Source organism: Buteo buteo, chromosome 4 (assembly GCF_964188355.1).
Source record: "Buteo buteo chromosome 4, bButBut1.hap1.1, whole genome shotgun sequence".
Taxonomy (NCBI): Eukaryota; Metazoa; Chordata; class Aves; order Accipitriformes; family Accipitridae; genus Buteo; species Buteo buteo.
The window spans coordinates 40,986,137-41,054,478 of record NC_134174.1 but is presented as its reverse complement, the minus strand read 5'-3'; the positions used below and the strand labels follow the sequence as shown (position 1 = coordinate 41,054,478).

The window sequence follows — 68,342 nt, the reverse complement described above, 5'->3', positions numbered from 1 at the left end:
CTTGTGGCTGCTCTCTTCCCAAGGCATCTTTGCAAGAGCAGGGAACATCACTTTCCATTTCTGGCCAGGACTTGTTGTTTTGTTAGCCTATTGTAGTCATGTTCCTCCTTTCAGTGTTCATACCTTTAGATGATGTCAGCCTTTAAACTGCACTGTTCTCCATATGTGATTTTTTTATTATTATTTTTTATTTTTAATGGTACTCCATATTTTAAAAATGAATGTGGCCTAATAGCAAATATCCTGGATGCTCATGCTTTTAGAGATCATGGTCTGAATTGCTGTCACCTCAGTCTGCTTCTAGATTAGATGGGGCTCCAAAAAGAAAACAGAATGAATCCCCCAACCTGCTAATAAGACTAGAGAAACCAGGTAAATTGAACCCACCACTGGGTTCTCCGGTTCCTGTAATCAGGATATATGTAATGCAACAGGCCATTCAGCTGCAGTGTAGCTGGAACATTCCAAGCGAATGTTTTTCATATGCTGCAGCAGAGATTCTTATCTTATTATGAAATAATTTAGCTATGCAGTGGAAACAGAGTGTAAGCGCTCTTCAAATTACGAGAAGGCATTTCAGCAGAGTTGTAAACGGTAAAAGTACATCTGCATGTGGCATTTCTGACTTATGGATGTTACAGCCACTTGTGTTTGCTATGTAGGTACAACAGTTCTGCTGCCAGCAATGAAACGTAGCATAAACCAAAGTTTGTGAAAGCAGGTCTCCAAAATGCATGTGCTTGGGTATGTTACGCCACACATTTTTGCACCTGTCTAAAGGCTCACCTGAAACCTACTGCTCGAGTACAACAGTCAAAATTCCTGTTTTCTTCCTCTAAGCTACAATTCGTCCTATAGCTTTGACATAGAAAGTTCTGGAAATGGAGGAATATGAATTTATAGTTCATTCATTTGGTAAATATATACCATACACAGTAATGATTTGCTGTGGGTACTGTGTGAAGCACAATTCCTGCAGGACTCTCTCAAACCACCAAGTGGGTAACTGGTGTAACAGATCTTGGAGCACACAGGTTTTGTGCCTGGCCAGTTTATGGCTTTGAGTCTTGGGGCCTCCCTATGTGCTCTATGTTAAGATGTCAGTGCATTGCTGAGTGATTGCATGAAAGATGCCACTTCTCTGTGCTTCCCTGGGAGCTCCACCAGATTCTTTCTTCCAATAATTCTAAACTCTCTGAGTTTGCTTGCTGAGGCAGAACAAGGCTTTGAGAAAATAATGGTTAGAGCAATTGCAGGAGACAGAAGAGAATGATGGAGATAAAGATAAATGAAACGATGATTAGTGGATGGCACAGGTCATAGTGGTTAATAGGAGATGAAGAGGATGAGAGGGGACTGGTGGGACCTGTGAACAGAGTGGCTGCAGTGGGATTGGAAGCTGGGATTGTATCTAAAATTAGCTTTTGATTAATGGGGGATTTGACTACTTTTTGTGGAAGTATCAATTGTCCTTAAGTGAGCTCAGGTATGGAAGCAGTATTTTATTCATGATATGGCAATCTGCTTGCACCACGGTTGTCATGGAGCATAACGCTACCACCTGCTTCAACATTGCACTCACTGATTTCTTCTTAATGCCTTCTTTACATACCCAGGATTATCTGTGGGTTTGCTTTTTCTGTTTTATCCCCGCTTTCCATTAGTCTGGATAACAGCATGAGTATTTCCTTTGTTCACGAGTATATGCATCTTATCCATTCTGAGTGGCCATGTTGATTCTAGAGTGGGCATTTCTCTTAATTAGCACTAACCCTGTTGCAGGAAAGTTTGTTTCCTAGTTACTTTGAGCTGACACATTATTTATATCAGAATTGGACACTCTCCAAGGAGGTTTTAGGCAGTTCTTTACATGAAAGGAATGAAGTGCAGATGTCTGAAGACAAGAGATTTTTATTTTCATGTCCTGAAACTTGGACCTCTGTCTCACATGAGGGCTTAATTCTTGCATCGGTCAGCACACCTCACATACCTACGAAATTCTCCAGGGTCATCTAGAACTTGTCTTGCGTATCACCTGGGTTTGAGTTGTCTGATGCAGGTGGTGTGGTGACAGTAAGTACTGATCCATTTACAGCTCTGGACGGGAAGAAGCTGTCACCTAGTACCATCCCATCAAGGGCCTAAAAGTCATCAGCTTTTTTAACAGATACGTGGTTGTACAGGTTTTGAATCAGTTTTACTACATCAGTTCTGGTGTATGGTTTTATGAGAACAATGATATTGGTACAGGCGTAAATATGGACTAAGCTACTCTAGTAAAAAAAACAACACCTTTTCATATATGTGCATTTATCAATTATAGATAAAAATCATGGTGATATTACATAAATTAGCACTGCTGATGGAACATTAAAACCCTTACATAAAACATTAAAATCTGTCCTCTTCCTTTTTAAGCCAGTCTGGTTTTCCCCCTCAATGAATACAATTGACAAACATCATTCTTTCTCACATGTATGTCTTGTTAGTAAAAGCACTGTAGTCCCATCTCTATAGTCCAATCACTCACTAAGAAAAAGAAAAGATTCACAGGGAAAAGTGCTATTCCAAAGCCTGTGTAAAAACAGAGTTCTCCATATGGAGTTGCTTGTCCCTGGTCAAATTCACATTCACATTAGCCCTGTTTAATTTGACCAAAGACAAAACAGGAACTTCTAGCAAGACATGTTTTCTTTGTTTTTTCAATACAATCCTAAATAAGAAAGATGAAGTTATAGTGGAGATTACAGTAAGTAGGTGAACCAGAATGGTATAGGTACTCATGCTTTAGGGAAAAATACACCCTACTCTTTGGTGTAAAACTGGAATATTTTGAGCCATACCATTCTTCTGGAAATTTTTCTTGCCTGCTAACCTGAAACTTTATTTTTACTCTCCGTGTTGGTCTAGACACTACTGCAGACCCTTATAGTGAACCTCCTAAGTTAGGACTGGTACCAGCCTGCGAGTACTGACCTGACCCTTTCCCGTTTTGTGAGGCAAGTAGCTTCTTCTCATATAAAGGGCCGAACAAGCCTACTAGTGTCTCTATTTTAAACGTAGCTGTTAATTTGAAGGTGTTAACATGTACCTGGTCCTGTGAGGATGGGATTAGCCAAGGGTATCATTAACAGTAATAACTTGTTGAATGAAAAGTAAAAATGAAAGCTGAGGAAGCCAGCAAGGGTGTAATTGCTCCAAAATTAACTTTCCAGTGTTTCTGCCTTATGATATGTCATATTTGCTAGGAAATGTGAAAAACCAATGAAGAGATGATATATTTTTTGATGAACTAGTGAAAAAAGTGTGGAGTTTATTTCCCTGCTTTTAATATTGATTGCACCTTGTTTTCTTTCACTTGTCTCAGACCAAGCTGTAGGCCAGGGTCAGCTACAGAGCGTGTATGTGACTATGTAGCTACAGAAACACATTCTCAAGCTGATATGTGTCCACCTTGCTGTTTCTGCCACAATATCCCTGTCACTGTAAACCTCTGAGTGAAAAACACTCATCCCTATCAACGCTGTCAGAATTGCTCCTTAAATATCAGAACTGAATTGCTAGGTAAATAAGGACATCAAGAATTGGGTGTATGGCCCAGTATAATCCTAATGCTCACTTTACAAACCATAGCAAACAGTCTTGCATGTTTTTGCACTGGAAAAATGCAAAGGATAAGTATAGAAAATCACAGTTTAAATCTTTTTGTGATGGTTTCCCTCTACACTGGTTGCCTTTTATGCCTCCAGGTGGAACATGTTTCAGGAAATTGGCTTCAGCTCACCAGCACAAATGCCATACTGGTGATGTCAAAGACACTGCATGTTCCTGCCATTGCAAAATTCCAGCTTTGCTAATGGCACAGTTATGTATTGTGTTCACCAAAAATATTTTTCCCATCCCTGAGCAAAGATTTTAATAAATGAATGCTACAGCAAAATTTTATTTAGCAAAAATTTATCCAGTTCTGGGGAGAAATACAACAGTGCTTGAGCAAACTTACTATTTTTGTTAAATTCATTTTGAACTGGTGAAAATTCTCATACAAAATAATCTGTCTTTATTGACCATATTTGCCCAGAAAAACCTAAATTAAAATCAAACACACTGAGTCTCTGGGTCCCCAAAACCAGCTAGATTTTCCAAAAAGCAAAAAAGTTGACGTTTTAGTTAGTATTTATTTGTTTATTTTACCTGTGTGGAATATGCAATTTGTTTACTACCACTTCTAGTACATAAGAATTTATTGAACCTTCTCTCTGTATCTGCAGCTTATTTTTACTTAGTCACTAATGTATTCTGCATGAAGGACATGGTGGTGAGTGGGAGTTCATCTGCTGTTAAATGGTCTGTGTTCACCTCCCCTTTCTTGGGTTCAGAGAAAAGGAGAATTAATCAGAAAGAAAAAAAAAAAGCTTAAAATGTTAGAAATGGGTTATTATCTACTGTTTTAAGAATTAGTACACTGTCAAGCACAGATTACTTCCAAAGAAACAGATGCAAATTCAGTTTTTTCTGGTCTGAAAGTAGGGACGCGGGGTGTTTTTCCTTGTTAGTGAGAACCAGAGGGGTCTGGAGCAACCATAGGTTCTGCAGAAAAAAGTTCGTGTTCTGCTTCATCACTGGTGTAATGTTATACACGCTCGTCATTTTGTCTCTGGTGCAAGCACATGTATTTTGACTATATTTATATCAAAAGACAGCAAAGTGGGGATGACAAATGGTAACATCCACACTAAGGCGGAGCACAAGAAGGGATCATGCTTTTCAGTCAGACTCTTTCGAGGTCATGAGTGACTTGAATGAAGATGTCAGTATCCTGCATCTGTTTTCCTATCTTGCCAAATGTCTTGAGATGAGATAAGAGGATTTGTGCAGCTAGAAAAAACCCCCACTTATCTGTATTGTGTTTTTTGTGTGTCAGCAGAAAAATATCAGGCATCCCTTGGCAAACTGAGTGCTGCCAAAAAGTTTCACTTGGCTTAAACTTACCTATATTTAGTAAAGACTATAACAATGTATTAGAAATAATATCCTTTGTTTAACTTCCTTTAAACTTTTCCCCTTGAACTGAAATTATGACTCTGCTGCAAATATTGCCAAAATTATGATTCTCTTAAAAATCTTTTGAGAAGAACGGGCAGTGACAGCTAATATCCCCAGTAAAACATTGTGGTTTGGTTTTGATTTGTGGTTAACTGTGGCGTCAGCTGGAGGTGCAATTTGCAGGAGTACTTTCAAAATAATAACTCTTTTTCAGTTGTAGTTGGGCAGTTTGAACTGGGTTCCGATTTGATTTGATTCTCTATTTTAAAATACCTTTATCTTGTACTGTTTCTGCACTTCAAAGATTCTCTTGTTCTCTCCACCATCGTAGCTGTGTGATTATAATTCTTCCATAAAGAATGGCTCTAGAAGGACAATAAATAATTAATTCATGCTATACCCCCTAAAGATCTGTTTTCTGGATAGCTTGAAGACTGTATGTTAGCAGGAGGCTTGGGTTACACTGGGACATTTTTAAACTGACAGTCACACTTTTAACATGAATAATTGCTTTTGATCATAATAGCAGCCAGTCTGCAAGGACTAATAAATTCCACTGAGTTACCCAGAGATATAGCTTAGTCTCCTTGGAATCTATAATGCATTTTTAATCAGACTATTATGGCTCAGTGGTACCTGCATATTCCATTGAAAGCTTGAAAACTATTCAGTTATAACTCAGTAGAAATTGGAAGAGTCATATATCCTGCCTGGGTTTCTTAAACTTACATTTTTGGCTTGTAGTAATTCCCAGAGATTAAGGAAAAGGCCTCATTCTTTTCAACCTGCTTCTCTAATCATCCACTTTCCATCACTGAATTCTTCCTTATCAGTAAACTCTTTGTTCCCTTTCTTGGCCTGTAACAGTTTGGGTGCTTATTGTTTTGAAGGTCTATTTGGGGAAGTAACAGTCCAACCCAAGTGGTGGATAGCATATAGGGTTATATCTGCTTTAGTGTGTGCTGTGGCCTGATAGCAGTGATTTTTTTTTTTTTCTTTTTTCTTTCTGGTTTTTGTTTTGTGGTTTTGGTTTTTTTTTATTTTATTTTATTTTATTTTATTTTTTTAAAGAAGGATCAATGGACCTGGCATCCACACTATACTCATCTCAGGTTTTTTCTTCTTAGGGCAAGATCTACTCTTGTCGTATAGACCAAATGCCCTTCACCAGTCAGAGCACATTTTAGGACAGATTTGTGTTTAGAGCATGCTGTGTGTGCTCTAAGATGTAAATAAAAACAAGGTGAGAGAGAACAGCCACAGGATTTAGAACAGGAGCATATTCCTGGTCTGGACTAAAACATCAACATAGATGTTCTCTAGGTGAGCCTACCTGAGAGCAGAGCATGAACTAGACTGTTTCTCTGGATTTCCTCCTTGCTCTTGAGAGAAGATGAAGTATGCTTCTATTTCTTCTGTGTTGGTCCTGGGACTGAAAGCAAATTCCTGTCTTTCCCCCTCCCATCCATTTAGAATGGATTATAGCAGTTGTCCCTCTTGTGTGTGGTTTTGGTTTGAGGTGGGGTTTTTTGTGTGTGTGTGTGTGTGTGTGTCCCAGTTACATAGCTTTTTATGCTTTCTCCTCTGTGGAGGTATGAAAGAAGGCTCTCAATGGAGCATTGCTGTTAGCAAGAGTTTCAAAATGGTAAGATGTCCCTCCTGTGTTTCTGAAGGGCACAGAATATTATATGAATGCTTGCCATATTGGCATTTCAGTAATCACAAAATGGTTTCATGCTGTGATACCCTGAATAGTTTGTCTTCACTTATACTTTCATGTTTCTTCCATTATGTAGTCTAGTCATCCTTTTTGTGAGGCTTCCAGAAGGATCGATGCCATGAATAGTGGCCCAATCTAGTTCCAATGATCACTTATTTGCTTGGAATGGAATCAAAACTATGTATTATTTGACACAGGACACTAAACAGCCATCAAATCAGGATTTTATCAGTGGTGTGGGCCAAGTTTCAACCAGCAAGGGAAGAAGAAAATGTTCCCTATATCATTCTCTTCAGGCTCTAAAAATAATGTTTTTCTCTAATTGCCCTCCGCTGAATGGTACTCCAGAATTACTAGGTATTTTATCAATATTAAATAATGGTGAGTGCATCCATTTGATAGGTGTTATTAAAACCAACTCTCTAGGTATATAAGCTTGGACCAACTCAACAGCTTGACTGTGGATAAAAGTGAACCCCTGGCAGGCAGAGCTAGCCAAAGCTGTGACCTCCAATTTCTTACTCCAACCACTAACCCGCATAGCAGGGATTCGATGCCTGTGCTTTAACAGTGGGTACTCTGGAAATACATTCCCTCTCTTGAAAAAATGTTCTGCATTTGGGATGCAAAGTCCTATCCTGCCTTTTCCTCTGAAATGAGAACAATTTTCAGAAAAAAAAAGAAAAAAAAATTCTAATCAACTAGCCTGCTTCTGAAATTTACTTGTCCCACTGAATTTCATCCTTTTTAAAGGGCTGACTAAAATCTGGACATGAGAGGAGTATTTCTCCTTTATTTCATAGGCTTGTTTACCTTTGAACTAGTTTCTGCCTTTTTCTAATGAGCTGACTTGGCTGCTAAAGCTGCTGGCATCCCCCGGGGCCCAGGAGGAAGGCGGTCATCTGAACTCTTCCCTTTACCCTGCTTTGCAACATGAATTTCAGGGGAATGGTTTCCACTATTTATTGGAACTAGGATTAAGAGTGGCTCTGGTTTGAGTGACAGACACTACTGGGGAACTGTAAAAGCCTTCATTTTCACTAATTCCTTTCTTCTCACACTGCTCAGAGAGCATTGTAAAGTTGTACCACTGTTAAGAGTGAGAAACAACCCCACTGCAAAGCAGTGACTTTAAAGAACCCGGCTGCCTTTTGGCACCTAGGCATTTGGGCTAGGATAGGCTTAAAACCTTAAGCCCGCTCTGCTGCCTGTGGAATACTTGTGGAAAACAAAAATAATGCTTTCCTGTTCTTCCCAGGACCAGCTATGTCTGTTACAGCCACCTCACTGCACAATGTTGTCTAATGCTGATATCCCTTCAAGCTAAAATGATCACCAAGCAAAGGCAATGAAAACCCGAACTTTCAGTAGTGGCTTTGGATCTCTGCAGCAATCTGGGTTTGTTTGGCCACCTTTGTTTGTGGCTTTTAAGTGTCTGCCCAGGCCCTGAAGTTTCAAGTGTAAGCTACTAATTTATTACAAGCTTTGCACTTCAAACATTTTTTTCACTTAAAGTTCTACTGTTACTGTCCAACTTCTGCTCATGCAGCAATGTAGGTACAGACTAAACTGGGATATTGGTATTTCTGGAGGATATTGTTTAGAATTAAACCAAAACAAAAACCAACAAAAAACCCCTAGCTTGTGGTGAGTGCTTTGTTTGCAAATCATTTTTGGTACATCTTACCTGGACTATCTCCAGCTCCTTCTTTTCCACTGGCTGGTTGTGACAGATTCCCAGAACTAATAAGCCACCCTTTCTTCTAACAAGAGGAAGGCTCTGGGTCTGCCATAATTGCTCCTAGCATCCTGGCTCTACCTGGAGTGCTTTCATCTCCTGGAAGGGGTCCAGTGTCTGCTCTGCAAACCACAGTGCATAGCTTTGGTTGTTAAAAATACTAAAGATTTACTTTCTCAAATATACCTGTATAGGAGTTCAAGACTTAACAGTTCCTACTGGCATATAAAGCAGAGTTATTTGGTTTTGACTTTATGCTTGATGCCCATTAACATTTTGATTAAGAAATTATATTTTACAATAATTTCTTTAATAACCCTAAGCTCTGTCTTTTTGCACAATAGGATTTTAAGTATTTATAGTGTATTTTAATACAAGACAACATAGAATGTACTTTTCCTCTTGATCCCCTTATTCTTCTACTTCTCTTTAGATGAGAGTTGCTTTGTGTATTTACCCTGACGGATTTGGTATAAGTATTTCTGGATTTGTATTTGTAATTTTTGTTGGTTTGGTTTTGTTTAAGAATAACAAATTTGAAATCCCAGGCAAAAAGTGCTGTATAGTTGAAAAGCTTGTTGTAATTTTATAATGGAGAAAAACTGCCAGTCTTTGTCTCAAACCAGGAGTTTGAAAAATGGGAATGTATAAATTACAAAAGGTATTAGATTAATTGCCTCCACAACCAGCATACTTCTGTGGGGCTGAAGAACTTACAGCAGTGTCTGGCTGCAGTCCTGAAGGGTCTCTGCTGACCAGGCTGCTTTCTTCTCCATCTCATCTTGCTTATCCTCCTTACTTTTGGTAAACTCGTTGGACTTCTGATAATGCTGTACATCCAAGCATGGGAAATAATTTTAGGCACTTTGTCTCAAAATTTCCTTCTCTGAAAGATAATGGGTAACTCTGAGAACATAATCGACTGTTACCACCAGTTGCAGGCTGGATGTGACCCAATAATCTGGCTCACAAATTCAGAGGCATTGGTCCCATTAAATGTTGTGTTTTGCTTTGTTTTTTTTAAAAGGTACAAACCCAAACAAACCACAAAATTTAGTTAGTTGTTGCTTATATGTTGTTTTACTAAAGCACTGATTTTGTTTAATTTTCATATTTGCTCTTTTTCATTTAACTGCTGCCTGCTATGTTGTTATCAGCATCTTCATTGCTGTAGAAGAGTTTTGGCTGCGTAGCGTACACACTAGCTGATGGAGGCCTGGTCATGCAGGGCACTCGTGCAGCGAGAAGCAGTCTGCCTGCATGGGCCATGCAGGATGCCTGTATTTTTCTGTCAGCTGGATGTAAGTCATGGTTTGTATGTAGTTTCTGCTGAGAAGTCTTGGGAGGGAGAGAATGGAACTGAAATGCACTTCTTGACAATGCTCTGCATATTTGTATGAACTCCTATACATCTATGTACTCAGAAAAACACCCTGCGATTTACATTGCCAGCAAAGCCATCTGTAGATAATGAGTAGCCAATCCTTTTAATATACTGCTTCCATATGATCTACAGTGTAAAAATTATTTGTAGGAAGGTCTTGGCAAATAATTTTTGAGAAATTAATACATCTGTAAAAAACTATGACAAAACTTAACAAAAAAAAATTAAGATTGAGGTAAATTACAAGTTTTACTTTGAAAATCCTTTCCTTCAGAACACCTTCATTTCATCACTCTGTTGTGCTGCTTTCCAATCTTTAATAAATGTATCAATAATATAATTCATAAATAGAGATTTGGTTATTCTGGTATTAATTTTCCATCATGTGTGGAAGAACAGATTTGGGGTTTATATTATTTCTCCTCTAGCAGGAATATGCATGTATGTTTCTGGTTACATGCATGTGTGCTCACAGCTATCTATTTTCCTTGTTAATATCTGTGAGACGACTCTTTACAATGCCTTGTGAAAAAGCACATAAACTCTGTTGTGGCCTATTCTGTTAACTTATCAGCTTAGTGAAATTTCTGAGGGAGGGAACAGGTTTGGGTTTTTTTTTCAAAGAAACTGCACTGCTTTAACTGAGCAGTTGATGCTTTTTGTCTCAATGTCGGTCTATGCTGTCCTTAACTTTTCACTAGTTTCCAACTAAAATGCCAGGTGCCCACCAGAGCCGCTCTATCACTCCCCCTCCTCAGCTGGGGGGGGAGAAAATATAACAAAAGGCTCGTGGGTCAAGATAAGGACAGTTTAATACAGTGATAGCAAGGTCACGCACGTGAAAGCAAAGAAAAAAAACAAATGATGTTATTCTCTACTTCCCATCAGCAGGCGATGTCTAGCCGCTTCTCGGGAAGCAGGGCTTCAGTACGTGTAGTGGTTGCTCCGGAAGACAAAATGCCCCCCCCCCTGTCTCCCTTTACTTAGCTTTTATATCTGAGCTGACGTCATATGGTATGGAATATCTGTTTGGTTAGTTTAGGTCAGCTGTCCTGATTGTGTCCCCTCCCAAGATCTTGCCCTGCCCCAGCCTGCCATTGAGGGGAGGGCAAAAATGTTGGGGAGACAGCCTTGATGCTGTGCCAGCACTGCTCAGCAGTAGCCAAAACACTGGTGTGCTATCAACACCTTTCTAGCTACTGATGCAGGGCACAGTGCTATGAGGGCTGCTGTGGGGAGTATTAACTCCATCTCAGCCAGACCCAATACAGTTATTATAAAGGAATGATTTAGTATAGACTACAGTTAGCTAGAATTTTTCAAGTATTGTACACTATAAATCTTTGAATTGACTGAAGCTATATACTCTGACAGGTTTCTCCAAGTATACATCTACCTACATCTATCTGACCTTTTTTTTTTTTTTTTTTTTAACAACACAAATCAAGAAAGCCTTAGAAGGAACACTGAGAAAAAAGACTCGGGGAGGAGGGCTGAAGAAATGTTTTAATTGCCGTTAGATAAAAACTGGTCTCGGTTATTCTAAAAATAACAAAACCAGAAGTATAGCATGCCAGCATTTATTTCATGATGCTTCATGAAACAATTTACAATTGAAAAATTTAAAACAGCTGCTGAATTTTAATGTGCATTGTTAGGATAGATTTTTTTTTTTTTTAAAGTGTTATTTCCTTTCTCTAAAAACTTACAAAGTATTTTCCTCTGCTTTGAAGCAGTGTATTTTGAAATACCTGAATTTGCTGCCTCCTACTTCAGGCTATATCTAGCTTAAGGATAAAGTGAGAAATCACTCAGACTTTATCCAGCAGCAATTATTATACTTAGCAATTGAAAATTTCTTTGTTTTCAGGCTTAAAAAGTGGCTATTGGAATGGTGCCTCCCAGTTGTTTGTTTTAATGACTGGTTACTTAAGAGCCAGTGATTCTGTTGCTTGCTCTGTGTGGACAGTAAGTTAGTTTCCTGGAAGGCTTTTGATGATCTGTCAGCAGTTAACTCAGCTATCCCTTCCCAGTTTTCACCCAACACAAAATATGGTATAAGTGTAATGGGCTGTGGTTTTTTTCATCTTTTCAATAACTTATGATTAGGTCAGATTCATTAGAAAAATGATGTACAAATATGCCTAGAAGAAAAATCAATTTCTAACAACAAAAAAAATTTTACCATGGAAAAATCTCTTTCATATTATTCTTCTTTGACTGTCTTGTCCAATAGCTGACACATCATATTAGATTTTTGAGATTTAGCTCAAGCTAGATTGTCTTGCAGAATTTGTCCAAAACCCCTTGCATTTACTGTTAACTTGGGGATCTGTAGGGATATGTAAGGGAATTCATTATTCAGATGACTCTGTGCATGACCTAATTTTTTTTTTCAATGTCTTGCTTTACTGTCATTAAATCTCAGTGCTACAGAAGCCTGAAATTTTAGCTATAGATTTGAAACATTGCTAAATTGCATAGCTATTGAGATGAAAGGGGTTAGTTTAGTTTAGCCTCTTGAGTGTATGTGTCAATGGAGGCTATGTATTGGTAGAATAATAAACCATGTATATTTATCCTTTGGCCTAGCATTGGCCACAATGCAGCTTATATAGACAGCAACACAGCAGTTTTTTTCCAATCAGTAAACCACAGACCTTAGTCTTACTCTTGTAGGACCACAATTCTCCAGTGTGAAGAGAAAATCATGTAATTCTAACAGTGTTTGGTACACAGCATCTGTACAACCATATGACTGTACCAAATGAATGCATGGGTACTTGTGTTTTGGAGTTTTGACCACTTGCTTTTCTTAAAATATCAATTCTTAACCTTAGCTACAGTAGCAAATAGTCAATGAATATCTACATTTAAATAGTTTGGCCAAAAATAGTGCATCTATGTCTATACAACTATTAAACACACTCTGTAAAATATTTGCTACTGCAGTGTAAACTTCTTGTAATTACCTATTACAATTTCTTTCTTACTTTTGTCTCTGCTGTAGAAATTCAAATTACTTATGTTAGTAAGCAAAACCAAGGTAAGTATAGATCAGTAGTTATATAAGGTGGAGAACTGAATTTTGGTGTCAGAACTATGTACAATGGGCCTCTTGTAAGTGATTGACAGTGTTCCTATACTGCTGCATTAAAACAAAAAAATCCCTTTGCTGCTCTGCAGGATGTTTAAAGCATTGTGTGTTAGTAAAGCCTGCTATTTTGAATAAGTTTCATATCAACACCAGAAAATATTTGACCTGACTTTGTTAGTTTTGAAGTAAAAGTCAGGTTTGGGAATGTTATCTTCTTTGCATCTTGGATAACTAATCTGGAGAGGAAGGGCTGTCTTTACCTATCTCAGAAGACTGTTTTAACTCGAGATGGGTTACCATGTGTAAACAAATGTGAGATCTTGTAGGAACACTCTCTAGAAGTCTGAGTTTTCACAACTCATGTTTTGGCTATTTTTCCACTTTCGATTCAGTGCCCAAACTTCTCCCCTTCTTTGGGGAATTTGTTTCCACTGCTGTGCCTGCCAATCTTTTCTCTGCTCCCCCTCCCCCCCTTTCCACCCCCCACCCCGCAAAGAGCTTGATAAACTAAGAAATTAAACCTTTTAGCTGCTGAAGTATCTTCTTGGAAATTAAACTTTGAAAAGTATGTTACTGCTTGGATTAAGAAGGGCTGCATTGTTGCTTAAAGAGCTCCCACAAATGCTGTGTTGAAGCATCTCATAACGAACAATGGATACTGGGAAGGAAATTAACAGTGATCCATTGATTTCTTGCTACACTTCTGAACTGTTTGTCTGTTTTCAGCTTCTAAATAGTGAATCAATACACAGTAAAATCTTGATCTTGAAGAATAATTGCTGGTATGCAGCAGCACATCTTGTGGTTAGAGCGATAGATGGGTCTTGAAGAGCTGTATTCCTATCACTTGTTCAGCCACTGAACTACTCTGTGGCCTTAGGACAATCCCTTAGCTTCTTTCTTTTCAGTTCCTTTGTCCATTTTTTTAGTTACGTTGTCTGGCCTTTTTACCAAGGGACTGTGCCTTGTTCTCTGTTTTGCCAAGCTTGGCACAAGGCTTGGCTGGATAGTCCAGTCACATCTATGTAGATCCATCTACTGTGTCTATTACTGTAGTCCTATAGGTCAGTTTCTAAGATCAGAAATGATCATATCATGTAGTTTGGTGTTGATAGGATATATAAGGTTCACCATTCGCTTTCTTACCTCGACCTGTAGCTATTTCATTCTCTTGCGCTTTGTTTTACGATGAAGAGTAAAGTAGTTAAGTGCCTTTACAGTTTAAATTTTCCACCCTACCTTGAGGCTGGACAGAGGGAGTTCAAATAAGATTAGATATTTGGGAAGACTAAGCATAAAACCTGCCACTGAGAACATTCCAATTTTAAATCAACTTCATATCTACTGTGCCTAAAAGTCATATGCAAAATGCTGCTGTGAATTTTCGGGTACACTGGTAACAGTCCCACTGGACAGGTTTGGGGTGAAATAGGGTGGCTTTGTGGTACTCCCCTTCAGGTCAGAGTTGTTAACCTTAGCTACAGTAGCAATTGGGGGGGTGGTGGTGGTGTCTTCTCCTCTGCAGTAAATGCAGCAGATATTTCCTAGCAGGATCATGATAAGGAAAAAGGTGACATGAAAAGGAGGGTAATAGCTTTCCTTCACTGTTATGTTGGTTGTAGTGCAAAGGAATAGGAGGGAAAAATGAATTGCTCTTTTAAATGTTTTCAGGTTAATTCCTTGGCTTGACAAATGTTGCTGAAGTATTTTCATGGTGTTTGAAAAACAGTCTATGGTGAAGAGCACAAAAAAAGTAGAAAGTGCTCCTTGAAAAAAAAAAAGAAAAAAACCCCAACAAACAAAACCACAGCCCAAATCCAAACAAAACAAAAACCAAATGAAAAGCCCTAAACTGATCAGTTCTTCATCCCATTTCAAATTATCAAGAGCACGGAGTATAAATTTGCAGCTGACCTGGAACGCGCCAGGGTTTGTGAAACAAACAGAAGAATCAAGGTCAGAAATAACCAACTGGAAAAATATGGTGATCAAAAGAAAAAGGGAATGCTATATATTGTACACAGAAAATACAGACTGTTTGCCTCTTGGTAGTCAAATGTAGGTGTTCAGGAGGTTGCCTTCACCCATATACCTCTTTCTTGCCACTCATTTGGCTCTTAAATTGCTTAGAGAAGAATTTTTAAACATGTAAAGAGGTTTCATGACAGGATCCGGGGTATTTGCAAGCTCAAATACTTCCTGCCCCCATGTCAGCAGTAGTACGTAGCTTTGTGCAGGCACGGAAGACCTGTTGATCAAGGATTTGATAGTGTGTTTTCTCATGAGTGTTCTCTGGTGTATTTTATTGATGTGTGGTTTATTCCCTTTCAATGTACTCAGTATTTTTCTTGGGAAGGAATAGAAAAAAGAAAATCTCTGTTATAGGACTCTGCCAGTTGTCTACAAAAAGACTTACCTAATTAGTTGACCACTCAGCCCTGCAGACATGGCTGGAATATGGTTCAGTTCCCTTGGGCTTGCATTTTAGCACTGGGTTTAACCGTTTCATTGTGTGTGCTCATATTTCTTCCCTTCTACTGCTGTGAAGTAGCAACCTTATTAAAAATACACTTGATGTTACTAGATACCTTAGTGGATAATGGGATTTTATGTAGAAAAGTGAATCAAAAACTTCACCTCAAAATGCTGTGAAGAAGGTCTAACTCTTTGTGGAATTTAAAGCTGGCAGAGACTATAGAAATGTTTATTCTGACCCACTGTAATATGCAAGCTATTGAATTTTGCCAGGAATTGTAAAATCTTTCTAATATCTTTGGCTAAAAATATCTGCCCTGCAACAGGTAGGGCATCAACTCCAGTGATTAATCACTCTCTGCATTAAAAGTGGCCTCAGCCACTAGTTAAAAGTTCGATTATTTTTTTTCCCCCTCTTTTTTTTTCTTTCCTCTGAGGTAAAGAGTTTTTTTTAATTACACAGCACTTTCTTTCTATGTAAGTTCTTTTGTCCTGTAATCACATTGCCTTTTCATTTTGCTTGATTAAATAGTTTGAGACCTTTATTACTAAGTAAAAAAAAAAAAATTCAAAAGTTTTTTTATTTTAATTTTTAAGTGTTTCCTTTCTGCTACCCTGCCTCTGAACTTCAGCTGGTCTCATTAAAACGTGGATGACAGCTGCACACAGTATTGCAGTTCACCTTGCCAATACCATATATAGAGATACACCACTTTCCCACTAAAAATCAGCACGTCTACTCTTGTTTGTATAGCCAAGAAATTGGATTGCCTGGAGCAGGTGGAAGGATCGTGCTGGTTCCAAATGCCTTTTAACATGCACTGATTTCCAGGATAGTGTCCTTTTGTCAGCCCAAATGCATTCCTTGCTTTTGGGTATCAAAGCTTTCTATACCTTCTGGGACTTGCAGGAATGATTTTTTTTTTTTTCTTCTTCCTACAGGTAATTAAGTGGATTGGGGAAGACAGGGATTTTTGTCATCTGCCTTCTCAAAAACCACCTTAAAGTAAAACTTGAAGTTAAGTCTCTAGAGTCTGAATCCTTTAACAACTTCCATATTCTTCTCTTCCCTGTCTCTCTGTACACTTAGTCTCAAAGCTGAGGACAGACCTTCTCCATGTTACCAGTTTAAAGTCAGGTAATAATATGATGTGTTGCATACCACACTTGCAAGAAATGCATGGAAAGATAGGAAGATTAATGATGTACTTTAGTACGTGCAGTTGTTAACTTTGACTTTGTCATGTTTATGTTACATCAAGGCAACTCTTAAAGAATAAATTGACCAAATTAGCACATACATGGGTAACCTTCCTCCACTCCTGGTTGAAGCCTACAGTTGGAAAGTGATAATGAAAGGCTCACAGGGTAGAGGAGTGATATTTTACACCTTATGGGAAAATGCTATCAAACATGCTCTCACTTTCCAAGATGCTTCCTCCTCACCCTACCTACTCCATTCCTCTCTTCACATTCAGTACATACTATGTTTCATGACAATTTAGCTTATGATCAATATCATTAGCTTGGTTCTTGCTCATATTTTGAGGTGGCTTCAGTTTCCATGCTTCTCCAATAAGACAGTTCTTACAAACTTATGTTTGAAATGAGGAAATAGGTTAGACTTTTCCAAGCCTCACTGTGTTGTTGTCTGTAGGTTCCCATTTGGAAGGTTCATTTATGCAATAATTACACTGCTAAAAACCATAAATGGAAGGTGACAGAATAATGAAGACTGATTTTTTTTTTTTTTTTAATCAGTTTACTTGCTCCAGAAATTCCATTTCATCAGCTGAAAAAGCAAGAAAAATCTTCCTGAACACTTAACAAAATAGAAATTGCTGGCTCATATTGCAGTGCTGAAATTTAGGCCTTTTTCATTGTACTCCCTCGATCTTGGTAAGAGAGATGTTTTACTCAGAGCAGCAAACTAGATACTATAAAGCTTCCTGTAATGAGAAATTAAGGTAAGTTATCGAGCTGCACTTAAGCTTTTTCAAGCATTTTTATTCTTTTTTTAAATAATCTTTGGTTCTACTTACACACAGAATGCAACTATTTGATATATATGAAGAAAAATGTAAAGCAAAGCCTGCCTGGAAACATTCCTGCTGCAACAGTACTCACTGCTGCTAAGTGCCATAGGGTAACTATGGAAGTGTGTCCTGAGGTACTAGTGTGTGAGCTACTAATGTAGGTCCTAGCAGCCCTACTGGTGAGGCGATCTGGGGGGAAAACCCCAGGGGACAACTAGTTCAAATTTCTCCAAGTTCTCTGAGTGGATATTCACAGAAGTAGGATTTTGTCTAGCTCTTCTAACTAGTGGCTCTTAATAAATTACCAGAGGCAATTTTGTTGAGTATTTAACTGGTTGGGACAGGAATACTGGAAAATGTAATGCAAGGGGAAAAAAATGACACCACAGCTGTGCAAACAATGCTAAGATGTTCTTCATACCCTTTCCACATTGATTTGCATCAACCCCTGCCTCATGCAGTCAGAAAATGTAGTAAGTTGTATATACTTGATGTGCAGAAAATAGATACTTTTCTAATGTGGATTATTATGGGCATAACTTATTAATGATCATTTAAAGAGCACACTGAGACTCATTCTATTACAGCCCCTAGGGCATCAGCAGTAGTTTGAGGGTCCAAGAGGATTGTAAACTATGATCAGCACGACACATACCAGTAGGTGTATCTTCAACAGAGGAACTGCCACGGGGCTATTTTTAGTGTAGCTATCAGATGTCTTAGGATGGAAAATTGCAGAGCTCGGTTCCAAAAGATCCTACAAAGCCAGACAGGATGACCTCAAAAATATAAGTAGATTTTTAAGACTGTACCAAGCATGAATATGTTCTCAGAATGATGAAGGGCAGTTTTTGCTAGTTGCGCAGGAGAGAGGGGGGATGCTTTCCCAAAATTGTGGTAAATCATAAATTCTTTACATTTGTTTCAGGGTTTGTTTCTTTTCCTCAAAGTTCATGGGATCCAGTCCTAATACCTTCCTAATTTACACCTGCATCATGTAATCCCCTACCTATTTTAAGCCTTGTCTGTACAGACTGAGATGGTACATTACTGCCACGTAGAGTTCAGTGCCAGCTACTGTATGTTTTTTATAATAATTTATATTGCCAATGGTAATCAAGAGATCCTCACACAGGACTGCTTTCACTAATCATGCATATAAATGGATGCCTTTTTTTTTATTCTCTTACATGCATATTCCAACCAATAAAACAGGATACTATTAGTCATGTGCAGCTAAGGCTAAAATAAAATGTCCAATAGCATGTATATATGTTAACTGCCACATTTATTTGGAATATAGAATGCATATGCATATACAAATGCATAGACACATACTTTGTGTAACTACACCGAATTGCATACTACTGAAGAAGCATATGCTGAAGACTGTAATGAGAGAAGTAACTAACTATGCTGCAAAGCATGGCATGTGGCTCCATGTTCTTAATTTTAGTAGTATCTAATCTCTCTGTGGCAGTAATGCAGCAGCTCAGTTTCCACAGTCAGGTGTAACCTCTTGTTCAAGTCAGGCCTGATTACATGAGAATAGAAAAAAACTAAAGGTATTTCTTTGAAATTCATTCCCAAACTCATATAAAAGCATATGGGAGAATGCTTACTTGGAATGAAGAAAAACACCAGTTTATTTGAGGATAGAACTTAAATATTCTCTTGCTTCACCCGTACCATGTCATGGGTTGTATTTTCTGGAAACTTTCTGGAATATGTTGGTGTTGGTTTTCTGAGGTTTTTCGACCCATCTTGGGTATGGAGGGAAAAAAATTGTTTTACTTTTGAAGTCATAGTCATAACTATTGAGTGGCTGCATAATTGTAGTTCTGCATAAGAGTTTTAATAGCTCAGTCTCGTTGTTTTCATGCAACGATAGATACAAATTTTATTTTAATCCAGGAAACAACTGAACAAAGCCCAGATATTGGTGACTGGCAGCAAAATGTTACCTGAAAGTGTTTGTAGTCTGATACGTGTGCATCACACTTTACCAAATGAAGTCTGAGGCTCTATTTCCTGCAGTTTACAGGTGGTAATCCATAAGGGTGCTTGCAGGTTAGACTGTGGAGCATCTTAACTCCAGTTCATACATTACATTTTTTACTACTCATAGTATTAAAAAGGGTTATAGGATTGTAACTGTTTGTTTTATCATCTATCTGGGCCCTCTCTGCAAATCAACACTTTGAATGATGGTAATGTGATCTCCCCATTTCCTGTTCTAAGCTTTTTACCATGCTCCCCAGCTGGAGTTTCTGGCTCTTTCCTGTTTCAGAGTGTTCTGTGTATGGTGACTGTCTGTATTTGTGAGTTTGCCCTTCCCTACCCTAAAGATTTTGTTGATAAAATGTTAGGGCTTTTCTGTTGCTTAATTTTCTTCCTTCTCCTTTGGCAGTTTTCCTCAGCTCTTGGCTGTTCCATTTCTTTGTCTAAGCTGTCCAGCAGGAGATATTCTCATTCTGGGTACATTTCTCAGAAAGGACAACTTTTGTTGCCTCTCACAGAAGCCTCATAGAAATCCACACAATGTTTTCTTTTCAACCAACAGCCTATGTAAATCTGTAGGATCCAAAGGAGTCTTCCTTCTATCAAACTGAAGCAGAGGTGAAAGTCTTCTCTTTAACTTTACCCTCAACCTTTCATTACATACCATATTAAGCAGTTAATTATCAATTTATTGTAATTACACTGAGGACTGAGGTTTGGGGGTTTTTGTATGTGGTTTTGGGGGGTTGGTTTGGGGCGGGGGGGGGAGTTTGTTTTGTTTTTTTTCTCCTGCCAAAAGTGCTGTGCCCCAGTCTTGAACTGCAGACATTAGACGGCCTGTTGAATGGAAACCTCAGTGCTTGTGGAATTATTACACATATAAAGTGGCTTTTGTACCTAACCAGTAATAGGATCAGTAGCCATGTCAATTTAAATGATAATTTATTAAGGATAGGATTAGTAAGAGCTCACTTGACTTTGGGAGTGGAGTTAGAACGTTGGTCAAAATCCCACCTAAAACTCCTGTGACTTCTCTTTAGCTTGTCCTAGTTTCGTTGTGTTCAGCCGGTCATTTAGCAGATGTTAAAATTACACATACTGAATTAGGCACTGTATTGCGGGGATGGGGTGGGGGGGTTGGCTTCGTTTTTTGTTTTGGTTTGGTTTTGGTGGTGGGGTGTTTTTTGCTTTTTGTTTTTTGTTTTTTAAGTTAGTAGGGCTTACTACTCCCTTGAAACTTTCAAGCTGTCTTAAAAGCAGAAATGCATTGCAGTTATAGTAGCAGCTGCTATTTTCTCTTGTTCTAAGCATGCATTCTCTGCCACTCTATTCCTACCCCTCTGCATATCCAGTTTCCAAGGGAGAGCTGTTAAAGCGTTATCTTGAGGAGAGATCTTCCCTACTTCACTGGGCCTTTCCTGACTAGAAGTCCAAGTGGATTTTGAATGTAAACTTTCTTCAAAAACATCAGGAATTGTTTTGCGGAATATTCTGAAGCAAGTCCTTTACTCACATAACTCAGCTTGGGTTTTGTGTGATTTGGTCATGTTAATCTATTATTACCCATTAGACATTAGTATCTAATATGAATACTAGATTGCTTTAAAAATAAATAGTGTCTTACTCCTTATATATCAATAAAGAAGGTAAGTAATTCTGGTCAATAACTTGTATCTAAAACCTGGCTGCACTACTAAAGCCTCCCCCCGTCAACACCAAATCCTGGAAAAAACATTTTTGAAAAGCAGTTGCTCAACTCTTCTATTTCTGATCATATAGGTAGAAGTGAGAGTCTAATCTGACACAGATGGTAAGGAAACTGTTTCTTAAGCTTCCACTACTAGGACTGTAGAGTTTCAATTGATAAGCTTCAAACAAATTTTAAAAGCCTGGAGTATAATAAATGCAGAGTTGAACTCAGGGTTAGAAGCCATAGATTGCAAATGCAAGGTATAGTGGGAGATAACACTGAACAAATGTTTATTCTATTTTTAAACTTGTGTACATAGATGAACCACTGATTTTTAAAAACATGAATTGAAAGTACGTCATGAGCCGACTGTAGAAGAAAACAGGAGCAGAATATTAGTAAAATATTGAGATAATACCAGATTGAGAGGAAACTGTGAATGTTAGAATGGGCTGAGAAATAACTATGGAAATAAGATGGTTGAGTAAGAAATTAACAAATCTGATTTGCCATGGATAGTTGCAGCTTATATGCCGTGATTCTTTTATGGAAGGATAGTTAGGAACTAAAAAATACAGGAAGGTGGCAATAATGTCATAGCTTTGATATGTTTATTCAATGTTCTGGCAATGAAATACATATGATGCAAGCTTGGGGTTTTAAGTGTAGAAGGTAGTGATCAAAACTGGTCATTGAATTGATATTTAGTACCCAGTTACTATATTTGGATAATATGGACAGACTAGAAAATATATGCAGAAGAAAGATTAAGCACCCAGTTAGCGCTTCATACAGCAAGTACATCAGTAGAGCCACAAATAGGGATTTCATTTTTTTTCAAACCGGGTAGAAGTGTTCCTGCAGAGAATTCAAGGTAAATGCCAGCAAATACTTGATGTACACAAACATTGGTGACTGAAGTGAGTAATTGAATGGTGGTATAATAGAGACTAACAGGTTGTAGTCAGGAGAGGGAAACTTTTCTACTCTGCTGACGGTGAACTCTGTTAGACTGCGAAGATAGAGGCAGCAGAACCACTTTTTCAGATACAACAGTAGTTTGGCTGGGGCATGAGTAAATATACAGTTGGGATCATTCTCATTGTGGCATGGAATACAACTAGATGAATCAATGATATTTCTTCCCCATTTCTAGCATCTATGATGTCACTCCTGTAAAAATACTTCATTACAGAAAAATAGATAAAAACCTCTTCTCCGATACTTTTCTTCAGTGTACTGCAGGGGTGGAAAGTCACCATGTTGAGGTGTCAGAGTCCTGGAGAGTAAAACCTTCCTTTGCTATGCATCATAGGCAATGGCAGGCTGTGATGCGGGCTGCGATGGTAATTAGGTTTTATAGCATGTGTATCTGTGGTCTTTTTACAACCTATTGCCAGAATGTACTATTTTAAGAGGTGAGCATATGCCTGTTGAGGATTGATCTGAGCTCACCAGCTAGGGTCTTGCACGCTACCAAACAGCTGTCAGAACAGGGAATTCAGCTCCAGTCCTGTACTGAATTTCATGCAAGCAGCCCCTGCACCCTGTTTATGGATCTGCCTGCGCAGAGCTCGCTGCGGGATTGATTCAAGCAGGCGTCAGGTTGGTTGTTCCCTGTAGCTGTTTTTCATTGCGTGTGAAGTGAGACGGTCCATCTCTGGAGCTGGATACAGGCTGGTATCCAGCTAACTGATGAAATATTCTGTTGCCAGGATCCTTGGAAATGCCAGAAAGAAATGATGATGTTTCTATACGGTTTTTAAATTTCTTGCTTCGACTCAGTTTCCCAAGTGTCAAGTTTAGAGAGCAACGTCCTGCAGGACGATGCACTGTTTCCGGCTCAGCTTTGTCGATGTCGTCTTTTCCCGATTGCAGGAGCAGGCGAGCCGGGCGTCTCCAACGCAGAGCTTCCTCTGGAGACATGATAACGCAGAAAAGCACCGGGAGGGAGGAGGGGAGCCGAGCCGAGCCTTTGCCCCAGCCCCTGTGCGGCTGGGACTCCCCGCTGGCTGCGGGGGCTGCAGCTCCCGCAAATGAAGGCTGCCTTCATCCCCTCCTGCTGTTCTATCCCACGTACTGCAAGAGTTTTCTCACTGGAAAGAGTTTTGGTGATTATGCACAACGATCCCAGTTTTGGGGGACTGTCATGTTCTATCAATTAGTCAAAAGTCCTCCTTTATAATTCAGTTTCACATCCAGAGAATAGCTGTTTTTCAAGATCATGTCCCACACCGGGACCAACCCGACAATTTCAGACAATTTCTTTGTTACAGTTAAGATGCTTCAAAGATGCTCTCTGGCCAGACAGCAATAGAAATGTGCAGGAGGGATGGATCATTCCGGTTTGAACTGTGATTCCAGCAGTCTTGGAAAAAGTGAAACCTATGCCAAGTCTTCAGGTGTAATTTCAGTGATAGTTGGCTGATATAAACCATCTTAAAATTATAGGCATCTCCTCTGCACCAATTTCATAGATCATCACCAGGCCTTTCAGATGGATGTCTAAATTGCATCTCCACTTGAGCTGATTAAAAAAAACCCCAAAACTGTGTTTCTCACCAGTTGTTTCCTTTACACTTCTCTTTGTAATTTCCATGCTTTTGGTGTTGCCCTTGCTTTAAAAAGATCCTTTTAAAATACAACATATTAACAGAAGACTCTTGAAGATGTTACTACCTTTGAAAACACTACTTTATCTGCAGTATAGCAGAGAAACAGAGTTATGGTAAATCACTGGAATGTTTGACCTCTAAATAACTTGGAACTTTCAGAAAATTGTATGGGGTGAGGAGCCACCTGCCATTTTGAGCATAGGTGAAGCAGTTTGTGGAAAAGGAATAGCGATGCCAGTTTTTAATGGCTGGTTCAGGAGCTGCTGCCTGAATACCTCTGGGTTTGTTAGAAAGGACATGTCTGTCCTGAGTCTCTGGTAACTTCATGTTACCAGACTCAACAAGTGCTAGAGAAGCTACTCTGATAACTGTGAAAATCGCCTTGACTAAGCAAAAGACAAAAATAAAATGCTATGTCTGATCACTTTACATTTAGGGATTTGAAAACCCAGTTTAAATCCTGAGGTGGATTGAATTCAACTTGTTTCAGCTGTGGGCCTGAGTTCAGGTTCTGAAGGACTCAAAAGAAAGATGACAAAGGTTTCAGGCAAGAGAGCTTTCCTTCGACTTTGTACTGTCTGACTGTGTTGCAATAGTACAGTAGTAAATCAGCTCAGAAGGCTTATACATACAGCTTGTGTCTTTGAAAAAGCTTACTGTGTTGTCATGTGCAAAACAGGAAACGTGTAATGGTATGAACCCCAGAGGAGCTGATCCAGGGCAAACTCTCCTGACCTTGTGGAAAACACATCCATCCCAACCTCGCAGTGAAATGGAAACATACATGTTAACCACAGAAGTTAAGAAATATCCTTGTCTGCATTATTTTGCTTTAATGTGGAAAGTTTTTTACATGAGAAGCTGAGTGACGACTAACACAGCCTGCAAGCTGATGCCACCATGCAACTCTCTTGTTGTTTTTCTTCTTCTTGGAAGCAATATCATACCCCGTTTGTTTTCATTTTGCAAGCAAAGTGGTATTTTGGAGTGAATGACATACATTCAGATTTACACACTATTAGATATTGTTGCTGTCCCCAAAGAGTAAGCAAAATGTAAATACCAAGGAGGGAGAGACATGATTCAAATTATCCTGAGCAGGCAAAAGCTAGATCATTAGTTAAAACTGAGTAGACATTTGATTGAGAACAGATATTTTGCTCCAGAAATGATCTCTTCTGGACCAGTTCTCCACTCTATGTAATTTTGCACCTGTCAGAATGAACACAAGGCATTCTTAAAACCAAGGGACATTTCACTCTTGACCTGCACAGGTATAACAATAGGATCCAAATCCTGTTCCTTAGCGATATCTCAGGCCACATTTCTTAAAATACAAGGCCAAGGTTTTATTTCATATTAAACCAGAATTAGGGGAGGAATACACTATTTGAAACCCAAGAAGCTACATTCTACTTTCCATATAAGCTAATAGTTGCAGTTAATTCTTTTCAAAAGGTCTGGGAATAGATTTAAAGTTAGAAACCATGTAAATTTTGGAAGTTTTATATATTCCAACTATAAAGCCTACTATATAGAGATGTGCTAAATATTTATGGACAGACTAGTATTAATATCTTCCTTTAAAATTTTAGTTGTTTCAGTAGTGTGTGTCTTCACCTACTGATTGAAACAATATTACTTTAGCAGCCTTTCTGTTAAATACAATGCTGAAGTTATTCAGTGCAACATAAACCTTTAGCTCTGAAGTTTAGTCTGTAAACACTTGAAAGGTTGGAATGTTTATCCAAAATAGCCAGACATCCAAAACTTGCAAGGCTGATCTGTTTGCAATGTTAACAAGGAATAGAAAATGGAGAGTTTTGCTCGTTTGAAAGCGAAGAATTAAAAAATCTCATATTTAGCTCCCATCAACAATTAGGTTCAGTTTTGTTTCAGTTCTGAGTTTCCCTGGCACTGGTTTGCCCTTCATGAACTGATTTCAGAAGAGAATTGGTTGGTATTAGAACTGCTGCTGGAAACTCAGTGTAAACCCAGGTCCCAGTGAAAGGAGGGGAGGGGACGGGACTGATTCAGGTAATACTGCTTTTCTATTTTTATTTTTATATTTTTGAAGGGCTCACTGTGGTATATCAAGCTGAAAAAAATCCAGAGATTCAGGAGTTGCTTCATGAGCACTTAAGTCTTAACTGCCATAAAAATGGCAATTTCTGTGAGAAGGGAGGAGCTACTGTCACACAGATGTGACCATAACCTCGTATTTTTGTCCTTATGATACTGCTAGTAAGTCATCATACCTCCAGGCAAGTAAATGTGGTTGCTCCTCAGTTCTTGTTTTGGTTGCTTAGTATTTCCACAGAACTCTGGTAGCCCTGGCAATATATTGTACTTGTGAAGAGTTTACTTTGGTGTAGTAAGTACAAATGTTATTTCTGCTTATTCTTTGTCTTCCTTCGATGCACTAAGATGCTGAATCCAAGCTAATCTGGAACATGATTCATATGATTCTCAGATCAGCTGTTGAAATCCTCCCATCAAGTCAGAAGGGAACTAGCCATTTCACATAGAGGGTAAGCTGCAGAAACAGTAACAATCCAAACAATGTCTCCAAAATATTAAATTAACATTTTCATAGTTCAAAAGAAAGTTTGGTTCATGTTGTGACAGAACAGCAAGTGAAGTTGGAAAGGTCTTACTGTATACAAGTTAGTTCAGTTGTGATTAAAATTGCACAATATTTTAATGAAATTACAATGTAGAAGATGGATGATTTTTTTTTTTTTTTTTTTTTCCAAACAGCAGCAGGGGTTAACTGAATAGCTGCTGTTTGACAAACTCTGACTACAACATCAGGAAAGAACTCAAACGAGTTTTACAGTTAAACATTGATTTGCCAACAGAGGGGAACTATATAGTTATCTGACATAATTCTTCTCAATGTGTTTAAAAGTAATTACTCCCATCAATGTTTCATAGCTGTGCCCATAGATATAATTGCCGTAATGACACAAACGGCCGCTTGAATTCTCCAGTGCACTTCTAGTGATTGTATGGCTGATACTGCCCCATGTTTTGATCTGCTAAATACCCTGAGGTGACTTTATTTTGCAAACCTTTTTCATTCTTGCTATTAGTGCAATGACGGTTGTGCAGCAGGGACACAGTCATTATTTGAAACCTTTGTGAATATTCACTTCCATAAAGTTTTGGTAGACAGTAAAAGGACTCCCTCTATTGGCAAATCTATGTGTAACTGTAAGATAAAATAAGAATTATGGTATGCGTACATCTTCCTGGGATACTTGAATTTTGTGAAATCTCAGCAATTCGATTAACGCAGTTGAGATTAAACAAAGAAACAAACAAAACCAACCAGCCACAATCTGCAACTGAACTGTAAACTTTGACACCTCTGTAATTCTGGCCTATTTACATCTGAGCATCACATAAAATATTTTTTTCTTAACACATTTTTCATTCCTTCAATTCCTGTAGGATTAAATTAAAACTGAAGGAAGCAGGAATGTCAGTGGCTCATATTTGTGGGTGTTAGATATTTGTGGAGGTGAAATAGCACAACTATTTAAAGAAAAGACAAAAAGCCTTTCCCTGTTTCCAGGAGAGGGCTCTGACTCACCATGTAATGTATTTTAACAGACTTAAGGTGTGAATCTTGCACGTTAGCATCGAGCTGTGATTCCTTTGTGCTCTGAGCCACCTCAGATAATAGGTTTTGCTGATGGCAGCTGCTCTGTAAAAATCAACAAAGTATTTTTTTTTCATATTGCTCCTAAATATGAAACCGCAAGTCTAGTTCAGGATATAACGATGCTCCCTCCCTTACAACTTCAGTCAAAGGAGGTTCGCAGGGCTTAAAGTAAGGGTGAGGGGTGCAATACAAACCAACCAAACAAAAAAGTGTTTGAGGCCAACCGTAACCATCTAGGACTGGCTGAGTTGGAGAAAGAAGGAAAGAGAGAAGAATTCCGTCCTGGGTTCAGCTGGGATAGAGTTAATTTTCACAGGAACCTGGGCGGGGGGGCACAGCCGACCTGAACTACCCAAGGAGCTATTCCATACCATGTGACATCACGCTCAGTATATAACAGGGGAGCGGGCTGGGGGGGCCCTCTCGGCTTTCGGTGGGGCAAGTGGCGGAGCCTCGCGTTCCGGGTGGTGAGCGGTTGCTCTGTGCATCGCTCGTTTTGTACATTCCTGTATTAGTACCGTTGTTGTTGTTGTAACTTCTCTTCTTGTGTTGTCCTAGTAAACTGTCCGTACCTCAACCCTGGAGGTTCCGGGTGTTTTTTTGTGGTTTTTTTTTTTTTTGTGTGGGTTTTTTTTTCCTCTTCTCCTTTCTGATTCTCCTCCCCATCCCACCGGAGGGGGGCGGGAGGTGTGAGCGAGCGGCTGCGTGGTCCTTTGTTACCGGCTGGGCTGAAACCACGACAAACTCCTTGGCAAAGGTGAATTACCGTCACACCTGAGCCTGTGTTTTGCACATGTTCCCCTGGCTCCAGGCGCAGAGCTGCGGTGAAAGGACGCTCTTGGGATCCTGGGTGAAGCTGCAGAACGGACCTGAGAGATGTGGCACGGCCATCCAATGCTGTACAGCCGTGCTGCTCGCTCGCCACAAGGAGACTCTCATTCCCTGTGTTTTAAAGGCAAGGAAAAAAGTGTGTACTGATTCAAAGTATCAGCTAAGTAGGGAATGTTTGTTGGAAAAACTCTCTAAATTTAGATCTGAATTTACCTTCTTCCCTTTATATGAATGCTGTCTCATTGCTGTCAATAGTCATAACATAAAATGGATTTTATTCAGTTTCGGTTAAATTCTGTGTCATCCAGCTCTTTCAAGATCTGTTCCTAGTCTGTGGTTAGGGTGCTTACCTGGGAGGCTGGGACACCTATGAAAGGCAATCTTTCAGCGCTTGCTTTTCTTAATGGTTGCAGAATATTTTGAGCAATCTTGGGTAAAAGATCATCTGTGCTAAAGGTGGCTTAAATGACATGGGTTTTCCCTGAATGTGGGAAAGGTTCCCGAGTGAGTCAGGCCTGAGTCATGGAAAGATTATGCTACTTCTACGTATGAGACCTAGTTTATTATGTTCCAAGAGTTATGCCCCAAAGAAGTGTTTTGCCGCAGCGGGACGCTGCTGCAGCTGGAAGCACAGTTTGAGGAGGTGCTGACCCATGTCATTTACCGAGGTGAAGGAGCCCCTCAGAGCTTGCTGTGAACAGATGGCCCCTGTGGGCATTAGATTCGATGATCAGAAGGTCTGACAAGTTACACTTTTAACTACAGTTTGAACTGTGTTTTGGTAGTCTTGGGAATTTTTTTTATTGAGCCTTTTAATTTTGACAAGTAATTATGAAGAAGAATTGTATATGTAGGACATTTATCTTTACGTAGTCCTCTTGGTTTTTATCCTCACACTGAGGGTAGAGGAATGATATTTATCTCCAATTTTAGGGAAGGAAATCTGAAGCACGGGCAGGCTAAAGTCACATACTAGGCCTATAGTGAGCTAAAATTACCCAGATCTTGATGTTTGCCGAATAGTCATATTTTCAGCTCCATGACTGTTTTGACATACTTAATATATGAATAAGCATAGGCACTCCTTTCCCCACAAAACTAACACACAAATAAGAGAGAGGGGCATATAGTAGATGAGGGAATAGAAGGATATTTCAGTATAGTGTATCCTAACATAGGATTTAAAGGTGAGGAGAGAAGAGCAGAAGATATGGGAGAGGGTTTAGGTCTAGTGAGTAGCACAGTAAAGGTGAAAAGCTGTGAATGCATGGCCTGACAGGAGGAGCTGTAAGGTGTCAAAGCCAGAATCAAGGCTAAACAGAGCTTTGTGAGTGAGTGACTCCAAATCCCATCTTCTTCTTCTTCTATTAGAAGTGCAAAGTGATGAGAAAGTAAGGAGGAGGTAATCATAGAAATATTGCTGAAAGACAAGAGTATGGAATAATTACATAGGAGGCAAGGGTATATAAGAATTGAGATATTTGTTTCCCAAAATTTTTTCCCAAACTGTACAGTGTGACGGGTTGCATCCACTCTGAGTTAACAGTACTTAGGCCCATTTGTCAGTGGTACCTGAACCAAGCTGAAGCCAGCCCTGCTGTGCAAGCCTTGAAATTGTGCTAAGCCATATCTTCTCAGAAACCTAGGGAATTTAGGTCATGTCTTATCAGGAGTTAGCAGGACCAGCCTGAGCTGGGACCAGACAAAACTAAAGCTGCTACGGCTGCATACCTGCACGTGCACCAGATGGGAGTTTGACAATGAGCCAATCAATTTATGCTACAAATATCTGTAGCCCTCAGAGCCTGTTGAGCTCTCCTGCAGGGCAGTGGGCTGCATGGCAGAGATCTCCCCTTGAGCAGGAACACCTGTCAGGGCTACTCCTCGAGGTCGAGAGATCCCTTACCTGGCAACTGATATCTACAGCGAGGTAACTGATACTTTATATTAGATATAAAGCATGTTGTATACAAGCTAGCTTAATTATTAGAATTGTAGTAAGTAGTAGAGCGTTTGCTGTTTAATTATTGTTTAATAATTGTTTAATCATCATTCCATCATTGTTTAATAAAACCTTTTGGTTAACCCTACAGCAATGACTTCTCTTAATAATTCACCTGCGACATATGGAAATTGGGGTCAGTTAAGAGGACAAAATGTTATTTGCATGACTTCACAAAACATTGGCACTTTTCCTTTTGTAAATAATTTCTTAATATTTGTGGGATAATAACCTTTTTCTTCTAAATAGCTGGAAATATGGAGTATGGTGTCTGTAAACACAAGGATTGTCAAGTCTCTGATATTGTAGGTGTAGGTACTTGTAATAGCTCATGCTTTCTTAGTTTACATACAAGTTATAATGAAGGTCTTTCTTTAACGTTTTAATCTGCATTTGCAGTATGGAAAATCCCAAAGAAACTGGTTGGGTAAGTCTCTTCAGCTTCCTGTGAATTTATCAGAGAACATTGCTTTTCTTCTGCCCAAGAGGAGGAAGTCTCTGCTCACCTATTGACCTTGATTTGAAAGCTCTCTGTGATACTGTTGAGTGTCGGATTGCCCAAGTTGCTTCACTCTCCGTTTCCTGGAGACGGGGGAAAAAAAAAAAGGTAGGTATCTGTGTTTATGTCATATTAAGTTCCACCCAGAAACTTTGTGGGGCTGGAAAGTCATCTACAATGAGGAAGCAAAGAGTTCAAAATGGTATTGCAAGCCGCCACAGTTGACACATAGGGATAAATGGATGATCTAGAACCCATTCAGATGGGTTTCCCAGACACCCAATTGAATTGCATTCAGAAGTACTTAAAAATATTAGCAAATATTTATCAATTTTCCCATATTGGGAGCTTAAACTCTGCAGGTGTAGGTGGGGTGTGCATGCCAGGGCCAGTTCAGTCTGTTTCTGTGAGCTCCTTTTCCTGTTATCTAACTCTATTACTTGGAATTAGATGTTAATTGGAGTTCAGAATTCAATTTTGTACAAGATACAACTCAAAGCAGAAGATCTAAACAAACTGTAGAAAATCTGACCTGCAACAGGCTGAACTAGTGACTTCTGTAAGTGTGCGCTGCAAGGTATCAGCCCACCAAAGTAAGCCAGGTTATGTCCACCAAGCAGTAAAACACAGAGCTATCCAATTGTAACGCTTTAAGGACAAGTTTGTGTTAATACAAAATTGAAACTAAAGCACTTCCATCTGTTACTCCTTGATGAAACTTTATTTCAAGACTATATTCTGCTGCATGCAAAGGGTGATGGTTTACATACAAATGCACATTCAACACTCCGTAGCTTGTATAGCCTGGAGTGTAGAATTAGCTCTTATCTTAATTTGAATGTATTCAGTAACAGGGGAGGGTGTTCAGATAGATAGCTCCACAATCAAAGCTCACAGCATGATTGTTCTGGGGAAAATGCAAAATATGTGCAAAAAAACTTTCAGCAAAAATCCTGTGTACTGAAGACCTACACAGGTCTAAGGTCAAATCCCCTTGGAAAAATATGGGTTTGGAACTGAGGTTTGGAAGATGCACTAGGAAAATGCAGTGCTTGCAGGAAATGCTGCTGTGATTTTGTGGGTTCTCCCACAAAGATTTCTCTGAAATGGTACTGAGTCAATACTGGCACAATGTCAGAAAGCAGTATGACCATGCTTCAGATGATATGCAAACTCTCACCTATCCCGACACCAAGGATTCTAGGCCTCATTTGCTGCTGTGTTATCCTGGCTGTGGCATCACTGTCCATATGCATTTGGTTTGAAATCCTAATACAGTTGTTAATATGAGTAAAAGTAAACCTCTATTCAAAGTGCATAGCACATGAGGTTTAGGGATTCTATCCTGGCTAAATACCAGTTTAAATATTAAAACACTAAAGACTGAAAAAAAAATTAGATATTAAAACTTGCTGGTAGGCTTCCTGTAACTTTAACTGGAGAAAATATCCTTGTTTCCCCCCCCTCTATCAGCTGCACAGCATGGCTTCTGTGGCTACCTTAGGAACTGCATGTTGGAGTGGTTCCACTTCCAGGCTGGGCTTAGGTTTCCTAAACTGAGCTGATTGAAAACCAGTTTTAAAAGGTAGGTATATAATATAACATACATATAATAAATATATGTCATATAGTACGCTATACTACATGTTTCTGCATACTTTTCCTCTTGTAAACTTTTAAGGAAAATGGCTGCAGTTACATTCTGCTCTAGAGAAGTAGTAAATCAAATTATGACATAATATTTACTTCACCAGTAAACTGTTCTAATGTACTTTTGAGATGAAATGTGCTACAAAGATATAGAGGAGAGTCCTAGTCTGAAATCTTAAGGCTCTTGGATCTATCCTGCTGGTAGGAATCCATGATAGAGCTAAGCTCATCTAACAAGGATCAAATAAAGCCTGGCTGGAAGTGAAGGGTTGAAAGGAGAGAGTGGCCTTTTCCCTCTTTGGCAGCAACTATACTGTGAACGTCTCTGTGGGAGTACCAGATGTCATGCTGCTGAAGGTGAACAGAAGTGGGCTGCATGTGGAGTTTCTGTTAACATCTCTTTTTATTTTAATAAACTTGAAGGGATGTAATAATCTAACGTGCAAGTTACATCTAGCTCTGTAACACTGAAATTCACATATCCTCCTTCTGAAAATGCTTTCCATATTTTACGTAACTGTGTATTTTTATACGTTTGGGGTGACATGACACATGGGTGTCCTCTCTCCAAGGGCATCAGGAATCCCTTTGCCCTGTGGAGGTATGAAAGAAGCAGAGCAGGTAAGAACCCCAACAGCCAGAGAATGTGGTGTTGAATGAATAGTGAAGCCTTAGTCACCACATTCATATTGCTAACAAAATTTCCCCCAGTGCTTATTTTTTGCCTCAGAGGCAGTTTGGGAATTCAGTCTCCATCAAGATGTCTATGGAAGTTAAAGCTATTGTTTTGGGTTGCCTATGTTTCCAAGCAGGCTATACTATATTGCTTACACTTAGATCACTTTTCACAGGTTCTCATAATTTGATGAATTTTTACTGATAAAACACACTGCCAAAGCTACTGCAACGTATCTTTTTCTTTTGCTGAAAAGAACATTTGCTACCCATAACACCTTTTGCAGGATGAGGGATTTGCTCCAGCCAAAGCTCCCAAAGAGCGTGGGCTCAGAGGTTATCATTCATGTGGAAAAATTTCCAGAAATTAAGTATGTTAAGCAAATGCCTCACTCCCCCTGACTGTCTGAAAATGGCAGCTAGTGAGGTTTCCATACAATGGTTTCCTTGTCAGAAAAATATTCCATATGCTACCATAGCTAGCCCAGCTTTCTGTTTATGAATGCAGTGTCGAAGGTGTGGGACTTCGAGCCACTGAGGCTGGATAAATACAGGGATTCATAGAAGTGAGCCAAACCTGGACCTTAGTTAAATCCATAGACCATTGCAATTGACTTCAAACCGAGCACAACTGGGTATGGAATAAATACTGGGCTGGTTGCAGCAGTACAAGCTTCCTCATACATCCCTTCCAGCCTAGGCATGATACTCAAAGGGCTTTTCTACATGAGAAAATAACAGTACTCAAGTTGCAGAAATATGTTATTTTCCAAATCTTGCTGGAAGAAGTAACCCTTTGTAGAGATCACTATGTGCTCATAGGATGGGAGTAGCAGCTCTTCTGAATGACTCCTAACCTGTTTCAGTCAAAATTACTCTGATTAACAAAACTGTCCTGTTAAAGCTAATGTGGCCCTTTTCGGCTGGCAGAGGTCAGATAAGTTAACTCCCAAGAGGAGCTCTACCAGCATACTGAGAGCACAATGATCCCTGGCCTTTGCATATGCATATTTTCAGGACATGGTTTAGTGGGCATTGTGGTATTGGGTTGATGGTTGGATTCGATGATCTTAAAGGTCTTTTCCAACCAAAACAATTCTATGATTCCATGAGCTACTCTGTGGGCACATCTTAATTTTTCCATCCACCTGCACAGTGAACGTCAGGCTAGACTCTGCATCAAAACCTGTGTTGATGTTTAGCTTTGCCTATTAATTAGAAATGTCTTTATCTGTGAGGCCTAAGATCAGATGGGAATAAACTTATAATTTATCCTAAACCACGATAAGCCATTCTTAAATCGAAATATACGTGTTCACCTGCTTTGGACTAATTTAAGTTTAGCTTTCTCCCATGGGTGTGGCCTTGGCCTCTGTGGTGGCAGTTAAAATTCTGATGAGGAAAAAAAAAAGAAGGGATTAGTTCCATTGCAGCTGTTGTATTTCAATGATTGGCCATGATGTTATGTTGAACCTGTATGGAGGAGAAGAAAAACCAGCCCCTGCACTGAAAGGAGTTGGTGGGTGAACAGGACATATGCTTTAAGAAGCATGAACACATCCATCAAAATTAGTTTAGTTCTAAATGAAATCACCTGTTACAAAGCATACGTATGAGGGAAGCGAGCATTGGAAAGGAGGTGCCGAGACCCTGTTCGCAAAAAAACCAGTTGCAAAGAAGAGTTTATTCCCCGTCCAAGTTGTATAATGCTGTGATTCAGTCCGCTATGTTATTTTGATGAGTGTCTTGGCAAAAGAAACCTAACTGGAAAATGCTAGGCCTTTTTATTTTTCATTTTTATTATTTTGTTTTGTCCCTCTAAATGCTTCCATGTGAGCAACTTCACTCATCTTTAAAAAATGCATGTAGGAAAAAAGATGTTTATTGAAGCGTTTAGCTAGTACTGCTTGTACTAGAAAAGGTCAACGTGAGAAGCGTCCTTCCTCTGAAATTTTTGTAGACTTTTACCGAAGGAAATGTGTATCGTATGGCAGATAACGGGGGGTTCTGTCCCACCTTGCCTGGAAAACACGTCTTCTGCATGTTTTATGAATTCCTGGTGAAAGCAGTCAGCTTCTGGGTCTAAATCCGGCGTTCCGCTGAACGCGTAGGACCTCGACTGGGGCCGTAGCGGCCTCGGTTTGGTTTGGCGGCAGCCGCGTCCCCCGCTCCCTCAGGAGACGGCGTATCGCAGGGGAAAGCCCGGGCTGCCCGCGTGACGGGTGGAGTTACTTCTCTCCCCGTTCTGTGCCTTACGAAACGGACCTGTCACTCGCACTCGCCTTTTAGTCAAACCTGAGCTCCGGAGCTCGCCGGCTTGTTCCCAGCCAGCAGCCGCCGAGGCTGCCCTGCCGCGGGCCTCCCCCGCGGGGCGCTGACTGACAGCTGCCCCGCAGGCCCCGTCGAGGCGGGTCGCCGAGGAACGCCGCCTCCCTCGCCTGGGCCGCGGCGGCGCTTCCCCCCGGGCCGGGACAGCACAGCTGCCGCAGCGGGCGGGGCGGCCGGGAGCAGGCTCCGCCACAGCCCTGTCACGTTTTCCACCGCCCGGGCTCGGCCGCCGTTTCCCCGCCCCCGGCCCTCCCTCGCACCGCGGCCGGCGGCGGGGCGGGCGGAAGGAGCCGCGTCCGCGGGGGTTCCTCCTCCTCCTCCTGCGCTCCCGCCGCCTCGCAGCGCTACCGAGCCGTCAGGAGGGGCGGCGGCTGCCGAGGACCCGCGGTAGGAGCCACCGACGGGCCGGGCCGGGGGAAGAGGGGCGAGTGGCACCCAGTGGCGCGGGGCTGCGGGCCGGGCCGGGCCGGTGTCCCCGGGGTGACGGGGCAGCTGGCGTCCGCCCGGAGGGGGCGGCAGCAGCGGCCGTGGCGCACTCGGGGTGACAGACAGCGGCCCCGGGGCTGGTGTCCGGGGAGGTCGGGGCCCGCGGCAGCTCCGCGGTTCGTAGAAAGCTGCTTTTGCTTCATAGGCAAATGAGGTGGTTTCAGAGGAAAATGAGTGTTTTGCTCTCGCAGTTGCAGTTCGGCGTTTTGCCTGTGTCCTCAGCTTATCTTGAGCTCGTGATTTTGATGCGTATGGTTAACGAGAGGAAGAAGCCTAAGATGGTAGTCTTGTCAGAGCCGTTACACAATGCTTTTTTTTTTACCAAACGTCCCTTTCTACAAAGTGCTTGTAATGTGCTTTACTTTTTCTTACGCTGCACATACTTAAAAGTGTCTTAAAACAGAAACTCTTAAACTTTTGCTATACCTTGTGTAAGACAGAAAACGTCTCTAACTATACGTAAGACAGAAGACAGCATAAACATCTCCATAGTCAGAAAAGCACTTTTCTTCCCTGTCCCCATCCTGTTTCTGGAGAAGGGAGGCTGGGCAGTGGGGAGTATCTTCTTGGGATGTTTTTGCCTCATTTATCAGATTAATGGTAGTTCCTGGAAGCCTCTTCCTGGTAAGGAGGAAGAGTTGAGGGAGAGATCTTCTGAAGGGAGCGGCAGAAGCATGGAGGGCAGCTCAGCCAGGAATGGGACAGATGCATTGGAGCAGAAGGACTGAGGTGAAGGTGTGGAGAGAAGTGTTACAAGAGGGGAAAGTGGTGGTGCAGTGTGTTTTGATGAAGGAGCTAATTAGTAGGTTTTTGTGCATCTAAAAGCCTGGCTGCTGTAGGAGGTGAGGGGGTTCATTCCCTGACACCCCCCTGCCCCAGCACAAGGTATTTTCTTTTGAGTGAGTCAGTGCTCTACTGGTGCACAGTAACATCAGAAATGGTACAAAACCGGTGCTAGTGTATGGCTGCTATAAATCTTGAGTGCATGAATGCTTTCCCCAAATGCTTGGCTATTTCTCTAACTTCCTGGTTTTAGAGCTGCTGTAAGAGTCATGTGGACCACTCTCCTCCCACTGATGAAGCAGATAACTTGCACTGGGCATTGCTTCTAGTTTTGCCTGTGGCCCAGTCCCCACTGCATTTCTGCTGAATTTCTTCTTCCTGAAAGTGCCTCTGTAGCTACTCTTGTGACTTCCTCCCACCCACCGCGCCCCCAAAGCATCGTATATAATACGGTATGCCATATATAATACAGACTCAGGAAGAGTTTGAAGGGCCCAATGATTTTATGTCTATGTCAACAACGGTATTGATGTACCTTTCTGTTGCCTGACCTCAGTATGAGGTTAAGAGCCAAAATGTCTCTGTGAATCTGGACTTAAAATTTCTGGAGTAGTCATCACACTCATTGATACACTATGTCACTTCTTTAGCTTTTTCTCTATAGTCCCCAGAAGTTTTGAATGGCCAGACTGGAAATTCTGTGAAATGTCAAAAGTCACTAAAAGATGTAGGAAAACCATAGTGTGATGGAGCTTTCTTATGGAGGTCTTTATGTAGTCAGTATATTAAAGAAAAAATATTGTAAAGACTGTAGTGTTAGATAACAACTTAAAACACATAATCCAATCTACTACAGAAAGTCAAGCCAAGAGGTCTTTCTGGTTTGAAGGCCACAGGAGATGCTGTTTCCTAGATGTCTAGCAAGTTTCAGAAGATGAAGTGTCTAGACGGTCCGTTCAATAACGTTACGTTAATCAGAGCTAAGATAGAGCCTATCTTAGTTCTGTGGTAGTGATCTAGGGATAAAAAAAAGGAAGCTATAGTTAAAGTAGAGATGTAATTAAAAAGAGCAGATGGTTTAATGGCAGCTACAGAAAGAGCAGGGCTTTTTAAGAACTTGAAAGTTTAATTTATATTTAGCCAAGGCTCTGTGTAATCGTCCATAGAAACTTCTCTGTCAGCTTCAAATTGCAGTTAAAGGCTTCCCTTGAATTAAGTATACAACTGAGTAACAGCACCAGTGTAATTTCTTTTATTTCATACTTTTATGCCTGCTACCTTGAAACATTGGATATATTATAAAATTGTATTATATAAATTATTGGAAATAAGGGTGGAGACTTGTCAGCTGTATGTAGTGACTTTTGTTTTGGTTTGCTTTCAAAGAAATTAGCAGAAGCCTTTTTAAAAAGAAAAAGCTGCATGTTTATGCTCCTGTGAGCAACACTTTCACCCATTTGAAAACTGAGTTGTTGTCATGCACCGAAGCTGAGGTGGTCCCTTTGGTTTTGCTGTTGCCAGTTTACTTGAAAGCAGGTGTGTTTGATGTAAATGCTGAATTTCCTTCAGGCAGTTCCCCAAGCTGGGGAGAATGTGGTACAGTACCGCAAGTGGTAGATAAGTAAGTAAAAGGGCAGCAGCAAGTATTTACAGTTTATTACTTCTATTGTTGCTTCATGTTTGTTCCAGATTTTATCAGAGCTCACTACAAAATCTTGATAGGAGGTTAGATCCTGGCTGGGACAAGCTTCAAGTCAGTTACAGGTCAGAGTGGGACTTGCTGGTGTCCTTCTAAGAGACAATTTTACTATGTGCTTGTGATGAGCAGGCAGCCAATCCTGCCTATGCTTAGCAGCTGTTTTTTTGTGTGTATGTGTGAAATTGTATTCATACTATTCAGCTGTTACAGATGCTGAGTGTGGACCAGTGCTAACCATTAGATTGTAAGGACTTACACTGAGTAGACTTCATATTCTTTTTGAAAAAAACAAACACAGCCCCACACAGTCCCGCTACCTGGCTGTTGCCTGTGCAGTGCAGTGTGTCACTGGGCTGTCCGATTGGTAGCAACATTCTTTTCTAAGATATACAAAGAAATGGAAAGAAGTCCTTCCTAGACATTGCTTCCTTTTTTTCCTTACATGGTGTCTGTTTGAGAGAGAAGATGCTGTGTTATTTGGGAAGGTTAAAAGCTTTTTTTTTTACTACAAAGCATGGGTGGTTATTTTCTGAGGGCACTGGGAAAGCGTCACCAGTAGGTTGCTCTGTTCTAGCTTTAGCTCAGCTGTTGTCTTAAGGAAGCACTAGACTTAACAGTTTCCTTCCTTCTTTGGAGCCGTTAATTAGTATTCATTTCATCATTAGGAGAGGTGGGCCTCTGATTTCAGGCTTTTGGATCCCAGCTTCTTTCTGGCAGGTTTAAGAACTGTCAACCAAATTAATCCCATATTAAAGATTCAAATTAGTTTTAAATCTTTGCAAGGCCTCTGTTTGTGCTAAACTTTCCTATAGCTGTTCAGTGAATATGCATGCAAAGCGATACTAGCTGTGATTAATTTATACATCTAATTCACTTTCTCAAAGACCTCTCACTTGGGTAAAAAAGCATGTTAGATTTCTGACTTTGGCCTAGCAAGTTGCTCTAAATTAGGTGCTTAAGTTGCCTAAAGCAGATGGTGTGAATATCCCTTTTATTGTTGCTAGAGAGAACAACTTTAAGTTTGGAAAATTGCACTCATTCTGTAAACATTGTGCCTATCTGTAGTCCAAATAACTGGTTATTGGCTGCACTTGACAGTGTTTTGAAAATACTCAGTTTTCCATTAGCTAGGAGACTAAATGTATCTTACAAATGTTACACTTTAGGGGGAAAACCACTTCTTTTTCAGTAATAAGCTTTAAGGGTTAAAGTTTGCTGATCCCGTGCACAGACTAGATTTGAAGGCCATAGTCTTGCTTTCTTTTAACTTCCCTTGTTTATGGTTGTTGTGAAATACCTGGCTTTCTAGTTTGCTATGCAAAATTGTTTTTTTCTCGAATAAGTCAGTTCCTGGAATGAATTAATCAGTCAGCTGAAAATCAGTAATTCTTTATAGTCAGGAATGAACAAAGCACATCCATTTACTCACTGACAAGGAATAATCTTCCTAGCATTGCTGGACGGCTGTGTGTGTAAGCCCTTCACTGTCTAGAAAGCATGAAAGCTGTCCCCTTTAAGAAAAAGTTAATGTATTTGCACACTCATATTTACCTGTCTTTCAGCTGGGGAGTCCCAAGGCTGTCAGCCAGGTGCAGAGCACAGAGCTTTTGTGTGCAGCGTAGGGTACATCCATACAGCTTTTAACTAAGGTCCCATGCAGGTCCTGTCAGTGTGCCTGTAAGTGTGGAGTTGTCACTTGAACAACTTGGTGTTATTTGGCTGCTTCTGCAGCCCGAACGATGTACATGTAGGAAGTACTGGCAGGCGCCCTAATGGAAAACTTCCGTCGTCCTTTTGTTTCTGTTGCCTCGCAGGGCTGGGGAGCGCTGGAGCCCTCTGCTTTCGCAGCGGGACCACTCCCTGGCTCTGCACTTCAGGCCTGGGCACAGAAGCTAATTAAAAATCAGTGGTGTAAAATGAACAATTAGGTGTTTCTCTAGTTAACTGTTTTAGAGTTCTGAATGTTACACTATTGCTTTAGTTGTGTAGGATTTCCCACACAGAGTGTACTTTGTGCAATGGAGTAATTGGTATTTACCTAGTCTGACTTGAGCTGATGATGTAAAAATGGGTTCTTGCATGGTAGAACTTAAAATAGATGAGTATAAATCCTTGAGGCATTAGTCAGTTGAGAACATAATTCAGACTATTTATAGCATGACTGTTTTTTGCAACAAATTATTTTATACGACAAGTTATGAGTTTGAAGTAGAACAACCTCGTTCTATTATTTCTTCAAACATCTCATAAACCTATTTTGGTATTATTTCTTGCTTGTTGTGTTGCTAGGAAAGTGTCTTTGTGTTGCCATATACGTTTTGACTGTCTGTATTGTAAGTACTCCAAAGAGAACATTGCAAGAGTGTGCTACAAAAGGAAGCACTTGGATCAGGGCAGAGTAGGAAGCCAAAGTGAAGCTCCAGGAATTTAACTCACGTCTTTGCTGCACATGGATCTTGAGAGTCCATGCAGCTCAGTGAAGTTCTTTGGGTTTTGTTGCCTTGAGTATATATGTAGGGACTGATATGTAAACCCAAAGAGGTCTGTGATCTTCCCAGAAAAGTAACAGATACTGACTGAAACCATATGCTGGGGGAATAAATGTTTAGCTACATAAGCAGGATCTTCACAACGATGAAATGCTGCTACTGAGTCATAACTTTATACTACCTTTTTCCCCTCTCCCCTGTTCTCTGCTGTTTGGACCCTTAAGACAAAAGTCCATAAAACCAAGCACAAAAGTATGTGTCTTTCTGTTCAACTTCTTGTCATCTCTGGTTCAGTGCTGGTGAATGGTGTTACATTGCCGTCTCTGGCAGATCCGGTTCTGCTGGCAGCTAGAATATGAGGTTGGCCTACTTGTCCTTTCAAATTTTGACCCTCTGTGAAGGGTGTGGGTCTTGAGTGATCAAGGAGATGTACCAGTGAGAGGAGAGTACGCTCAAGCTGGGATGAGCCTGTCTCGTGAAGGAGGCAAGGGGGCTGGTTATGGGAGCTTTTGGTCCCTATTTGCTGCTGTGGTGTGGTAGATGCTGGTTATTGTTACTAGGAGTTAAAAGAACTTTGTCATGAAATGGCTGAGTTGCCTGTTAGATCAGAATTATCCTTTTCAGGCTTCTGAGGTCTTAGTTGAATGTGGTGTCGTTTTTGTTTTGTTTTGTTTTCTCGCTAGCCAATAAAAGCAGGCAATGAAAGGTACTAGTTGTAGGTCAGAGTGAGTCATCTGGGAAATTCCTTGTGGAATAGATGATCTCAGAAGTAACTTCTAACCTAAGTTATTCTGTAAAATACAAAGTTTGTACTGGTGCAGGTACCATCAAAGCAGTTGTTTCACTATCTTGGAGAATCTTATTTTGGTCATATATTCTCATGTGTTTCTCTGTTGCATGGAGTGTTTCTAACACTGTTCAAATTACTCTTCAAGTAGTGTTTTAACAGTATAAAATGTTTGAAGTGGGATAATCTTATATGTAGTTTTAAATTTAACTTCTTGTTGCTAGAGGTTTGAGAATTGAAGTGTGAATATTCGCACTTTTGTCTAGAATCCATGACACAATTGCCTCGTGTTAGCATCTCCTGCAGTGGTATGACTGTAGCATCACAGTTTATGCTTCTGTCAGTGGAAATTATCAGTTAAATGAATGTTCTTATTTAACATTTTTACAGCTTGGTTGTGGCTTGTGGGTCCAACTTCCCATTCAGCTATTCTTTATTGAACATAACATCTCTCTTCTGCTCTACCTTACTTGGACTAAGGCTTGTCAGTGCTACCTTTCTGATGCTTCCCCCCACCCCCCACTTACCCCAGCAGGTAAAAAATGCTAGATTATCTTCCAATAAAGTATTTCTGTGATAATGATGATGATGATATTGATTTAGAAGGATCATCAAAACTGGCAGTGCTCCTCACTCGTAATACTAGCAAGCAGTTCAAATGGATAGTTTGAAAAAGACCCCTTATTTGAATTTCTCTTTTACCATCTATTCGGAGCCGTGGGTTGGTACTCTTCAAGTATACATTTTTGGATGAGGACCAGTAAAGGTTCCTAAAGGCAAACTATGAATGATAAGTTCTGTGTAAAAGAGGTTTCCTGAGTTTTGGCTGGCGTGAACTCAGCTACATTAAGCCCTGTTGGAAGCGGAACCCATTCTACTAAATTAGTTTTTTCCTAGTGAAAGGAACACTAGACAGGGAGTCACATACACAGAAGACTTAACGGAAAGCCAAATTGCAGGGCTTTTCATCTGTCGGGATGAAGAACATTACACCTCGTACAGGAGAGAACAACTTTTATGCTGCAGTGCGTAAGTCAAAGATAAATCTTGCTCAGGCTGGTAAAATAGCAGTTAGCTAGTCAGATGCTGACTGTGGCTTGTCCTTGTCTTGCAGAAGCACAGTGGTGGATGCCTCAGTTCACTACTGATGAAAATCTACAGCATGTTGTAAGATGATAAATTCTGTTCTGCTGGTTTCATAATCAGGGATCGGTCTCAAAGCAGGTTTTGTAATTTATAGCTTTAGGCAGCCTTTTGTACTGCAGCCTCTTGTACTACATCCTGGTAATTAACCTGGAGGAGGAGTAAAGGCCAAGGGTTTAACTTTACTCAGTGTTCCCTGGGAAACAGGCATAATTAAATTATTTTGAACAAATATAGGTCATGGTCTCTTCATACTTTTTTGCACTCAAATTATTGGACCTTGGCATAGCTGGAGCCTGAACAGCAGCCACTAAATAAATTCCAGGAATGGGTGTGAATGTGGTTGCTGAGCTCATTTCTATTGCACCTTGAAACGGAAGTTTTATGACAGCCTTAAAATTTTATTCTTTACTTATGCCATTATTGTGTAATTTGTAGTTTTGTTACAAATAGCTCCAGTTGTAGTCCTTTTCTGCTGTGCTGTGGCTCAGAGGAGCGTATGTTCAAGATTCCCAGTATGTCACAGATTAATCTCTTATGAACAAGTCTGTTCCCTCTTAGCTTTGCCAAAGCAGCAGGAAAATGCTCAAGAGCCCTAGCTGTTCATGGCTTGCAATGTGAAGTGAGACAGCGATGTCCACTGTGGGAGTAAAACCTCAGATCTTTACTTAGAGTTTTGAGGTGGACCTCCAGGGTGAACACTGGGAACAGGGAGAGGATCTTATCAGTACTTGTTCTGTATTTTCTTCAAGGTACTCCCTCTTTCCGTGTGTGGTTTGAGTGTTTGGATTTTTTTCCTCCTCTTACACACTACTTCTTTTATGGCTGAGCAAACAGAGACCTTGCTGTTGCTGTATTGACCCAGACAGTATTTGTATAGCAGGGTGGACTTCTGCAACTTCTGTACCCTGGCCTATGTCACCACTTTATTGTCAGCAGGCAAGTGCCACTCATCCCTACCAGTTTTAGTAAGATGTCGTGGATGTAGCAGAAGAAATTTGGGAAGATGGGCTTAGAAGATGAAATGGAGACAAGGTTGTGGGAATGGTTGGGAAAGTTAACTTAGGGGGCTAAATATTTGCTAAGTTAGAGAAGTGGCCAACAGAGACTTGAAGTATGGAAGAGGTGGTGATGAGGGAAGTTTTTGAACGTGAGTTGGTATGTTTGTGGATCTAGTTTGCCTGGAATCAAACCAGTGTGGCAGAAATTCCCCTTGGAAAAGTCCTGGATAAATGCAGTGTTCAAAAGAAGCAAGTGAAATGTGTATATATATAAACATTTTTTTCAGATTGCTGATGAAGTTAGCCATTATTTCTTAACCTCAGCTTTAAGTGCTAAAGGCTCTTTTAATATTTTTTCAATTTGAAAGGAACATTCTACATAGGATTAAAAGCAAGAAAACAACCCTGCTAAGAAAAACGCCTATCCCGTTGCTCCCCAACCTCTACCACAAAAAAAAAACCCAAGCCTTTTTGCCTTAAATTTGTACCTAAAGCCTTATTGAAAAGGAATCTTATAATTTTTTTTTAGTATCCTGTCATTATTGTATTTACACGTGAAGCTAATAAATAAATAAAAATAATTATGGTTACACATGAAGAAAAAATAAATTTATTTCAATGCTGTAATAGTAAGCATTATGCATGCTAAGAATCTGGGTTGTAGGGGTTTTTGTTTGTTTTTTTTGAGTGACTTGAATAATAATTGTTCTTTTTTATTTTAGTACCATGGCTATGTTTTATTATGTAAAGGAAATTACTGATGTATCGAGGCTCTGAAGTGCCAGGCTGCCTTCTCTTGATTTTTTTTAAAATTTTTTTTTTTGTGTTCTGTCTCCACTCCCATGCACCCGTACCTGCCCGGAGGCAGCAGTGGAGCAGAGCTGGCAGTGGGCAGCGATGGCAGCAGGCTGTGCAGCTCCCCTGCTGCCACGTACGCTGGGGCCTGGCAGCTCCCTCCAGCAATCAAACGCTGGAGGCGTGTGCAGGCTGATAGGAGCATGGCGAAGCACCAGGAGGGAGGAAGCCGCCTGCTCTTTTTCCAGCAGAGGAGGAGAATATGTGTTTTGCTTTCAGCCCTAATCAGAAATGTTGAATTTTTGCTTTTTGGCCTCATGAGCTTTGGGGGGGTTTAACAGTCCTTGTATGCGTAACAGCAGGCATTGCCTCCAGCAGTTGTGATTCCCTTGGGATAGCAATATCTTCCAAGTGTTCTTTGGATGGGTTTTATAACCGTATTTGCATCTACTTTATTAAAGTGTTCAGCTTTATCAAGTTCCGTAAAGTTGCAGTGAAGCGCGGTGACATTTTGAAGATGTTCAGGCTGGAACACTGTCGCTCTAGAGCATTGAAAAAGACCCCATGCAGCTGCTGCCATACCTTTATGCTCTTTATTTAGCATCAGTGAATATTCAGAAGTAAAAATTCATTATTTTGCAGAACTACAGGGATGACCATGAGACACCTATTTCCAAGATTTAGCTTCTAGCATTAAAAAGGGACACAGATAGGAACCAAATCTAAATGTAGGGTATGCCATTGGGCACACCTGGAAAAATAAACTTGATCTCCCTGATGTCTTCTGTGTGTGGAGGTTGTGCCCTCTTGTGTATATTGCACAGTAATTTTATGCCAGTTTTGGTGCTATAGGTCTTACACACTGTGTTTTCATATGCAATGAAAAATTACATAGAGCTTAGTCATGTAGAGGAGTGCATGTATAATGAAAAGCTTGTCGTCTTTTCAGCAGCCTTGATGTTTAAGTTACTCCAAAACTCCTAGATAGCACTGCAGTGAAACATCTCATTGGAAACCAGGGCTGAAGGGAATGTGGGAAATACATTTACCATGCTATCGAGAGCATCTTGTAAGCATCTCATATGATGTAAAAATTTCTGTGAGCCTTTACCCTTCAGATATAATCTGGTTATGGACAGTGTCATGTTAGCTAATCTGTAGTCTATTCTTACAGTTGAATATGCAGAATTGGGCCATGAGGGTTGTAGGTGGCTTTGACTTCCCCAGACCTTTCTTGAGGTTTAAATCTAGCCATTTGTGATTGACAGTTTACTGATTTAAAGCCTGATTCTGTAAAATGTCAGCAAGTTTCCTAGCTGTGTGTCCTGCTTGGTTTCCTCATGTGTGGAGCTCTGTGAATTGTTAACTCTGTTACACCCATTGGAAGAGGAAAAGGGTGTGATGTTGGGGTAATGGTTATACTCCTGGCTGATCCCACTTCACACTTCTGTTTGTAGGGGGGGATGGAGAATGAACAAATGGCACAAATGGAAGGGCAGTAGTTAAATTTGCATACACAGAAATAGGTTTTTTTTCCAGTTAAAGGCATCCCATATAGATTTACTGGTAAACATGCTTTTTCTAATGCTGAGAAACTGTGTTCACTTACTTGTTGAGTCTGTTGGAAACTTTACACACTGGAGTAAACGTAAGGTAGGGTTATAACTTTTAGTCTGCTCTGTTTGTTGTAATTTCTGCTAGTTTGTTTATTTTTAAATTAAAATGAGTATATGCACATGAAGTCCAAACAGTTTTTAAATAAGTTGAAGATTTCCCAACTGTTTTTCCTTTTTAAAAAAAAAAGGTGTTTTTCCATTCCACTGTTGCTATGCAAAAGAGCCATGCAAACCAGAAAGGGAAGTTAACATAATTATGCAAAACAAAAACAATCCCACAAAAACAGCACCCCCCAAACCAAACTGAAACCAAAACTCCACAGCTGAAATCCGAAACACAGCAAAACAAGCCAGATGCAAAAGGCAGTGCTTTAGGGGAAGGAAAGGCAAGGGATACTGTTTGCACAGCAGTTTAAAAATAGACTAAGGATTGTCACTAAAAATAACCTTGAAAAAGTTTACACTCATTGTGGATGTTTTCTTCATCTGCAATAAGCTCCTTGAGTTACTTTTATCATTATTCCTGGTAGTTGTTCTGTTTAAAATAAGGCTTTCTGTATTCTGGAAAATGATTGTTGTTTTGTCCTTCATTTAGCTGTCCGTCCTTTCTGACCTCCCCTTCTGTTTTGGACAGCTAATGACTTTGTCCACTTCTATGCTGACAGAGGCACTATCAACTTTGAGAGATCCAATTTGTTCTAGTGACCTTATCCTCTCAGTAAACTCTTCATTTTTTATGGTGATGCTGTAAGGATGAAGTGTATCCCTTCTGCTTCTTACTCTGACCTTACGCTTTTGCAGACGTTTGCGTTTAAATGCCTTCTAACGCTTCTCATACAATTACTCACTTGGAAGATGTAGCTTGTTTGTCAGAAGATTTTCTACTCTCGATTAATAAGACTGTTCTGTATAGTTTGCAAACTTCTGGAGACTTTAATAGCACAATAAAGTAAGCATTTTCAAGTAATACATCCTTAACAATATAATAGACAAAGTGAGCAGTAAGTAGTAACTGAAATGAGTAAGAAAAAATAGACTGAGGAGTGACTGTACAACTGTTTAGATAATCTGAACATGTTTATTGGTCCAGCAAAAGGAAATGGTAAGAAGTTTCCCAGGGAAAAGCCTGGGTGACTTGTGCAGTTTATGTCTAAATTATGGTAACTGACTACTGCAAACATGTTGCCTGTTAATTTTATGTGGTGTAATTAATGAAGCATTACAGAAAATGACTGTATCACACATACTTTTCAGATCTTTGCAATGAGCTACCCTGGCTATCCCCCAGCGGGTGGATATCCACCAGCAGCCCCAGGTAAGTTGTTTAGGTGAAGTTAACATTAAATGGCAGTGGTGGTCCTATCTGGAGTGGAAGGGTGGCATGGGGGAAGAACAAGACTGGGCAGCGTTTTCGTGACTCACTGAAGCTTCCTGTGCTCTCTTGTTAAGTCCTATTTTATCTTGGCTGGGGATTCTGATTTATATAATACTCCACCAAATTTATAATAGAGTATTTATAATACTCTACCATGTGCTCATATAAGGTCCATTTTTATTCACCTCAAATGAAGCACACAGCACTAGGAGATGGTCATAATTTGACCTAAATTAATAAATGTCAAGGAACAGTAGTGTCCTGTCAGTACTGAGTCTTGAACGCAGCTGGTGAGAAAAATAAGTACGCGGAGAAATCAGTCACACAATTTAAAACCATATCCCACAAAAAATTAGGGCTTTAATTATGACATTATCCCTAATTCACTGTTTTTAGGCAGATGGTTGTATATAGAAGGGAGACAGCTGTTAAAAAGGATATAAATTATAATAATACAAAGCTGATGAAATATATAACTACTGTTTGGTATCAGGCTGAACTTTATAGTTGTTAGTAATGAACTTTACATTTGTTAGTATTGTTGGTAGAAAGAAAGAACTGGAGTCACAGGGGTATGGTGAAATGTGGAGTTAGGCAAGCTAACTTGGGAAGGGGAAGCAGTGTACAGTGAGAAGCCAAACTAGCCTGGGAGGATAAATCCTATTTCTCAGCAGAATATTCTGGCTTGCTTAGACTGCTGTGCAGACAAGACTGTACTGCTGTGCACAGCCAAGTTTTGTGACTTGGGTAGCTGTGAATGTACTGTGTCATGCTCTGTAGACATCTCTCAAATTAGCAGCCTAAAAGGAATTAATAATATCTTCCTACTGGAAGACCCAGACAACTTTGTAGTTTAAGAGAAACTACTCCGTAGGCAAAATACGGTGTTTACAATATTAACTCTTGAGTGTTAACCTTCAAATATGTTTAGAGTTTTTTTAAATGAGAACTTATAGATTCAATGGTAACTAACGTGATTAGAAATATCCAGTGAGGCTTCTCTTTATATCATAATTGCACTGCTACTCTGCACCTCTTCAGTTGATTTTCCTTCTCCCAAACTGCAGACATTACATTAGAAACATAAGTAGTAAGTTTAAAAAGGTGTAGTGTCTTGTTCCAGCACAGCTGTGTTTGATTTCAGGTAGCAGTCCTTGGGGTGGTGCTGCCTATCCACCTTCAAATCCACCTCCAATTGGTCTAGAAAATGTGGCTGGCTATGCCAATCAGTTCAATCCCAACTACATGGCTGGAATGGTGAGTTTGCTTTCATTTAATATGTTTTACTGTGACTTCCTTAAGTGCAAAGATGTGTTTCTGGCATTGCCACTGAGAAATTTATCGCTCGAGTTCTGTGCCTTTATGTCTAGTCTGTTTAGGTGTTGAACATTCAATATCTATTGAAGAAAATGGTTACTGCAAGCTATTCCTTATTTTAGGAAAGCAGACCACTAGTTAAATGTTGATTTAAGAGCCTAACTTCGAAAGTCATGGACATAAAATTAATATAACTTGGCTTCTGCTGTGCAGAGGAGTAGGGGAACAGACTATTAACACTGAGCGTCCACTGTTAATATATTCACATTGGCAAACACAGTCCAGATTTTGCCTATTACCTGGATTATGGCCAGTCTGAATAAGGAACAAGGCTGTGCAATTTGAGGAATCAATGACTCATTCCTGAAAAGAATATGGGATCAGCTGTCTCTTATAAGCACTGATGTTTAACAGATTGCAGATGTTTCCAGTGTGACTTTTTTTTTTTGCATAGAGTAGAAGTGAGTGACCCTTCTGACAACTTAGTCTTCAGAAATCTCTTATGCTGCATAATGAATGCACAGTTTGTAGGAAGACATTTGCATTACAGATGCCTTCTGAGGCAATGATTAAATGAAGTGATTTGGCAGCCAGCAGTCAAAATGAGCATCAAACTATCTAGGGTGCACATACCAATATCCACAGCAACTAGCTTCCGAGAACACTGCAATCGTCAAATGTCGGTTCTTCTGGTTCCTCTGTAGAAGAGGGTCCAAGTGTCTCACGTGGGAAGATGATACTGCATGTGGAGTGGAGAATCTTTGTGGCAGTTTCTGCAGATGTCTTTCCAAATGTAGTCCAGGAACTCTTGCTAGTTGTAAACTACTAATGCATCTAGTGCATTGTAGAACAGCCAGAGGTTGCTCGTCGTAAATCCCTGTACTCAGATAATGCTGTGGTCATGTAAGGCAGCCATGGACAGAGAAGTCTGTTTATGTTGCTGGGATTAATTGGCTAAGTTTTTAGAATAAGAGGTGTGTGGCTATTGGCACTCTTCCATGTGAGTGGTGTGTAATGCTGGATGCAGTGGCAGGTATGTGTCTGTTGGTTCTGCTTCTTGATGTATGGCAGCTGATGATTACAGCAGAGCAAGAGTCAACTGAATACAGGTTTTCTTCCATCTTGCTCGCTAGTAAGACATGATTATTGTAAAGGTCTTTTGCGGATGCAGAACTACCTATCTGTGTTGGTGGGGAGGAAGGTTGTATTGTATTAAGCACATCCATGAAACTCAACCATTTGTACACCTTCCCATCTCTTGCTTTATTGGCTGTCATTGCAGGCATCTAACCTGGCAGGGACCTTTGGAGGGACAAATGTACCACAAGGCATATATCCTTCAACACCTGGGGGTTATCCCCCAGTCCCTCCAGGTGGCTTTGGGCAACCTCCATCAGGACAACAGCCCTCTTACGGAGGGTATCCTCCACCTGGAGGAAATCCACCATCAGGAATGCCACCTTACCCAGGATACCCAGGTGGCACTGTGCCAGGCCAGCCCACACCACCACCTGGTCAGCAGCCTGTGGGCTATCCAGGACAACCACCAGCAACTTACCCAGGGCAGCAGCCTATGCCAAATTATCCACCAGGCCCAGCCGTGAATCCTTCCATGCCCTCTTACCCAGGAGCTGCAGGGCCTACAGTCTCTCCTGTAACAGTAAGACCATTCAGTGCTTTTGTTTTGAGATGTGACCATGTATATGTTTCTCTACATTTTTGTTGTGTATGTAAGTGTAAACCAACCCTAAAATTGAAAAAAAAAGTCATGAAAAGAAGTTTGGCTGAAGAGATAGATGGATGCTTTCCAAATGCAAGCAATATAGGCTCATATGGCTTGAAACAAGTGCTGTTTTACCACATTATTCAAGAGTTGACATGAATTCAAATTTAATGAAATCTGCCTTTCCTAACTTAACAAAGTACTGCCAGTTGTATATATAGTCTCATCAAACCGTAATTAATTGGACAGCAGTTTTAATATCAGTGAACCTTCTTGACCTTGCATTTTCTCATAATTTGGGTATAGAAACGAACAAATTGTTTAAGGTGGAGTTTTCTTTGAGTTTTCTCTGTTACTTTTCTAACAAAAAGAAAATTGGCATCGGTGGTCATCTTTGCTAAGTAGTAAAACACAGTCTTTTACTGATTAACACTAATATGCAGCTCAACTTGGTGTGATTTTAGCATGGGAGCCGAGGCACAGTCACCGATGCACCGGGATTTGACCCTCTGAGGGATGCAGAAGTCTTAAGGAAGGCCATGAAGGGACTCGGTGAGCAGTCTGTGGATTTACATTTCAGTTAAAAGTAGAATTGCAGCTTTGATTCAGCACTGATCTTTCTCCATTGTTACATGTGTACTGAGTGGGCTACTTCACATGTGGTTGTCCTTGGTTATCAGAAGAGTTATTGGAGTTCATGTAGGCATGAACAACATCCTGAGTTTAGTATTTGGTTTGGGGGTTGGTGTTTTTTATGATTGGGAGGTAGAGCTTGAAGTTCTGTGGTTGTATACAAGAGGAGATACTGTAGATGAATTAAAGGCATACATGTCCTTTGGTTGGGCTTTAGGAGAGATAGGATCAAATCGAAACAGAAAGCTGAGTCCTCACTTGACACTCATGCTCATTCTGTGGTGTCTGTGTGCATGTACAGGAACCGATGAGCAGGCTATTATCGATTGTCTTGGAAGTCGTTCAAACAAGCAACGCCAGCAGATCATCCTATCCTTCAAAACTGCTTATGGAAAGGTAAATACGTCATGAGAACAGAAGGAAGAAGGAAGTGACTTCACTGGAAGTCAGAAGACAGTGTTTGGAAAAAAAGATTGGAAGTTGCTTAAGGGGAAGGTGGTTCACAAGTCATAGCCTGTTTAGGGTTCTGCTTTTACCCACTCTTGACTTTTTCATGCAGTGTTTCAGATGAAACATATAAAGCAGTTTCTCTGCTAGATGATTACTTTGATTGGTCTGTGCAGTCTATTTAATTGGACCTTAACTACCTAGATGTACATGTTACAGTTACACTGGATTTAGTGTTGTTAAGTGGAACTTCAGAGCTTTACTTTTAAGATACATTATTGATGCTTACGCATAAAGAATTCTAATTAAACTCCACAATTTTGGTGCTTGCATTTGTCAGTTTTGGTCTTTATGCATTTTTTCCTTGTTTTTACTTCTTATTAGGATTTGATCAAGGATCTCAAGTCTGAGCTATCAGGTAACTTTGAGAAGACAATCTTAGCAATGATGAAGACACCTGTCATGTTTGATGCTTATGAAATCAAGGAAGCTATAAAGGTTTGTGTAGGAGATACAAATTTATAAGATAGAGGGAATATTTAACCTGATAAAATTTTTGGTAGTAATTTAAAAGCTTGAACTTGTATTGCTTCTTCTCCATCCAGATATTCAACCCACTGTTTGACTGATCTGTACCTTGTTTCTTGGAGGTATATGATAGTAAAATTGTGAAATGTTATTCCCATAGGTTAAAGGTAAAGACTATTTAATAGGTTTGTGTTGTAACAAAAATATATTTATAAATAAATACACAAAAAAAGGCAGAAACTGAGTTCTAACAGTCTCTGCAGTTCATTTATTACACAGTCTGGAGCAAGCCACTGAAGCGGCTCTCTTCTAAGCCAGCTACTGCATGGCATGCCTTTGTTTCTGGGTTTTTGCTTTGAGCTGTGATGGAACTGATGATAATACAGCTCAACTTAGAGTTTCAAGTGACTTTACATTGAGTGCTCAAGAATAGTTCCGAAAACTAGGTTCATAAAGATTTTGAGCAGGGTGTGCCTTCTATTTATCTTTTCCCCCACCTCAAAAGCCTATTTTCCTAGCCCTTGCTGAACCTTTTCTAAAGTATTATGGAAGTATTAAGTACTTTCTCCTTAAAGCAATCAGAATATTTTATTAACATTAGGTTTTTAAAATAAAAACAGGTCAAACATATGTATGTCAAGTCAATGTTTAAATGACAGTGAAATAAAATATTTCCATTACTGAGTCAGTATGTATATTTACATGTTCTTTGACCACAATTTTAAAGTAGCTAGGAGGATGAAATAATATTAGCTGTATTGTAATTGCAACTGCTATCTATAAGTTAGTGAACGCTACCTATTAGAATTAACAAATTCATCTTTAATGGTAGAAAAAATTGATTCTTAAAATGCCTAAAATCTGGTGTGAATTATGACTTTTTAAAATGAAATTTTGTTTTCATAATTATTTTAATTATCTGTTCAATTTGTATCTTTAATACATATCTGTGTCTTGGAAACATGGTATAAGTAGCATTTAAACTACTTGCTTTGACTTCTATAAGATTATATTCTGAATTGTATTTTGTTGTATAATTTTATTACATTTCTTTATACTGGGTTGTAGAAGTAAGGTGAGAATCTGAAGAGTGTGTTTTCTCTTATGCTTTGTTTTAGGGTGTTGGCACAGATGAAAATTGTCTCATTGAAATCTTAGCTTCTCGCAGTAATGAGCATATTCAGGAACTCAACAGAGTCTATAAAGCAGGTGAGATTTGTTACAGTTCCATCAAAATTTTCTTCCTTTTCTTCCTTAATCACTGACTGACAATATGAATTTAGGAAATGAACAGGGGTGTGTGATGTTTCATGACTGTGCGTCTCTTCCAGAATTTAAGAAAACTCTGGAGGAAGCAATAAAAAGTGACACATCTGGACACTTTCAGAGGCTTTTAATTTCACTTTCTCAGGTACTTGCATGCCAGGGTTTTAGAGTTTGGGGTTTTTGTGTGTGCTTGTAGGTTTTGTTTTGTTTGTTTTTTTTTAAAAACAAACAAAAAACCAAAAAGCCCCACCAGTGAAACTTTTGTATCTTCAAATTCTTTCAGGGAAACAGAGATGAAAGTACAAGTGTTGACATGTCTCTTGTCCAAAAAGATGTGCAGGTCAGTAAAAATTCTTCATAATTTCTAAGTATAGTCAACTCAATACACTGAAATTTGACTGTATCGTTTCTGCTTACTCTTAGTTTTGGACACCTTGTGACTTCTGATGTAGTGCTTATGTTTCAGTGGTTGGAAGTGATATGAAAAGCCCTGACAGAGTGCTGGAGCCATGCTGGAGCTCCATTACAGAGATGAAGCTCTTGGGAATAGAGTCCATAGGGGTTTTTTATTTTTCATTCTGTCAGCTCTCTGGCTTTTCCAGGTGCTGGGTGACACCATTGTGCTGGTTATTGAGGGAATGGTCCAAAGAGATTTGTGGTGATGCGTGTGTGGATTAAATTTTAATCTATTCAACACTTGCATTAGCCTTTGCCTGTTACTTAAGGAACTCTGGATTTTTATGGCAAATAAGGTAGTTGGACCTAGTAACTCTTGCCCCGTTACTTTTTTTTTGTGCGTTCCACTTCACCATGTAGCAAAGAGAAAACCCTGGATCGTTTCAGTGCACTACTGTCATATAAATAGTAATGTAAGTAGCTTTCTACATAGTACGCCTTAGCCAAAAGACAAGAACATCACAGAACATACCTAGAGGTGTAGACTATAAGCTAGGTGTAAGCCCTGTTAGGAAGAACAATTTTCAGGTACTTTTTAAACAGTTTTTTCCTCTTTAGTAATCTGGAGCTCTTGTGTTTGAGCACTTATGCCTCAGTAAGTGAGGAAGACTGCAAGCATAGCATACTGTAGGAAGGTTAGAACTAGTTGCTATTTATTGCTTGCTTCTGTTTTCCAGCAGTACACAGACTAGGTATAAAAGGAGGGGAGGCTGTAAGGAAGCAGATCTGTACCTCAGCTTTTCAGCCTGACTGCTTTTCTGAATAATGAAATGTGAATTCCCTTCTGTGTTTAGGAGCTATATGCAGCTGGAGAGAACCGTCTAGGAACTGATGAATCCAAATTCAATGCCATTCTGTGTGCAAGAAGCAGGGCCCACCTCAGAGCAGGTAATGGTGTCCTCTACATAGACAGTAACTTCATTCTGTTGTGTGTAATGATAAAAATGGTAATATCTGTAATGATAAAAACAAACAACACTGCTCTGTACCTGAATTTCCCCCATCTGTAAAATGAATGTAATGATACCTCAATGAAAAGCAGGGTGAATTCTGCTGAGGGAAAGGGTACACAAGAACTGCACATTACGACCATCTTAAATATCAGAGCAGGTAGTGGACATACTTGTTCAAATGTTTCTCTGATAAAAGAATCAAAAAACTGGAATTGTTTCAATTTTGCATGCTTGTGTGTGCACAAAACACTTGAAATCCTTCCCTTCCCCTTTTACATGATGGTGATTAGGTGTTATACCAGTGGTGGAAATGTATTAGTAACTACATAGAACTTTTGAAATGTGCTACATATTGAGGCACTTAATGGAGAGAAAAGAGATGGGGGTGTATGTGAGAACCTTAATGTTTTCTTCTTAATTTTATTGACACAAAGCTTTCCTAGAAGAGTTCTCACTGTTTCCCTTACAGTGGTTTCTTTGTCTAGCCCTTTAAAAATATGGATAGAACTAGACAAGCTAGAAGGAGCATGATGACGTGTCAGTGGAACAATGTGGTTGATAACATAGTATTAGTCTTTGAGATGTTAAAAGTTCTGTAAGTATACTGTAGTATCAAGTTCAGAAGAGCAATTGAAATGAAGCAGCACCAGTACCACCTCTTTTTGTGAGGCCGACTCCTGAAATCTTTCTTTCTCATCAACAGTCTTCAGCGAGTACCAGAGGATGTGTAATCGGGACATTGAAAAAAGTATATGTCGTGAAATGTCTGGAGACCTGGAAAAGGGCATGCTGGCAGTAGGTATGTGTCATCTTAGCAAGTTCGTTCCTGGTATTCCACTACAACTGGCTGAGATGGTGGTGTCTGTGACTCCAGCTAAGGATGATGTTCTTAGTAATAATTCCAGTTTTCTGCTTTTTACATTGAGCTTTCTGTGAAGTGACTTGTGGTTAGTAAAGCAGGGCACTTAATTTACCTTAAAATGACAGATGAAGCTTTTGCTTCAGGCAGCTGCAGAATTTAAATGTCACATGTTAAAGTGGGGAGAGAATTATTAACTGTACTTGGCATTGTTTTAAGAAGTGATGAGAACTTGTACCAACCGCTGAGTCAGTGAGAATGGAGTATTTGGGACAGCTTTGGAAATCAAGCAAAATATAGGCATTAACCCTCCAGTTAGTTACCCCTATCTCCTTTTAGTAGAAAGAAAACTTAAATTTGATTGCAGAGAGGTTATTTTTCCACCTTTCCTGTGGTTACAGCTTTGTTAAATCTTTCTTTTTTAAGTACTTCTGAAGAGTAAAGACTTACCTCAGGTCTACTATTGTCCTTTGGGAGGTAGTCATTAGTTTTCATGAGGTTGGGACAAGGCCTCAAGTTGTTGTGCAGTAGTTTTATCTGGAATGTTTTATTCTACATAAAATTGTGGACCTCTTTCTCTCTCTCTCGTCTTTTGTCTCTTGTCCCTTAGACAAGACTGCTTCTTTACATCTCCACTTCTTTTACTGTTTATTACTGTGAATTTACTGTGATACCTAGTGCTGCTGCTTTAAAAGTGTTGTTCTTTGGTTGTGAATGTGGTAATAGCTAGAAAAGTGATGTAACAAAAAAAAAAAAAAGCAAATCCAAAAAAGATCCTACCAAAATAGGAAAAATGTACTTTGCATCATGTGGAAACAAGATGGGAGAAGACATTTCGCTCAGTCACAGCAGATTTTTTTCATGGTAGTTTCTAACAAAATCCTGCAAAATGGGAATCAATTTTAAAAGCATCTTTTTTTCACTCCTGTCTTGTGCATGTGTGAACTATGTAACTATTGTTTTTGCTCTGCTTGGCCAAACTGTCACTATCATGGTCTTTTCATGACCCAAACTGGGTCCAGCTCTGTTGATGTCATACATTTGCAGACCTTTTCCAGGATTCAGAATCTGTCACCTCAAAAAGTATTGTTAGAAAACCAAACTTGGGGAAAAGAAGTATTTCCCAGTGTTTGTAGAAAAAGATCGCCTCGGTGAAGAAACTGTACTGTCAGAGTTTGGAAGTCCTTTGACTTCATGGAGCTTTGCAGTCACTTGACAGGTCTCCATGTAGATACAGATTCAGAATTGGGACTGTAGCTTGCAAACAAGTCAATAGCCTTTTGAGCAAGAATTGTCATTAATATTCACTGAATAACTCCTTGAATAGATTTTGTTTGTTTGTTTTATTTATATGTTTATATACACACATATATATCTATGTCAGTCGATGTTAGCATCATTTGTTCTGTGAACCTTATTTTCAGGAAAAAACAGTTTTCTAATTGCAAATATTTAATTTTACTTTCTTTAAAGCTTTCTGGATTGTACAACTGGTAACTTACAATAACATCTTCAAACATCTTAAAAGTGCAAGTGTGTTGTTTAGCTAAATACAGTGATGAATAAACATGCATTTCATTTGTCATTTGTTTTTGAATTATATATCATTGATAGTTGTGCGTGGTGAACTGCTATCTCTCATCTACATTTTCCTATTCAGAAAAGTACTTTTTCCTATATAGTATGTGTGTTGCTGTGAAATACTTATTTGGGTTTACCCCTTTTGTTCTGTATTGATTTTACATGATTGCTTTTGATACCTTTTTGTGCTATAAAATATGTCAGGTGTGGTTTGTTTTCTGTGTAGTTTGCCACAGATTGCATGATTGTTCACTTGTAACCAATATAGGATCAATATATAGATTTTAATTCTGATGAGTGATGGAGAATTCTTTCATTATCCTGATTAACATGACAGTAATTTGATTTAGATTTTGCTCTTTCAGATTTCTAATAAACTGTGCTAATTAAATATAAAATCCAGTCATTACTACATAAGCATGTCAAGAATTTTTCAGGAGTTCTGGTGAACTTTGTGGCTAAAAAAAAAAGTGTAACTAACTTCAAAATAAGGGTGAGGTTTCTGTCATAGGTGGCTTCCCAACTTGTGTTAGGGTAGCACTTGAATTTTTCATACCTTGCAGATACATGGCCTAAAAGTTCTTAAATTAGGAAAAAGCCAGGAACACCACTAGCTATGTGTTCCTTCAAGCCTTCTGCCTCCTGCCTATGCCCTCTTTTCCCTTTATAAGCAAGAATCTGGTCATTAAACTTTAAAGATTCATTATGGCTGCCTCATGCTAGATGGTTTGTAGTGACAGAAAAGTTTGCTTTGAGCCATGAAGTGTAGTAGGTTCTTTAACTTTATTGCAGCTACTGTTTGGATTAAAAATTATTTCAGTGACTAACTGAAGGAGTGGAAGCTGCATTGTATCAAGTGTATGTTTATTTAAAAATAAAGCATGTGACTATCTAGGGTAAGCTCAGAAGATGACTGTGAGTTCTGATTGAGGAGGAATATCTGATTTCTGTGATACTGTTTCTTTTTGCAGTTAAGTGCCTCAAGAACACACCTGCTTTTTTTGCAGAGAGATTACAGAAGGCTATGAAGGTGGGTGCCTGTAACAAGATACGTAAACTTATAGTGTGGGTTTAGTGGTTTTTTTGGTTTGTTTTTTTTTTTTTCTTTTAAATGCTTGTACAGCTTGTTGGGATGAATTGTTCAGCTGAAGGTATTACATTTTTGAGTGGGCAGATGACTAACAAGATGTAGTCATTATTATGAAAGGCTGGAAAAATCTAGTTAATTTGATCCACTTAACAAAGAGATGCATACAGCCATACCTGAAACAACAAAAGTCTTCATTTGGTAAAACACAAATATGCTTAAGACTCATTGAAATTGGTATGTTTTTAAGTAGGGATGTCTAGCTGAAGTAAATAAATAGGCAATTAAACTCACCAAACTTTCCTGACTCCCTGTCCCTCTGACACCCCCCCCTTTTTTTCTTCCTAACTGTTCTTGTGCAGAGAAATGACTGTTAGTGTCCTATCAGTAAATTTAATTTATTAAAGGATGATAGGCCAAATTCTGTTCAAGCTTATTGAAGTCAATGTGTTATGCTAGTAAACGGCCGTTTGTGGGGTGATGATTTATATTAATTTTTTTACTAGTGCTGTATCATCCAGCATTTCTACAATTTATTAATACATTATATTGTTGGTTTTTTTGTGTTTCAGGGAGCGGGAACAAAAGACAGAACTCTGATTCGAATCATGGTATCACGCAGCGAGGTTGACCTGCTGGACATACGTGCAGAATACAAGCGGATGTATGGCAGATCACTCTACGCAGATATCACTGTAAGACTTGGAGACTTTATGTTCCCTGCCGTGACATCCTTTCTGCTAGTAGAACATGGATCCTTATGCTGAATACCTATTAGCTGCGCTGAGTGTAGCTGGCTGTGTTTGGCTTGCTGCATTTGTCAGGAGAGTGGAGGCTGAAGTGCCAGAGAACAGAGAGCACTTGCTTTTGTGTGGGGGCTAGATGAGCTAGAGATGGGCAGGAAGCTAACAGACAAGGAAAGAGAGGGAAGTTGGTCCAGAGGGGTTTCAGAGACCTGGTCTTAAATCTGGTCTCTGTCCCAATCTCTGTATGTGATCTTGCAGAAACCATTTGGTCCTCCAACTGAGTAACAGGGGTGCTCTATGTCATGTGCGTGTTGAAAGAGTGTAAAGCTCCTTTTAAAAGATTGCCTCCTTTTTCTCTTGAAAGTTTGGATTTAGATTTTGGAAATAGACTAAACTTCAGATTCTTTAACAGTTGTAGCAGTTGATCCACCCTACTACTGCTATTAACAGCTGTAGCAACAGTCAAGAGGATGCCTGGCCAATGGGGAGGGTAATAAGAGCTGGAGGAGAGCAAGTGGTACCCCTTTCATTTGCCTTGTAATGAAGGTGCCAAATCTGTTAAGCGCCTACTTACTTCTTCTGCTGTTGACGCTGAAGGGCTGCAACTTGGTGGTGTCTGGAAGGAATCCTGCAAAGATAGTGAAGGGTAATGTGCACCAAAAAGTCTTGATGTGAGTCTTCTGCCAGCAGCTATATAGTCTTTCTGCCCATGCGCCACAGAGCTTTACCTAGCAGAAGCTTTTTCCCAGTGTGTAGCTCTGGAGTGAAGATGTGCTTCTACTGCAGTAGTTACATGCCCTGTAACCACCAATGTGTGAGTAAAAAACAGTGAGACATTGGTGGAAAAGCCGTATGTGTCTCTTCCCCCCCCCGCTTCTCTTTTGATCTGGCATTAAAATAATTTTACCGTTCAGAAACAGCAACGGGCCATACCCATTTAATGGGCTGAACTTATTCAACACTTGGTTTCAGTAAATATGGGACATGCATGTGCACAGTTATGTGTATACAAACTCTACTTCTTATTTCTGTGAAAGTAGAACTGGAAATATCCTTGGAAAGAAAGTTCTTAATTCTTCTCTCTCTCTCTTTTTTTTTTAAAGTGGACAGCAGTTCTTTCCTTTCTGTGCATACATAAACAGGAATGTTTTTGTGGTGTGTTGACCCTGGCTGGATGTCAGGTGCCCACCAAAGCTGCTCTACCAGTCCCCCTCCTCAACTGGACAAGGGATAGAAAATGTAACAAAGGGTTCATGGGTCGAGATAAAGACAGGGAGAGATCACTGAACCAATTACTGTCACGGGCAAAACAGATTCAACTTAGGGAAAATTAACTTAATTTATTGCCAATCAAACCAGAGTAGGGTAATGAGAAATAAAACCAAATCTTGAAACACCTCCCCCCACCCGTCCCTTCTTCCTGGGCACAGCTTCGCTCTCAAATTGTCTACCAACCCCCACCCCCCACCCCCCCGCCAGGGGTGCAGGGGGACAGGGAATGGGGATTGTGGTCAGTTGGACAGTCTCTGCCACTCCATCCTCTTCAGTGGTAGGACTCCTCACGCTCTTCCTCTGCTCCAGCGTGGGGTGCCTCCCACAGGAGGCAGTCCCCCATGAACCTCTCCAACGTGTGTCCTTCCCACGGGCTGTAGTTCTTCAGGAACTGCTCCAGTGTGGGTCCCTTCCACGGGCTGCAGTCCTTCAGGCACAGACTGCTCCAGCGTGGGTCCCCCACAGGGTCACAAGTCCTGCCAGAAAACCTGCTCCAGTGTGGGCTCTTCTCTCCACAAGGCCGCAGGTCCTGCCAGGAGCCTGCTCCAGCGTGGGCTTCCCACGGGGCCACAGCCTCCTTCGGGAACCCACCTGCTCCGGCGTGGGGTCCTCCACAGGCTGCAGGTGGAGATCTGCTCCACCGTGGACCTCCCTGGACTGCAGGGGGACAGCCTGCCTCACCAGGGTCTTCACCACAGGCTGCAGGGGAATCTCTGCTCTGGCACATCTCCTCCCCCTCCTTCTTCACTGACCTGGGGGTCTGCAGGGTTGTTTCTCTCACATCTTCTCACTCCTCTCTTTGCTGCAGTTTCCATGCCCCAGCAACTTTTTTCCCATCTTAAATCTGTTATCCCAGAGGCACTACCACCCTCGCTGATGGGCTCTGCCTTGGCCAGCGGCAGGTCCATCTTGAAGCTGGCTGGCATTGGCTCTACTGGATGTTGGGGAAGCTTCTAGCATCTTCTCACAGAAGCCACCCCTGTACTCCTCCTGCTACCAAAACCTTGCCATGCAAACCCAATACAGTTTTATATTTTGTGGGTTGTGCTTTATGCATGCACAGGATTTATCCTGATCTTTGAAGTGTCTCTTTGTCACAATTCTAATAATTTTTATGTGGACAAAACAGTTTTCAGTCATACCTGAAGATGAAGGATGAGATAAATGCACTAACTGAAACTGTTCTGTGAAAAGGATTGGCAAGCCTCATCAACCAAAACTAGTTCATGAGCAGCTCCCAGGGAATGCTTTTTACTCTTAAGAGCAGCAGGCAAAACTCGGCTAGCGGGGGCTGTTTGTGATTAATTGCATGTTTGTGCATCCATACTAACTTTCACTGCCCACAACATGAAAGAGACGTTCTCTAACTGTGGGGAAAAAAACCCCTTAGATCTTTTGATATCAGGGCATTGGTTTTAATGTTTGAACATAACAGAGTAAACTTTCACTCGCTGCCCCTGGAAAAATATCCACATTGACTGCAATGAAAAGGACTTCTGTATTAATTTTTCCATACCTTTTGCTGGAAGATAGCTTTTCAGTGAGTTTTTTGGGGTTTTTTGTTGTTTTTTTTTTTTTTATTGAACCATTCCCAGGTAACTAGTTGGACCTGTATACCACATTCAGTTTGCTAAAGAAATTTATTCTCTATGGACACTTTTGGTTCCAGTCATGGAAGGAGCATATTTTACTGTGTACTTGTGTTAAAGTGATTTCTAATTAGCAGGCTCTTTAATTTTTTCTTTTTTTTTTTTTTTTTGCCTTTTTTAAGAGTTTAACACCTGCTTTCTTTCAGCCCTGGTTTCATCTCTTTTGGTTGTTAATGTTGTGTTTAGGATGATTACACTTCTTTTTCCTCTATTTCAAAGCACAAGTCTTCAACTTTTCTTTTTCTGGGTTTCTTTCCAGGGTGATACTTCAGGAGACTACCGGAAAATCCTACTCAAGTTGTGTGGTGGAAATGACTAAATGGAGCATTGAGCTTTTCTTAAAAAAGCTGTTATGATCATGTTTTTACTTTAAAGCATCTTTTTTTCTCCATAAGTAAATATGTAATGACCTGTTTCTCCTAAAGCAATTGCATTTTAAAAGATAATATTGCATATATCTTCAATTAAAGTAGGTAATAAATGCCAAAAAAGTATAAATATCAAGCTTTTGTGCCATCTGCTCAGGATTCTGTATAATACCCTCAGCAATCCATTAATGACAGGTCATTATTTCTTTTCTGCTTATATTGTGCTGGAGTAATATGTTTGTTTTATGGAACAAAAGTTACAGTTGTGTGATTTAAGGTTTTATTTTGTATAAACATTATGTGCCATTTTAATGCAAGTTTTATATGTATTGTATGCAGAGTTGGTTCATGCTAGCCTACTCCCTGATATGTGGAGAGAACAGCCTTGAGTTATTGTGTCTAGTTAAGACTGTTTTGAAGAAGTTTTGTCAAGTTCTGTTTTCTTTTCTTGATTGTTTTTAAGGAAGATGTGTTCCACATTTCATTCTCACTAGGCCAACTGTCACAAGGTAGTAGTAACGTTGAAAGTAGTAAAGATTCTATGGTTAATGTTTTAAGGTTTTGCATTGTGCCTTAAATATATGTATGTAGGAAGAGATTATGAAATTAAAGCTGTCTATCTTCTAACTCTTTGCAGACTATGCTTTTTGGTGTTCATGTTGATTTATGTGTGAGTGATCACTCAGTTTATGTAGCTTAGTTTTTCCATAGAAGTTCTCGGCTGAATCCACAGAATTATTCAGAAATTGTTGTGTTGACAAGAGTCTGGGACTTGTGTGCTGTTGATGAGCAATTGTCTGTACCTGATATATGTAATCTGTAGTTATTGTTCAGTATTTTCATTTTGCATATTGTAATTTCTCTTCCCTGACTCTTGGAACTCTGAATTTTTATTCTCTGCTAGCATGGATGACATCTCTTCAGCTTATCATTCTCAAAATAGAAACATGTAAAGAAAAAAAAAAAGTAGAAAGAGGGAAGACGTTTGGAGCTAGGTCAGTGAAAATAGACTGCTTGTTAATCAAGAATGTGCAAACTACTTCTCTTATTTCACGCACACTCTCTCCATTCTGTAAAGGTCAGGAAGGTCCTTTTTCCTAGAAGAAGCTGTGTGGCTGTTTGTCATGGAATAAAATGGGGGTGTCATGGGCGTGGATGTTGGAATTAAATCTGGGTTGCATGTCACTACAGCAGTGGAGAAGAGTGTAAAGATTACAGAATAAGGTGGTTGCGCATCCAAATGACAAATTCTGACTAGTCCCAATTCTGTCTAGGACACGCAGATAAGACTTTTGTTTCAGTCAATGGCAGCAATGTGACTACGTCCAAAGCCAGACCACTCCATACACTCATTTTTGTCAGACAATCTAAGCATATCTTGAGAGGAAATTGCAGCTGAAAGTGTATCCTCATTGATTTACAAAAATAGCAAGAGTTCATTTCTTTGCAAGGGAAGGAGTAAGCTTTTGAATTAAGTGAAGTTTCTTAGCTGTGCTTCAGTCCCAGACCCCACCTGATACTGTTTTCTTACTGAGAATGCTGTATTTGAAATGCAGTTTTGATAAAGTAGGGCTGCTGAAAGATTTAAAATAAAAAGCTTTGAAATAGTGTCTAAAAGCAAATACCTGTTTATTACAAAGCACAGGAACACAGAAGGCAAACTACAGCTGAGGATCGTTCATCCCGGCTCAAATTCTGGAAACACAAGCTTATTAAATGAACAAAAGTGCCTACTGTTTATTACAACCATACTGTTAACATTCAGCTGTCTTCTGTCTTCACAGTGCTCAGCTGGTATCTGTATAGAGAAGAGTTGATGTAATTATTTTTGGTTATACAATCAGGATCAATCTTTGTGGATAAACATCATTTAAAACATGAATCCTGCCTGCTCCTTTAAAGTGGAAAATTGTCACTTTGATTCACCAAATCACAGAAGGAAGATCCTATCTGCAATTCTTGAGCCATTTGGCAGTTGTTGCAAGCTCCATCTGAGTAGTAGTTACTATAGATGTGCTGCAAATATGCCAAGGTTTCCATTTTAAATTCACTGTAATACTTTACTGGAATACTTTTCTTTTTTAAACAAACTATTATTGCAGGGGAGTAACTGAATTGTTACCTATTAAATGCACCTTACAGAAAACTGGAAATTTTAATGAATAACAAAGTTGGTGAGGATGTATCAGTCATGGTGACCAGATCTGTACAGCCAACTGCAAGAAATAAAAACCAACATAAACTCTACTGTTGTCTACTTCAAGCCCACCTTCTATCATGTAAGTTCACTATGGTATGCAGGTGTGTATGTACCCATGTACAGCTATCTTAAACCAACAAAAAAACCCAACAATGACAAAACTGACTTCATAAACATGTCTCTGGATGCTCATACCTTTCCACAAGAGGTTTATTTTCCACCAGGAGTGTCTCTCACCTTCTTAAATTCACTATTGATATTTGGGCAGAGAATGAAGAGGGCAGAGCATTATAAGAAGCTGTGTAGAATAGGTGGTCTCATCCAAAAAATTTCTGTTGTGGTTTAATGTAGATCAAAAACGTTTATCCAGGAGCATGTTTTGTGTGAGAGGCTTGCATGTCAAAATTGGATTTAAGATACCAAAATGCTAATACTTCCAATAACTTCTTTGGTATTTTGTTACCCTCCTTTGTTTCATTTGACACACGTGAAACTAAAGAATCACAGGATCTTAAAACTGAAAGAGACCTTGAGATTGCTTAGTCCATCCTGCAGTTCTAAGGTGTGATGCTTGTTTAACATTTCCAGTGCTGAGGAAACTACAGTCATGTAATTTCAGTGGATCACTGTCCTTGTAAGAAAGCTTTGCATTGTGTTTTGCTTGAGTCTTTCTTGCTGCATTATTTCTTGTTTTATTCACTCTTGCAATGTGGAAGAAAACACAGTTTTCATCTTCATGGCAGCCTTACTTGTTCTGGTGGGATACACTGATATTCTTTAGACTAAACATCCCCAATTTAGCAATCTTTCTGTGTAGCTCATGTATCTAGCTCTTTGGCTGGCTTCTTGTTTGTTTGGCATTTTGTTGGGGTTTTTTTATTCTTTTATTTCCCCTTCTCTTCCCCACCCCCCCAGTGGTTGTTGAAACCTGGTGTTCAAAACTGGACCCAGTATTTCAGCGGAGGCCTTAGCTGCACTGGATTGAACGAAGGAATTCACATCTCGGGGGGAGAAAAGAGGACGTATTTGGTAATAACATATGCAAAGCTGTTTTCAGTTTAGGTTATATCCCACTAGATACTTACCATCAAAAATATCTATAAGTGGGGTTCCTGGAGCAATGGGTATATTTGATGTTGTCTCACTGATGATGTTGAGGAGCGATTTGACTTCTGATTCTAGATGCTCCACTGTTTTTATTACCTTCTAATGAAAACAAGGGAGACAAATGGAGAAACGGTGTAGCCAAAGGGTCAATTGGAAGGCATTGTACTGAATGTGTTAGTGGAAGTGCAAATCTAACGTCCCATAATGCCAACAGCTAATGTAATTTATATTGCGCATTGCAGATTTAAATATTTCTTGTGTTATTCTGGCCTCTAGTGGCACAAAGTATTAAAACTTTTGCAAAATTACAGCATCTCTCTATAAAGAATCACCCATAATTTGACTTCTTGGAGGGAGCTTTGTGTTAATTTGTTTTTAATTCTCTCTCATTTCTGAGCCACCATCATATCCAAGAAAAGAATCCACATGGAAGATGAGAGGAGCTGATGGGGTGGAAAGAAGAGGGCTGGGAGTAGAGCAGGAGAGGTAACATTGCCATTTGAGAACCAACAGCATGCAGTTTGGCAGCTAGCCAGCTGGGAATAGTTAGCACTGGCCATGTATCTTGTGAGTGCTAAAGACATCAGGGAAAAAACCTAAAGCTTTGCAGCTTTCCTAGAATCACAGTCACAGAGTTCATTTTGCTCGAGTGTCTGCAGGTGCGAGCAGAAACCCCTCTGTCACTCTTAATCACCTGCAGAGTTTACATCTAGCCAAGACCGGATGTGAAACTTTACAAGTATCGGTTCTGAGATTGTTATATTAAAGGCACAGTTATGAACATTTTAGAAAAGGCTGATATCTAACAGTCAGTGATTGGTTAATCAGTTGTTTGGAATTCATCAAAATTATATGTTTCTGGTCATAATAGCTTTATGGATAGTTACAAATAATGACATCTGAAAAAAATAGATCTTGAATAAAATCAAGAAGGGACAATGTCTAGAATCATCATTTTTCTTTCTTTTCTGTAGTCAACAGGATGGGGCAGAGGTCTGGTAAGGACCAGGAACCAGTGCAATAGCTCTTACCTCTTCAATAATATCTAAGCGTTTGTGGATCGTATCATGTTCGTTACACCAGCTCCCTCTTCCCAAACTTCCAGGTAACATACTGACAGGGTCTGCAGCAGCTGTAAAAACAGCCACAGTTAATTAGCAGGAGCTTTTTAATAGCAGCCCTTACCTTTCTGACTTCTGAAGTGGTATTTTGCATGCTAAACTGCATTTTTTATGAAGCCAAATGTAGGAGTCCCAAGTAGAAATTGAACCTCTCTCCCAGTAACTACAACTATACCCTAGTACTGTGAATGTCTCCTCGCCTGTACATGTTGTCATGGTTGGTTGGAACAAGGTGTTTTCTCTTGAAAGGGGTATTTTTTGTTTTGTTTTGTTTGTGCATTTGTTTTACACAATCTGTTTTTTCCTACTGGTGCAGGGTAAGTTTATAGACTGTAACTCTGTCTCTACAAGTATAAAACCTAAACATTGGGAAGATCTACCTTACACATCAGCTCCTCTTAGACTTTCTTCAGAAGCAGCTGTTGTGGTAAAGCTTTGAAGGGTAGCTAAGTCAGTTCACTTATGTCCCAAATGGATACAAGCTGGTGATTACCCTGAGCCAGAAACTTGTCCCTAACAGTCTGATTTTGCAATGGGAAGGGAAACACTAAAAGTGTGTACAGCTCATGCGATTTGCTGACCAAGTCACTTGTAAATGGTGCTATATACAAAGTCACTTATCTGTCAGTTATCTGTATTTACCTCAGTACTCGTGAGCTCTTGCTCTTTGAACATTTCATTCTGCTGGCTCTCCTCCATGAAAGGTCAGTACCTGCTGGTGTGCATGCTTTAATGGAGCCAATTTGCTTTTCATAACTTCTGTGCAACAATTCAGTAATGTTTAGATTTTAATATGTATGCATAGAACTATAGCGGAGTATTTTAAACCTCACTAAAGTGATAACATATCTTGCTCCATGTAAAGTTAGATCTTTTTCTTGTTTGAGGCCTGAAGAAGCTATAATAATGAGAAAGCAGCGGTAAGTCATTCTGTCGTCATTTGATTGTAACACAGACAAAAAGGGAACTGTGAGTCTGTGTTATAATGAACAGTAAGAAACACAGGAAGAGCAACTAGTTCTGTCTTCAGTACTGCTGGGCGAGAGCAGTGGTTTGGAACTGCTGCAGTGCCTCATCACAAGTCTGTGCCAAGATTTTGGGAGTGTATGTATCAGATGATGGCAAACAAATGTCAGTAAGGATTGTAGCCAATGCAGTTTGATGGGATGAGAGATGTACTCTGAGTTGGAATGGTATCCTTGAAATTGGAGGGTGGGGAGGAGAGGAGGATTAAATTGTGATCTTATGTCATTTAGAAATGGGTTTGGCAGAGCTAAGAGAATTTTTGGTGGTTTATTTGTAACAAGATTTTGGTTTGGGTTTTTTGGTGCACGCACCAGGAGGTGGTGCTGTTAGGACAGAATCCCAAAGAATTAATCTACCTGTTCACAGAAGACT

General features: G+C 39.8%; 2 protein-coding genes across 3 annotated transcripts in view; one reads left to right on the top strand and one right to left on the bottom strand.

Moving 5' to 3' along the window:
• The first annotated feature begins 35,709 nt into the window (after positions 1-35,709).
• Positions 35,710-63,143, top strand: ANXA11 (annexin A11). 2 transcript variants are annotated; one of them, XM_075025631.1, is made up of 15 exons: positions 35,710-35,844; positions 47,511-47,571; positions 48,776-48,888; positions 50,231-50,608; positions 51,136-51,223; positions 51,606-51,700; positions 52,136-52,249; positions 53,398-53,488; positions 53,611-53,690; positions 53,829-53,885; positions 54,796-54,889; positions 55,658-55,753; positions 58,366-58,424; positions 59,054-59,176; positions 62,408-63,143. In XM_075025631.1, exons 2-15 carry the CDS (start codon positions 47,520-47,522, stop codon positions 62,465-62,467), a joined length of 1,500 nt encoding a protein of 499 aa, XP_074881732.1. In that variant the 5' UTR covers positions 35,710-35,844; positions 47,511-47,519; the 3' UTR covers positions 62,468-63,143. The 2 variants fall into 2 exon arrangements, with proteins under 2 accessions (XP_074881732.1, XP_074881731.1); XM_075025630.1 differs by lacking the exon at positions 35,710-35,844 and adding an exon at positions 36,583-36,678.
• Positions 63,144-64,128: 985 nt separating this feature from the next.
• The window catches only part of PLAC9 (placenta associated 9), a 13,323-nt gene continuing 9,109 nt past the window's right edge, over positions 64,129-68,342 (bottom strand). Inside the window, exons 2-4 of the mRNA XM_075025633.1 lie at positions 66,855-66,955; positions 65,802-65,922; positions 64,129-64,314 (exon numbers count right to left, since the gene is read on the bottom strand). Of these exons, the coding sequence (XP_074881734.1) occupies positions 64,304-64,314; positions 65,802-65,922; positions 66,855-66,955 (233 nt within the window). The 3' untranslated portion in view covers positions 64,129-64,303. The remainder of the gene's footprint in view (positions 64,315-65,801; positions 65,923-66,854; positions 66,956-68,342) is intronic.

What these genes read in the sequence shown, in the direction of transcription:
- ANXA11 (XM_075025630.1), top strand. Translation starts at nt 36,640, where the DNA reads ATGGGACAGATGCATTGGAGCAGAAGGACTGAGGTGAAG. An exon ending in TCAAAACTGCTTATGGAAAG is followed by an intron (nt 51,701 to 52,135) that starts GTAAATACGTCA and finishes ACTTCTTATTAG; the next exon opens with GATTTGATCAAGGATCTCAA. An exon ending in CAACAGAGTCTATAAAGCAG is followed by an intron (nt 53,489 to 53,610) that starts GTGAGATTTGTT and finishes CGTCTCTTCCAG; the next exon opens with AATTTAAGAAAACTCTGGAG.